The sequence below is a fragment of the Ascaphus truei genome, chromosome 12 (genome assembly GCF_040206685.1).
Source record: "Ascaphus truei isolate aAscTru1 chromosome 12, aAscTru1.hap1, whole genome shotgun sequence".
Taxonomy (NCBI): Eukaryota; Metazoa; Chordata; class Amphibia; order Anura; family Ascaphidae; genus Ascaphus; species Ascaphus truei.
In genome coordinates, this window is record NC_134494.1 from 13,200,882 (window position 1) to 13,272,970 (window position 72,089).

The window sequence follows — 72,089 nt, forward strand, 5'->3', positions numbered from 1 at the left end:
CTAATTATTATCGTAAGTTTATACGGAGTTTTTCTACCATTGTGGCACCCCTTACTGCGCTCACCAAAAAAGGAGCTGATCCTTCTGCTTAGTCATCCGAGGCCATCTCCGCCTTCGAGACACTCAAAGAAGCCTTTATATCCGCACCTATTCTCCGTCATCCCAACATTGAACTTCCCTTCGTCCTGGAGGTCAACGCTTCTGATTGCGGCGCTGGTGCCGTTCTTTCTCAGAGACCCACGCCCCAAGATAAGTTACATCCCTGTGCATATTTTTCCAAGAAATTTGCGTCTGCCGAGAGGAACTATGACGTGGGTAACAGGGAACTTCTGGCCGTGAAGATGGCTCTTCAAGAGTGGAGACACCTGCTGGAGGGGTCGAAAGAGCCGTTTACTATTCTCACGGACCACAAGAACCTTCTTTACATAGAGAACGCTCGAGGCCTTGGTCCACGACAGGGTCATTGGGCTCTTTTTTTTTCTCGATTCGATTTTCACCTTTCCTATATCCCCGGGACCAAGAACGTAAAGGCAGACGCACTCTCCCGAATACATTCTTCTGAAGAGAGGCCAGAGGAATCTTTGGAGACTATCCTTCCGCTTGAGAGGATTCTCGCCACATCTTCTTTCAAGAATCTTGACAAGATTTTGCACTCCCAGAGATGCATTCCCAAGGACTTGGTCGTTCCCGACAACAAACTCTTTGTACCGTCCAAATTTGTTCCAGAGGTCCTGTCTTGGGGTCACTCCTCTAAATCTGCAGGTCATCCAGATTTTAAGAAGACTACTGATCTCATTTGTCGGAATTTCTGGTGGCCAAGGATGTCTCAAGATATTCTGGAGTTTACCCGCGCCTGTCCCACGTGCGCTCAAAGCAAGACTATCCGTCAAAAGCCTCAGGGTTTTCTGTTACCCCTTCCAGTTCCCGACATTTCTATGGACTTCATCGTGGAGTTGCCCAAGTCCAGAGGAATGAACACTATCTTGGTGGTCGTGGACAGGTTTTCGAAGATGTCCCATTTCATTCCACTTAAAGGATTACCCACCTCCCCCGCCCTTGCTGATATCTTTACGGAGCAGATTTTCCGGATTCATGGGATCCCTTCGTCCATTGTTTCTGACAGAGGTTCTCAGTTTGTATCCAAATTTTGGAGAGCTTTCACAAAGAGATTGGGCATCTCTTCTTCTTTCTCTTCCGCCTATCATCCTCAGTCCAATGGACAAACGGAGAGAATCAATCAATCCCTGGAAAAATACCTGAGATGTTTCATATCCGATTTCCAGGATGATTGGGCTCAACTCCTCTCTTGGGCAGAGTATGCCGTCAATTCTACCAAAAACGAGTCCACCCGGGAGTCGCCCTTCTTTATAAATTATGGGTTCCACCCTCCCTGTGTTCCCATCCCCAACATTCCTTCTGGAGTACTAGCCGTAGATGAATGCATTTCTTCCCTCCAAACCGCATTGTCCAGGATTCAGTCTACCCTTCTCAACTCCTCCCGCAGATCGAAACTACAGGCCGATCGTCGTCGTCGTCGTCGTCGTCGTTCGGCGCCCAGTTATAAACCAGGGGATTTGGTATGGCTCTCCTCTAAGAATATCCACCTCAAGGTACCATCTCCTAAACTGGCACCTAAGTTCCTGGGTCCCTTCCCTATTTGTGAACAAATCAATCCCGTGGCATACCGGCTCCAACTACCACCCAGTATGAAGATTCCCAATGTCTTTCATGTGTCCCTCTTAAAACCATTCATCTCCAGTCACTTCTTTTGGGTTCAGACTCGTAAACCGGATCCCATTACTGTACAAGATAACGAGGAATACGAAGTTCACTCTCTGTTGGATTCTCGCCTATCCAGGGGTCAGCTCCAGTTCTTGGTGCAGTGGAAGGGCTTTGGCCCTGAAGAGAGATCCTGGGTACCTTCAAAGGACATTCATGCCCCGGCCCTTCTTAAGTCCTTCAGGAAAAAGTTTCCAGACAAACCGTTCTTGGACCGTCCTGAGGCCGTTCCTGAAGAGGGGTGTACTGTCAGGAATCGGCGTTCTCCACGCTCCCCACACAGAGCATTCCTTCCCTGCAGGGTACCCCTGGACACACAAAACAATCCTGCCTTACCGGCCTCCACGGCTCCCCCCCCTGCCGCCGTCGCGGGATCACTCCCCTCGGCGATTCCTCTGCTCAGCGCCGGGCGCACCCACGCCCTCCTGCACGCACACCTGCACCATCCACTGGCTCGGTTTACGCGCGTACACGAGTTACGGAGCATGCTCAGTCTGCACACTCTTATTCCCGTCCCCCGGACCTCAGGCTCCGCCCCCGCACACTGCACGGGCATACTCAGGTTACCAACAAGACTCAGAGGAATGTGGTATATGTGGTGCTCAAAATTGAGCAGGTAGCATCCTTAAGCATATTGTTAATAAGATCCTTAATTAGGAGGTCCGGCGATGATGGAGTGCCCCTCAATAATGCAATAATTCTGCGTGATGACTGTAGGGGAAGTGACAAGTGGAGTCAGTTGAGACAACCACCGGGATGTACACAATAATCACCCTGACAGCATAATAAAGAGGAACTATGTCCATGACAGCAGGATTTAAATAAGGCACATTGGCATTTTACCTGCTCCTTCAGGGGGCACTCTCAGGATCAGATACCAACAAGACTCACCTGGCCTGTTATGCCTGCACCAATCTGCAGTGTCTCCCTGTAGCTCTTCCTGTCCTGCCTCCATTCCTAATTGGACCTTCCTGCTTTATCTAGCTCCTCTCTGCTCTCAGTCTTTGCTCGACATAGTCTCTGTATGGAAGTACTTCTGGATTCTCTCAGTGTTTTCACAGGTTCTGACGGAGCTCGTCCGACTACCCCCTCTGGCTTTCGATCTCGGCACTCCTTGGACAACGCACACTCTGGTAACCCCTTGAAGACGGTTTGGACTACGACCTATCTCCACTCTCCACTCCCTGACTTCGGCAAGGCATCCTTCACTCTATCTCTACAACCGGTACCGGCAAGTATTGTCTACCTTACTACACCTGGCCTGGCAACGCTTCATACCACACTCCGAACACACTCCCTTTGCTGCGGGTGCGTGTATTACCACTTCCCCCTTCAGCTCAGGGGACGGGTCTGGTCTGCGGGCAGCACCGGCGTAACAATAACATCCAGTGAGATTTTTCCTTGTGACCGTCAGTAATAGAGAGCGTAAGAGTAGGAGTCTCCAATGAAATGAAGGCTGGCTGGCTGGAGAGGATGTCCGTCAATAGCCTCTAGACCCACCGGTATCGATTTCTTGACCAGGGGAATCTTATGTTTAGTTGCGAAATCTTGATCCACAAAATTTCCCCCAGACCCGGAGTCGATGAAGGTAGAGGCAGGAACTAGGAACCAAGGACCCTCAAGGAAGATAGACAGTATGACCCTGGTAGGTAGATCTCTCTTGCTAGGAGGGGAAGAAGAAATGGTACCCAATGAGACCCCCTTATACCTCATTGGGTGTTGGCGTTTCCCGGCTTCGTGGGACAGTGAAGCACCAGGTGACCCGGCAGTCCACAGTAAAGACATAATCTTCCAGTTCTCCGATGTTGTTTCTCTGAAGGGGAGAGCTGCTGACTTCCTGACTGTATTGTTTCTGGAGCCTCAAGAGCTGGGAAAGTAGAAGGAGAGAGACTGGGGACAAGAGCCGTTGATGTGAGAAAACGTGAGTGATGGCGTTCCAACCTCCTTTCTTGAAGGCGTTGATCCGCCCTAATACACATGTCAATAAGATCCTCGAGCACCGTAGGTCTTTCTTGAGCAGCTAATTCATTCTTTAATGTCTCGGAAAGACCCTGCCAGAAAGCTGCAGATAATGCCTCATCGTTCTGCAACGCGTCATCTGGGCCATCCACCACCAGCCGCTGTACTTGGGGTGCACGCGCATCACGCGTGGAGGTAAATGCAGAATCTCCTGACCCCGCCTCCAGGTTGCACCCGAACGGTGGTGTCATCGGTGCTCAGCACGTGCACGTGACGCATGCTCAACGCGCGCATGTACAGCATCATCAATCTTCGTCAGCAATCCTTCCCAAACCTGTCTCCTGCACCACTACAGACAATCACATCCTGCACTGAGGACGCGCCGCCACTCTGTCTGTCTATTCATTGGTTCCTCTCTCCTATATATGCTCAGCCGGCCCACTGGCAAATCCTTTGTTGTTTCGAAGTGTTCACTGCTAACCTTGCCTCCACAGTCTTGTCTTGCTCCTTGGTTCCTAGCTCTCTATTTTTGACCTCGGCTATCTCTCTGGATTCCGCTCTTCTATACTCCTGACCCCAGCTACCAACGACGATCCGTATCTCTCCAACCCCGACCTCGGAAAAGTACCACGACGATCCGCATCTCTCCAATCCTGACCATGGCTAAAGTACCTTCAACGATCCGCACCAAGCCAATGGTAGACTCTCCACTGAAGATGTCGAAGAAGAGACTCACAGGAGTCAAAGAGTGAGATGCCCACCAATGAGAATGGTATGATTCATTAGGGGCACCTCACTATGAGTCTCAGCAGCTATCTCAGAGCAGGTTAGCTTCTGTTATAACCATTCTCACCGAATTGTTGAACCTTGTTTAGAGTTGATATACCAATTAAATTGTATATGATATTATGCATTTTTATTATATAAACTTTGTGATATATGTTGTTCCCAAGCGAAAACGTTGGAGTCTCCACCAGGGGGGGGGGCCCTCTTACCTCCTGTGCCGGGGAGGGGGACGGCTGCGGGGTGTGGGAGCACCGGAGCTCCGCGACGGGCCAGTGGCGCAGGTGGTGGCCATTTTGGTTCTTGCGCATGTGGAATAGAATGGGCTTCGCATGCGCAGGGGCTAGCAGAGCGGCAGCCATTACAGGCGGTTACGCACGGGACTACATGTCCCATAGTGCTCAGGGGAAACTAACACATGGGGCAGTACAGCCAATAGGGCTGGGGGATCCTTGCAGGGAGCAGGAAGGAGGTTTGGCGTGAACAAGGGACCACGCCAGTCGGAGCAGAGGAGGCAACAGAGTAGGTAGTGTCTAGGCCTAGAGTTGCCCCGCATGTCCCAGCTAGACCCTGGGCCATCTTAGATTGTGTGTGCATAGGGATGGCCTCCAGATAGGGACTCTTCCTTTTTTATCTGTATAGTGGGAGTGTTGCTGCGCCGGTAGACGAAGCCACGAGGCGATCTGCGGCCTGCGGTCAGGGACCAAACCACAGGCACACTATAGGCTCTAACGGTGAGACCCTCCAGCTGGAGCTCGCCCCATGTGGTGGACCGGATAAGGCGAGAGGAGGGATTTGCAGGCCCCACGTTCTGGGACCAGACTGATCCCTTGCAGACGGTGACACCTGGATACAGGAGTGCCCAGGGAGGTATTCCAAGTGCACCAATGATCTCACACAGGGGAAGTGCTACTCCACACACTTTGGGTGGGCCTTGCTCTATGGACACCGGAGTGGTTAGGTGCCCAGGGCACCTCAGTACTTTGTGGGAACCCCACCGGGTGTGAACATTGTTTTGGGTCAGTGTATTGTGGGGACGTGGTGTTAGGGGTAATACTGTAATTAGTAGTGTGTTAGTAAACAGTTATCTTATACCTGTGTGGTGTGTATTACTATCCTTGTATTGGTTCCTGTGAGGGGTTATCCCACTACCTTGGGATCCCTCACCAGGTGAAGGCGCTGTACTGAGAAGAGCGAGAGCTCACCCCAGGCTCCCAGGGGCGGAGGCATAGGCCTTCTGTGAGCTACAGGCAATGTCAGCACGCATAGTTCCCATTGTCATAGGGAAAGGAGGTTACACATTTCTAAGTCACATGCTCACTTGTGTGCTGTTCGTGACAGGTGGACTATATGGGGACGGATTTAGGGGAGATATTGTTCATTTAAGGAAAGGTGAAAAGTGGGACAGCTTGTGAGCTGTGTATTAACCCTTGCCCGTATGCAGGTCACGTGCTCACAGGTGTGTCATACGTGACACACACTATCATATTTCTTTGTATTGTTTCTCCCTGCGTGTTAATTTAACAATACAGCCCCCGCCCCCCCTGTTCACTTCTGATGGATGTATGGTCCTAATTCTCACTGTCATCCATTTATTCCCCTGTCTGTTTATTTATCACCCCCCCCCTTAAAGGTATTCTCTACCTCATCTGTCTTAGATTGTGCTTAGTTTCAAAAGAAACAACCTCCAGTCCATTATTGATGATTAATATTATAATTATTGATAATGATCTATGAATTTCCGTGTCAGCTATTCCTCTCTATATGATAAATGTCTGGGGTACTGAGAACCGCTGCTTGGGCAGAAGTCTGTAACCATGGCAACTGCAGCAGCAGCTCCGCCATTGACACTACCAGCGCCGGCCACACGCGTCCCAAGGACTCCCACAATCTCTACAACATCCCTCCCGCTCTAGATGCTGCAGCCATCGGCCAATCATAGCGGAGCAGCCAGGGAGCGGCACCCTCTAGCCAATAAACAGGCGTCAGCCTTTTGTGACGTAACCCCCCCAAGTGCTATAAAAAGCGGCGGCAGTGGGCGGTGTGTGTGTCGCAGATGTGAATTGGCAGCTGAAGAGATTGTGTGGTTTCTTCGAACAAGGCAGCCCATTCAAGCGCGTTTCTGTGAAAAAAAATCGGTGGTTTCTTTACGGTTTAGTAAATTTAGTATCCGAACCCACCGTCCCCCACATTCTCCAGTGCTAATCTCCCTATCACCGTCCCAAACCCCCCTAATCTCCAGTGCTAATCTCCCTATCATCCCCCCAAAATCCCCCTTCAGTCAGGATGAAGACCAAGTTCTCGGGTGTGGAGGAGGTGCCTGGCTCCCTGGGGCTGCTCATCAGCGCGGCCGGGGGTCTGGTGACCGCGCCGAGGGGTGGCGAGGAGGAGGAGGAAGATCGGGCGAAGGAAGAGAGCTGCAGGGCGCAGGAGGATGCACCGGACCCCCGCACCAGGCGCCGGGCATACCGCTGGTGTAAGGAGTTCCTGACCGGGGCTTGGAGAGGCCTAGAGGAAGAACGGTTTCAGATCAGCATCATACGGTAAGTGCTTTGGCACCTGACACCGCGCTCACCTGCGTACTACTGAATGCTTCAGTATATCACATGCCCTATATCCTGTTGCCTTCTCACCTCCTTTTGGGGGCGGGGGGGCAGGGGGGTCTTATTTCCCCCCTTATTTTATACGGATTCCTTTTACACACCCTCACAGAGCTCTTGCTTAATTATCATTTATTAATCCTTGCACACCTAATCTCCAATAGGATGACCCACAGATTCCTATAGGGTCCACATTCATCCCATCTGTTGTCCCTATACAATTATGCAGCCGCTATAGTATAGTCTCTTAGTGTGCTGCACCTTGCTCCCCTTATAATATATAAGGTCCCCCACTTCTAAACTTGTGATGTACAGTTAGTCGTCATTATCCAACGTTTCACTATACAACAAATGGCATATCCAACGCTTTACAATGCAACCCCAAGGGCAGTTTTTTTACCCCGGAATGCGTTATCCAACGCTCACCGCCACTGATTAACATGGGGCTCACTTTACAACGGTTTCACTATCCAACGCTACTTCCAGAATGGATTCCGTTGGATAACCAATGTCTGCCTGTACTGTTGCACATGTACCGGTACTCTTTAAATTACAATACGTGAAGAGGGGGATGGTGCTCAAGTGCTAGGTCTATGTATCGATATAATGTCCCTTATACAATATGAACGGAAAATTAGTGGTGTCCATAAATAATAATCTTGTCCATAGAAACCAATGCTGTTGCTGGTGTTTTTTAATGTAGTTAAATAAATTAAAAAAAATTACCCAAGACCTGTCTCTTTAGTGCTGTGTGCTGATCCCTTTCTTTTTTTTTTGCAACTCTTTAAATTACATACTTATCTGTGTGAGTCCTGCGGCCTCTGCAGATGTAGTGGCCTCTGTCACAGTGTAGATGGGGGTGATCACTGTAAAAGTGGGGTAGCCTGGTTTTAATGGGGTCACCCAGTGTAGATGGGGATGATTCCTGTAACAGTGGGGTGGCCAGGTTGTAATGGGGTCATCCAAGCAGGTGGCCTGGTTTGAGTGTCTGTCATTGAAGCAGGGAGTCTGCGGTTAAAGTCCCCGAGGCCAGCATTTGCGTGCTGATTCATGACACGCTGTAAAATTAGCTTGTGGGGTCAGGGGGACAGATAAGGTAAAGAAAGATAAGATCAGCCCTAATCTTCACGTTCACGTTTTATACATTTTTTCCAGGATAAACTTTAGAATTTTATTTAAATTGTTTTTTTTTTTTTGTTTTTTTTTTTGCTTCGTTTCAATGTTTTGGTTGGATGAAGTAGTGACCTGTTACAATGTCCTTGTTGGGTCACTTTGGTCTTATGTGGGAGTGACACTTTAAATCATTAAACATGTCACTGCCACTTGGTCCATACATGGGACTGACCCTATCAACCCATTACGTGTGTAACTAATCAGGTCGATTTTCACATGACGTGGCTGTGACCCTTTAATGATGGAGCAAGAAATAAAAGGTGATACTAAGCTGAAAAAAATAACATACTGCAGCGATTCCTAGGTTGCAGTGATGTGCAACAGGCTACAATATATGCGCTCAATGATAACCAGCAACTGTAATGGCATTAGCTGTCCATGTACAGCACAAAGGAACCTGCTCTACAGACCAGTCACGTTGCTGCAGCGATTAGAGGCCTTGTGATCTGTTTGAAAATCTGCCAGCTACAAATCTCAGTATTACTCATTAGTGGTCTTGTGACTATATACATCCAGAGCATCAGTTCCTCTTCCTACAATCGCAATAAACCAGGGAGGACAGTGACATCTTAAATTGCATTATGTATTTGAGCTGTCAGGACCCCAAAGCTGATCCAAGCTTTCCCCTCCCGCATATAGTCCCCAACCCCTTTCCGAACCCTGTAAGACTCTGGATCCCAGGATATTTGTATGTAGCAGGTGTTTGATGCACAAGCTACAAATATGGCTGCGGTATCGTCAATAGAAAACTGACGTCTCTTGGTTGCCCTGTGACTTTGCAGCTTGCTATTGGCCACTTGAGGGAGGATAGTTCTGACTGCAACACATAGTTGACGCAGCAGCCAGCGCTGATCACCAGTTTTTTTTTTATTTGTATTTTATTTTAAGCGATCTTTGTGCCTTTCCAACTCTGTTTATTTTTAATATCCCATGCTTCGTTCAGGAGATATAATTTGAAATAAGTGTCCAGGAGATTAAAATGGAGCTCTCTCCAAAACCCAGAGCAGTCTAAACACAGCCATGGTAACGTCCTTGATGAGATCAAGATGTATGTATTTTGAACACCAGAAAAATATTTTATAAAAAGCATTACATGCTAATGGGGCAAGATACTGATAGGAGTTGTACTCAAAGGATTGCTGTTTTTAATGCAGTAGTTGGTGGCTTCGCAGATATATGGGAAATGGGGTTTGGGGCGGGGGGGAGCAAGGATTAGAGCTGCAAGCAGGGTGGTGGGGAGGGGGAATCCAGCTCTGGAATAAAAATCACTTGCGAGCACATTCAAACGTTTTGGACAGGTCTGAAGCACTGTCTCTCCCTATTATCTATTAGCATACAATGCTTCCACTGCAGCCAAGGATTCTGGGTAATGACATGCAAATGAGCAGTGTGCATGATAGGGACAAATTCACCAAGATTTACATTAATGGTTTGCAGACTGTGGTTCCTGGACTACCAGTGGCCCCCAGAGTCTGTAGGGGAGGAGATTGCGGGGAAGGGAGGGTCCGCACAGGTTGAGGCTAGGGCCTTGTTGTCTATTTTGAGCTATGACTATTGAGCAGCTGCATGTGCTACACAATGATCCCTCTTCCTGGTAGAGTTGTGGTGACGGACGGAGTGCATTGAAGCTTCTCGAGTGTTTGACTTGTCCCGGTTGTCATAAAGCCAGTGCAGCTTGGCTAGATCAACATATCGCATCCTTCTATTGTTGAGTAGAAACACAATTCTTTCCAACCCAAGGTTCAGTTAATAGACGTTTGGTGAGGGGTATGTCCCCAGGTCAGGTCTCAGCTGTCCCAAAAGGTATAGGTATGTAATCAAGATAAGTATTTGTAATCCGTGAGTATAAGAGCATATATAAGTGCTAGGGAGACTCTATGACAATCTAAGCATAGGTATAATTGTACCAGTAACGCTGAATGGCTAACTCAGATCTCCATATATGCCATAAAGATGCTGAGTAAGTACCCAGCAAAACCAAAAGTACATACCATATCAGCCAGTGTCAGTCTCCCTTTGCAGCACAGCTCTATCCCAGCTGGGTGGGTGCGTCACGCCGAGCGTTGTGTAGAGAAGAGGTGGTCCCAGGGGTCCAATGGCGGAGCACTACCAAACAAACACTGGGGGCTGCAGTCAGTTGAAATAAAAACAAGATTTAATGCGTGGTCAATTAAAGTACATGGTTACTTTGACGCGTTTCGGGACATGCGTCCCTTTGTCAAAAAGTAAATTCGCGTCTGCCTGCTGATCAAAACTTTTTGACAAAGGGACGCATGTCCCAAAACGCGTCAAAGTAACCATGTACTTTAATTGACCACGCATTAAATCTTGTTTTTATTTCAACTGACTGCTGCCCCCAGTGTTTGTTTGGTAGTGCTCCACCATTGGACCCCTGGGACCACCTCTTCTCTACACTCTACACAAGGTTCAGTTAACCTTAGGACCAAATTGAAACCGTGCCAATGTTATTTTGAATAGCTTGAGTGCAGGTTATCAAAAAAAGTGCTGTGAAGGGCTTTTATAATCTGCACCTAATCAGTTGTGTGATCTGTAGGAAGTGTTGATCAGCCCTTATTTATGTTGCCATCTGTTAGAGCAGTGGTGTGCAACATATTTATCAATGACTGCGCATAATCGATTTCCCCACCCACCGCTCCCTATAACTCCTCCTCTTGCCCCATGAACCTGCTCCCTAACTCCTCCCATTGCTACATATACCTGTTACCTATAACTCTTCCTCCCATTGCTACATATAACCGCTCCCCATGATGACTCCTCTGTTCACTTTCTCTCCCCCCCCCCCAGCTCTGTTTCCCCCTGTGCCTGTAGCTCCGCCCCATATGTTCCTGTGACAGGAGGAAGGGATTGGAAAGCTGAGGTTGGGGAACGCAGTAGTCTGTGTCTGTGTGTTAGAGCAGGGGCGATCAAACTTTTACGTCCCGGGGGCCTCCGGTTCCCAATATGGTTGTCGTTGTTGTGGCCAACCAGTATCGTGTAATGGCCGCCCGGTAGTAAGCCACAACTGCTGACGGTTCTCCCTTTTGGCATGAAATTTGGTGGCCATTTTGTTTACCCTGTAGGGAGATTTAAACACAGTAACTTCACCAATACGTCTATCTGGATCCCTGGAGCTGACAATTAGCATCGTTGAGTGCTGAGTTTCCATCTTGTTTTAAAAAATAAAATAAAAAATGTAACAAATGGGGTAATTGCTGCTTTAAGTTTACTTTGACGTTTCCAAATTTAACCCATCAAACGTCCTGCTAATGGGTAATTTTTGCCCCATAAGGGATTGGTCCTATTTAATGGGTATAACAAGGTGATTTAGACTTCTCAGTTTTTCCTGATTTTTAGTATCCTTGAAATGTTTGTACATATTATAACCTGAATCTTGGGGTTGGAACTAAAAGCAATGAAAAACATTCATTGGTTTAAAAATGGAGGGTATTTATAATTTTATTTAAACGACATTTATATAGCGCCCTTTTCCAGGGTGCTATACGTTAGTTGGTTAAACAATGGTGGGGTTATATGTGGAGCATTTCATGTGATGGGCATAGTAATTGTTCAGTCTCATAGTGGACACATTGTCATTTAAAAAAACATATTAATGTAACCAGCTTCCTTAAAGATTTGTTCCTCCCTAAATTCGAGATCAAAAATTAAATAGGGTCTTGGCTTATGCAGACTTGTGATTTTTTTTGTGCGCTGTCCAACTGTTTCTGTAGATGTTTTCAAAGTACAATATTTTTGCCTTTTCAGAGGAGGCCTCAGCAACATGCTGTTCCACTGCTCCATGCCAGAATCTGTGAAATCGGTGGCCGATGAGCCACGTAGTGTCCTGCTACGTATATACGGTGCTATCCTGCAGGTGGGTGAACACTAGCATTGTTTCCCGTAACCGCTCTTCCTATAGGACACGAACAGATGTTGGCGTGATACAGGTCTGCATTATGTGAGTGAGGGGTTCCTTCAGTCTGGTTCCCGCTTCTTTACTACTATGTTTAACCCTTCTGCTGCCACAGGAGCCTGCAGTGTGTTGCAGGCCCCTCTGACAGCGGCAAGGGGACTGCTGCTAGCTTTAGTATTAACCGCTCTGCGGCAAAAGTGGGGAAGCTGGGTCATGAGCAGTATAGATTTAAAAACATACAAAACCAATGTAACTAAAGATTTGACTGTTAAAGTGGAAATGTGATTATTTTGTGTTCTGTGGAAAATAAATGTTTTTGTGATCTGGCAGAAATTATCGTACGCTTAGCTGTGTGACCAATGGAGGCATCGTTATTACAAGAAAAAGGAAGGTGCTGTTAATCTTGCAGTAAGACGATTCCTCAAACAGTCTTATTAGAAGAGATTAGGTGAAGATTGTAAAACAAAATCTCCAAAGCATTTGGTTCAATATATACATACACAAAGCAAATATTTGTATATATGCAATATATAGATAGGTGTGTTTATAGCAAGTAAAAATACCAATTGTGTGTATATTCACATGTCTCAATCAGGTCTGTGACTGCCTTTCCCCATTATCTCTTGGCATGCAATGCTTCCACTGCAGCCAGGGATTCTGGGTAATGACATGCAGAGGAGTACTTGGTGTACCAATTTTTTGCTTCTTGTCCATTGTAACGTGGACCCATATAAGCTTATGTCTGCTGTATTGCACAGCCAGTAAACCTACTCGGACCACTGTTACCACCTGTCTAACCAGTCCGAGTTTGGTTACTGGCTATGCAATAGGAAGCTGGTGTGGGGAAAAAATATATATATATTTTATTATTATTATTTTTTTTTTTAATTGCTTGTGATAACCAGCATATAGAAGTCGCTTGAAGTCTTAAGTACACCGAATTCCACGCCATTATGTAATGCCTATTTTTCTGGTGTTCCTATAACAGCTGAGACTGGGATGTGGGATGTTCTGGCTTTGTAGGCCGGTGGGTCACAATAGACATTGAAAATGAGGCTTGATTCCAACAAAATGAAGCTGGAACAGTGCCAGTGAAATGCGCTTGGCAGCCATTATGTTGGAACCTAGCCGATGTCTTCTATGGTGATGCCACCAGCCTGCAACTCTGCGACATCCATCACAACTCCAGCCATTTGTAGGAATGCTGTAGGAGGCATCTGAGAAACGGGCATTATATAGTGGTGTGGAACTGGGAGAACTGAAGACTTCAAGCGACTTCTATATGCTGGTTATGACTAGCACTTTTGTATGTGCATAACTGTCTTTTATTGATTTGAGATAATTGAATAGTGATTTGTCACTGTCGGTCACCCATGGGACCTTTGTCAAGACCAACCAGATGCATTGCAAACTATCTATTTTTATCTAGAGGCGCAAAATTACATGAATATGGAATTTGACATCACCCAAGTGTAAGCCGTTTAACAATTTTACTGGTCACTCTTGGGTGTTGTCACACACTCCAGGGATTCCATCCTCGCCACGTCATATGCGCCATTCTTTTATTTTGGACGTCTTTTGCACTGCATCTGGTTGGTCTTGATGAAGGCCCTCAGAAAATGGGGTGTCATATGGACAAAATGCTAGCATTTTGGGGCAACCAGTTTAATTTGAAGTCACTGGATAATTGGTAATCTGCCTTTCAGTTTGATGCTTCCAACTCCAAGTGGGTTCAGTTGCTATGACCTGTTTTAACTCGGACATGATATGCTTTGGTCCTTCAGATTTGGGCTGTCTATAATTTACCAGACTGGCACCAGTTTCACTGGAGAATGTACCAGCTTTGTAGCCATATGGTTTGTCTGTATTTTATATCTATCCATCTCAAAATCAGCACTAATGTAAAGTGACCAAATGTGACATATTTTGGCAATAAGCATTTCACAAGTGTAAATAATATACGCTGCTATAAATATAACTTGAGCACACTTATATTACATGTTTAAATAAATTAATCACATAATATAGAATTACATCATTAAATGTCCCAATGGAGCAAATGGGTTCAAATCAGTCCATCCAATAGTAGACCAATATGGAAGACTCTGCAGCTTCTTGTTGGATGTACCAAGTCCAAGGTAAAATCTAAAACACAAGAAGAAAAAGCGCACATTTCATTGTGTAAAAAAAGCATATCGCTCAATACTCTCTCAAAATTATGAGAAGTTAGTTGCACAAAGACAAATCTCAATGGGTTACCAGCCAGCATCACGGGCGGTTCGGAGCTGTGGGAGGTCCTGTACAGTCTGCATATGCTGGAACAGAAGGCTTCAGCAAAGCTTGATGGGGATTATGGCAGTTCATTCCACCTTAAAAACAGCAAGCTGTGGATAGTCACAATTCCTCCACTGTTACATGTTGTAACTTGGGGACATGTAATGCTTTGCTTCAAACGTGGCAGTTTATCATTTACCAGCCTGGCATGAGTTTCACAGGAGCCGACACTAGCAAGACCTTTGTGTGCCAGCTTTGCAGCAGTGTACATGCGCACCATTATTTAGTGAGGTGCTTATACGTAGGTGTTCTTTCTGGCATGATCGGGATGCTGCCAAATGCATAATTTATATATTGGAGGCAAACGCAGAACCATATCTTAAGCTATAATTAGACTACAAGAGGACCTTCCCTAACCGAAACATATACAGCTCAGCCCCATTATAACGCAAATCCGCTTATAACGCGATGCAAGCGTGGCACCCAATTTTCGTATTTATGAATACTATACAACACGACTTTTGACATCTTTCATACTTTATTGTACAATGCATACAATTGTACATTATTTCTAACGCGATCTGCTTATAACGCAATGTGATTCTTTGAACCCCAAGCACAGCGTTATAAGGGGGTTGAGCTGTATTTAGGACATTGGCTCTGGACGGCGACTTGCTTCACAATGGAGTCTGCTCCCACTGGCCTGTTGTGTTCCGCTGCAACCCGCCTGCAGGAGCATTAACGCCTGCTACATCTGTAGATGTAATATATTTATTCTATGCTAAGTAATGTATTTCTGCTCACTTTAGCTGATCTATTTATCCAACAGTGTAAGCAATGGGTTACAAGAGACAATACAGGCAATTCTAATACAATAAGTGAAACAAACCTAATTACCGTTTGTGTTTTATACAAAGCTACATTCGGTTATTTTCATTGTGCTTTGGGAGTTGAAATCTTAAACTATCTTAGTGTAGATTACTCTGGCTCATGTCCCATACTTATTCCTGATAGTCCTGTATCAAAGTCCAGTGTTAACTAGAGAAATGTGGCAGGGACTTTGAATCTGGTAAATATTGAGACACGATATCTAAGCTCTGCTTATCATTAATACTGCACACGGTAAGATGCATCAGAGCGGTGTTGGGAGTGTGGATATGTGTGATGGTATTGACATCTGATCTAGAAGTATGTATAATTGTATATTATGCCAATCGTGCACACAGCGCTTTTTTACAACATTACAATAGAAGGTAAATGTACAAGCAATGGGGATAAGTGCCAACATAAGGCTAAAGTAGACCCTGCCCCAAAGAACTTAATCTATGTGTTGGGAGGCTAACGGACACACCTAAAAGTTGCATTATTATGCTTCTAGGCCGCCGTCAGAAAGCGAAAATCGCCGGAAGGCGAAACATAGCATTTGTCCATGTCCACCGGCGATTTTCTGTCTTTCCTACCCCTTCTGCGCATGCGCAGACATGGCGTCCCCCTTCTCGGTAACGCCATATTGGCGGATCGATGAGAAGGGGGGCCCTACTGTATACACACTGGTGCACATAAAATAGGGGAATACAGATATCGTTTAGATTTCCTCGGGGTGGCAATTAAGTTTTTTAATTATAAACTGTAACTCTGCTCTGAATACTGCACCGTTTGTATCTTCATTCCCCTCAGTCCAGTCCCAGCTCTTAACCAGGAATTGACAGAAGTCGCGAGTATGGTATATTCCGTGTTTTTTGGTGGAGATTTTCATGGTTGGGCCTTCAGGCCTGCATCTGCAAAAGCTTTTTGTTTTTACAAAAATCAAAAACCCATTTTTATATACCAAGTATCTGTCCTTAGCTTGTTAACGTGACAGAGCTCACGGCAGATGGTTGCAAGGACTTTCACTGCATTATATGACCAATGTATGTTGTCATATGGGACTGTTTGGCTATTGACTTGAAGGTAGGAAAATTAAAATCTATAGACTATGGCACTATGCTATAGTGACGGACATATTTAATGGGTTAAATAAAGGTGTTTTGCACTTTTTTTTTAAAGGTTTTATTTGAAATGTTTAATAGTAACCAAATGCTTTGGAGACTACAATCGGTACATAATCTCTCGTGGTAACATGTTTGTGTTTTTTTCCAATGTAAATTCCCGTTGTCTGTTTTTAGTTCACTGTAAGGAATTCTGATGCCATCCTTGGTTAAACTGATGAGTGGAGTACAGTAAGTATCTGATACTTATGAATTACGTAGGATGTGAACACCTTATTTTCCACAGGAAATAAAAAACGTTTTCACTTAGTGTGAGTGAATCTTTTTAAAAAGCTGTATTTAATTTAATTTTTTGTTTGCTATGTGTAATTTACTCCTTTAGCTGCATTTACTAAGCCATGCTAAGCCTTAGGTTACCAGTGGCATATTTCAAAGAGCCATAACGTGCCTTCAGGCTTAGCACTGCTTGCTAAATAAAGCCCTTAGCCTGCAAAGCTTATTCCACAGTGAAAACAAAATTAATTTGCTTTATGTACCCTATAGCAATTTTTATTTACATAAAAATATAATCTAAAGGTCACCTTTTGTGATTCTGCTTCTGACTATTGTATTTAATTATACTTTTTCTTTAAACGGTGCTTCTATATTTAGAGCACTTAAAACAATTGAATTGGGTTGCTGTAACACCTTGCTCAGAGATTACACAATGATTTTATTAAACGTTTTAAACCATGCACATTCAATGTTCCTGCCTTGGCTTCATGTGGCCATAGATTTCTTATCCATTTTTCATTTAAATGAATGGCCCTTAAACGGACCTTTAAAGTACAATACCTGCCACGTTTTTGTTTTCTATCTATAGTGTGGCAATGAACTAGGTTCATGCGGGAAGAGATGTAGCCACTATTTTGGCTTAATGTGGAGAGACATGGCAGCAATTTTGGTATATATTGAGATATGAAACGAAATCTCTGCCATTTTAGTTTATATTGTGAGTGGAACCAAGACCTGGCAACCATCTTGATTTATGATGGGAAAGGAGAACAAGACCGGGCAACCATTTTGATTCTTTTTGGTTGATAAAACGAGTCCTGGTGGCCATTTTGATCTGTATTGAGACAGTATAATATGATGTAGTTTAACCAGACCGGGAAGCCATTTTGAGTTCTATGTGATGGGAAACATGACTTTTTTTTTTTTTTTTTAATTTTGTGAGGCAAACAGATTTCAGCCATTTTTTTTACGGTGAAAGGAGTGAAATCGGGCAGCTATTGTCTGGTTAGTCTCAGTATAAACCAAACTGCTGCCCTTTTCTGTACCATCTTTTACATGCAGAAAAGTCTCCACCAAATCTCTCAAATGTTGCTCGACCCCAAACAGCTTTGTAAACAATATTGACCATTTGGCATTTCCTTTTGAATGTTACCTCCACGCCAGATGTTCTTGATGTTGGTAATACCCATGCCATCAAGACAGACTATAGTAGTATATATTTATAACACACCAACATAATCAGCACAGAACAATGGGGTGTGAGACAATGACATTAGTATATATACACTGTTACACAAAGTGGGTCTCTGCTCCCAGGAGCTTGGAATGTTGTCTTCCCAGGTCTCTACGGGAGGGCGGAATGTGGGTGGAGGATGCATCATTGCTGGGGGTGGGTGATGTACCTCTTTAGTTGTATGTGCATGTGTTCTCTGCTGCAGGCGTACCCATGCGATCGTGCCTTGCACACTCTGGTTTCCAGGTGACAGACACGATACACGGTATAGTATGCGACCTCTGAAGTCTGAGCATTCTCTCCAGCTTTAAATATCTTCATTTTGTTAAGCTATACAGGTTTATTTTGCATGCACTGCAGACCCCTCTATGCAATTACTTAATTGATGGTGCAGTCCCACGTATGACAAAGGTGAAATGAGTGATAGGTGTAATAGTTAACTACACATGCGATCACAGGATAATTATCGCATGGTTGGCCCCAAACGCCAACAGCTGAAGATAAAATTCTCCTGTTGTGTTCACAGATCTCAAAGGGGAGGACGTTTCCTCCTTATCCAAAATGCCATGATATTCTAGGGATGTCATGAGGGTCACTGCAATTCCACCCCTTGTGAGATCCTGTGAACATAAGGCAACCAGAGTTTCAAATCCTAGAACCTCAAGAGTATATTCCCATAGGTTGCCAAACAAGCTTCATTCAACCCATTGTCACGGCATACATGGGTTGGCTGCAGACACAAATTCTTTGTAATGACTTGCAAGTTGGCGTGTCACTATCAATTTTGGATATGGATATTTCCCTAGGACTGTTACCTGCGATACGGAAGTGCAGAATCGAGAAACTTATTCAGCTGTTTCACAGCATGGAATCAGTGGCCAAGCTCAAACTAATGTGTCCGAATTTTAATGTGTCTGATTTTAAGTGGGGTTTCTGATTCTATACTTCCTTATTCCAGGCTTTGCTGTGCTACCCGTTAAATACAACAGATGAAAGCTCAAGTAAACAGCCATGTTCAATATTGGTATAGCTTGATAAAAGGCCTGAAACATTGTCGTTTAGTGTATAAAAAATTGTTTTAGTAAAGCCATGTATTTTTTTATTTATTTTTATTTCTCTCAAACTCCATTCGGAGTGCTGTGGGATTTAGTTTTGTTTCCGTGGATTCTGATGGTCATCGGCACCCTGCTGCTGTAACCTGATCTATCAAGGCCCACGTGCTACATAGAATTAGAAAGGGTAAAGTGACATGCAGTGTCATTACCCAGAATCCTTTTCTGCAGCTTAACCACTGTATGTGACAATGGCGTGAATGATTGTATATGTACGTAGTCTAGATTTCCCCCCCCTTATGGGTCCATTAACTTTGCTTTACCTTGTAATATGGAGTTTTTTTATCCTCCACCTACCGTAACTTCAGTGCCTGATTTTGGTTTAAAGAATAAAGTTTTACCCTGACTAGTTGAAGTATTAAAACTTTTTTCCACCACCAAACAAAATTAGCAATCAACTTCCCATTCAGCCTGTCAAGTCAAACATTTTCAGGCTATCAACTAAAGTGAAATATTTTTGCTTTTTTTTAATTTATTTTTTTAAAGGCATTGGTTCTCTGGTTTTTACCTATTAAACATATCACTATCATTAGTTCTTTGGTCCAACGTGGGACCGACCTCATATGGTAAGTGGCATCGGCTATTTGCTGAGAAGCCAGGTTTTTTCACATAGTAACTTATTACATCTGAACATATCCAATGTGACTATTTGCCACATGTTTTAAAAACAGGCTTTCATTTTGTACAAAAGTTAAATTAAAGGTGCAGTCCTGAATAGCTGTTAATTATTATCTATATATATATTTTTTGTAATTTGTAAATTACTTTTCCACTCCCTTTCTCCCCCTGTTTGGTCCGATCTCCTTACTAGTGCTTGACAAAAGCAGCAAACCTTGTGTGTTTTGCGATCTTTTGGTCTCAAGCGTTTTCACAATTTGGAAACCACTAAAAGCCTGTGTTAAATGGCTATATAACTTTACATAGTATTTAAAACAAATCTTTTAATTGGGATTTGGACAGGCCCCATTTTCACTGTAAAAATAAAAAGATGTAAAGGTACTATGTAAATCTGGTTTCTGATTTTCACTAGCAAAGTTGGTTTAATGAATTTGGCAGTTTATTGGTTATAAGAATGTATTCTGCTCTATGCTACCCTTCTCTTCCTTCCCTTGTCATATGTTCCCATGCAGATTTTGGTAAACGCCTTGAAATAAAGGTATGTTTCCCCCCAAAACGGTAATTTACAATTGGCTTAACATTTTGCGCCAAAATGAATCCAAAATACAATTAGTGGCATGTATTTTTTTTGTTTGTATAGATGTGCTACACATATGAAACGGTATGTGTATTTTTATGCTCTATAGGTAAAAATACATGTTTACATATTTGTATGGCATTCCCTGTTTGAGGCTGTAGGGTAGGGTTTATTAATGGGAAGTAGCGATTAGTTCTTAAGACGTTAACTTTAATAAATGTAGTGGTTATACTCTTATGATAGGAAGGGCTTAAAGCCCCATTCCCACATGGGACCAAGGTAACTTCTTGACCGTGACATGTTTTATAGGAGGTAACTAGGTGATGCCCTTTCCCCAAAAATCGAAGTATACATTTTTTTACATTTGTTCTTGTAAATTTATCCTGGGAGTATTCATTACCTTTTTGGTCACTTGAGTTAGGAGTTAATGATTACCTTATTAGTGGGGAAAACTAAATACTCACTGAAAATGAAAACAAAGGAAAATGCCTAGACTTCCAATAAATATTTAATATTTTTATTTCAGGTCTTAAACCTATCATGGTCAGTTTAATGTTGTCCTATGTGGGCGTGTGCCATTAAGGGATCTGTAAATCCCCAGATTAACTTTAAGTGAAGGGTGCAGTCCTCTCCCACCCAGAATTCTAGTTCATGTCAAATGCTTAATTAAGATAAGACCAAAGCTTGCAATAGTGTCCACATTGCTAAGCCTGCTAGCCTGGGCCCCAGCAAGCTACATACCTGGGTGGTGGGGAGCAGGGCCCGATTGTGGTTTGTTGGGAGAACAAACTTTTTTCATCTTCTTGGGTAAGGTTCTTAGAGGTCTACTAGTGTCACTAAGTGAGGCAGTAGCCGTATTTGTGTAAATAAAAAAAATATTGAATTCTATCATTTAAAAACATTTCATAGAGCGGCAAATTAAAATCATTTATCTTAACATCTACTGACTTCTAAATGCTGCTGTATCAGGAAGACATTTTCTGCTACAATATTTCCTCTCCCAGAATCCTCTGCTTGTCTTGGTCACACTTTTTGTTAGCTTCTCCCTCCTAAATGAGGGTAGTGACCTCAGACTGGATAGAATCAGATGAAGCTTTCAACCTGCCATGTTCCATCCCTGGCCGCAGGTATTTTCAGAGGGGACTTTGTTCCACTTGGGAACAAGAAAGTTCTGGAATCTGAAGATGAACTATTAAAATAAAACTATAATCTAAATATTCTTTGAGTAGAACCTTTAAAAGTAGTAGCCATGGATTATATAGCCTTGTTACATGTTGCTAAATGGGACTGTGTACCTAAAATGAGCATGCTTCACACAATTTGACACAATCTGACATTTCAAACCTATCCTATATCCCTTCTGTCTTGACCAATTACACAAATTCACCTACCGTACCTAGTCTCTGCTGCTACAAAAGATTGTGTCATAGATTATAAAAAAGCAACATTTTAGGTTAAAGCGCTGTGCAAATTCTAAATGTATTATGCCTACTTTTCAAAGATCTAATATAAAACTAGATAAACAACTAAATAGTCTTTTGGTTCCCTAATCTCCCCAAAATAGCTACATTTTCAACCCGTTCTGTAAATTAACATTGCAAGTATTGGCTTGTTCTGTAATGTATTTCTGACCCCTCTGGCAGCAAAGGGGCTGGGTATGTAGACTATCTTATACTGTAGTACAGTAGTAAATAATTAAGAAAACAGCCATTTTTTTTTGTTTAAATTTAAATTCAAGCATTGGGAGCTTTGGGGAAATTAAGATTGTTTTTATGTGCACGGTTTATTAGATTTTGCTTAAGCTGTTCAAGACGTATTTTACCAGCCTGTTAAAAGCTCCATATTTTTTTTGTCACTAGATGTCATGTAACAAAGGTGACAACCAAGAAACGCAGAGGGAGAATTTCTTTCAAGTAAGTTTGTTATTTTATTTTTTTTCCGATTGTATAGGAAAAAAAGAGCAAGCAGAGGTCACAAAGATGTTACCCACCATATAAGCAGCCAACCTGTGTGTATCTGTCGGTCCACAGCTGTTTGCCCCACGGTCACATTCCATCTAGTGGTTAAAGTGCGCTCCCCTTTTTTAACAAGGGTGAGAAGCATGGTGTCTTCGGAGCAGAACCACGCTAATTTCGGCTCTGGGGACCCTCTCTTTTCCGAGATGCTTGCCAGAGAAGGTGCAGCCGTTTCCTCACTTCAATGTAGTGGTTTAAATCTTGTCATGCAGGCCAATAGGAAGCCGCGACAGATTTAGACAACAAAGTACTAACAGCACTGTTCCCGGCAAGTATTTCTGGAAACCAGGGGGTTCCCAGAGCTGAAATGAAAGTGGTTCTGCTCTTGAGATCCCCCTGACAATTATGCATATAATTCTGAATGCACCTCTTAGTCTCCGGGTGAGGATTCTGGGTAAGGGCATTCTCATCATTACACGATCTTTGATCGTGGATGTTTTCTTGGCAAAACTTGGATCAAGTAGAGAATAAAAAAAAAAAAAAACATGGACAGTTTTTTTTTTTTTTTTTTTATGTTGCTGCATCGCATGCACCTGACAATTGGTTAAACAGTTTTTGGCCGAAGCCAACAGCTATCAACACCATACAAGAAACTAAACAAAAGCAGCAAGAAGTCTCACAAATGAGCAGTCCAATACAGTATTTCCAAAATATATCAATTAATTAGTTGCAACTATACCAAACTTAAAACATATAAAAGAAAGGAGCAGGACCCCTTAGTATGACAGTGTACGTACCAAAAAATTCTAACAGGACATAAATCGAACTACTGCACTGATGAAAGGCTATATCTATAGAATAGCAAATGAGAACGCAGGGAAACGCATTCCGAGTCCTCAAGATCGGCCGATCAAAGAACACCCTGAAACAAAGCGAAGAGTGAATATCAGATAACATCTCATACATTCCATTCAGGCATAGTAGTACCTTCAAAGGTCAGATTCTTAGAAACAATTCCAGCACTGAGATTGATGGGGAAAAAAAACCTGGTAGTTAATCATCCAACAAACAATCCAGTTTGTGATGCAGTAGCCATGTATGGCAGTCCATAGATAGTAAGGAATTAATGTATGGTAATATACACAGTACTAGTCCAGAAAGCGCGCACACACAGGAGGATACAAGATAGATGTTTACTTATTCCCTTTGGAAGTGTCTGACTCTGATCCGTAGTAACCTTAGTCCAGTCACAAAGAGAAAAAGAAGTCCAAATGATTCCCTCATCGCTGCAAAGGCGGTTACACTGCCCAATGACAGAAAGGGATAGATAAGTCCTGCAATTGATGAAATGGCACAAATACAAGAATAAAGTCCTGGGGTCCTGTTGCAGCTCCCACTCACTTTGATTTCTTAAAAAAAAAAAAAGAGAGAGAGAACCTAGAGTTTCACAGGCACCCACGGCGCACCCATGTGAGCAGTCCGACTCTGAATCCGACACAGATCCTGTCAGCCAAAATTCTGCAAAAAAAGATATTGAAGATCTTTACAAGAACATTTAAGCTCTCCTAGCTGAATTGGCCAAAACCAAAAAGGAAGTGGAAGAGCTGGGACCGAGAACTGTCGCCCTGGAGCATAAAATGGACAAGGTAATTTGAGACCAAGACACAATGAGCAGACACAGAGGATCTAAGGGTCAAATGGCCAACCTTTCTGAAAGACATGAAAACGGGAACCGTCGCAACAATCTCTGAATAAGAGGAATTCCAGTCTCTGTGACAAATCCAGGGGCCTTTATTCAAGAGTGGTTCAGAGCACTATTTCCGGACAATACCGCGGATTCCCTGACAATTGACCGCCACAGAGCCCTAAGGCCGAGGCCTCCAAACATGGATAAGCCACGTGATGTAGTCCTCCGGCTTCATGTCTTTAAAACCAGAGAGCAACTTTGGCAAAAGATGAGACTATCATAGGACCTGATCTATGAAAATGTGAGTGTACCCTGATCTCGCTCCGACTACACTTATACGAAGAACAGCGCTTAAGTCCATTACATACATTCTCCGGGCTTGAGATATCAGATAGCGCTGGGGGTTCCCCTTCAAGCTGACTGTGACGCGGGATGGTACGTCTTACATGCTCAAAGACCCAGAAAAGCCAAGAATTTCTCACCAGACTGGGTATTCATCAAGATACAGTGAAAGCCAGCTACACCAAAGGCTAGAGAGGATTGGTAGACATCTGGCTACCCAAAAAGACAACATGGATGCGTTTGTCTTCTCTCAAGAGGGAGATCCAGGCCCTCCCCCAGATGTCGACAAACGGTGAACATTAGGCCTTCACCACTCAGCTTTGGCCTGACCTCGACTGGAGTTTGGCCCCATTTGATTACGCTGAAACATATTACAACACTAATAATGTTGCGTGAAACTTGAGTCGAACCTAAAAACTTTATCTAAGTTTTTCTCCCCTAAAGATTTTCAGCAATTGATAAAGTCCCAACAAACCACCAATTGTAGTAGTGAGGGGGTCTCCCCTCAAACCCTGCAAGAGCTCACATAAGGCCAAGGTTGATTCTCAGTTTTCTTATATTACTCTCTATTGTATGTTCTAATTGTTGATGTTAAGATGTTCTGCACAAGATTTCGATTTCTAAGAGGTGTGTGGTTTTTCAAGAAACCCAATTAATAGTGCGGAGGTGGTCGCTCTCCCTGGAATGACTAAATGTTTGGTCAGGTTGGTTTCGCGATGCAGTCCCCCAGTTCTAATGTCCTCAATTTCCCCTTCTATCCCACCATGGTTTGACTCCATGCCCATGTGTCCGTGTTGACCCATGAGGCATCTATTTTTATTTCTACTCCGGGTTTATTTTTTCCCCTTTCACCCCCACCTTCTACAGAATGCTGTAAGATATTCTACAACCAAATATACACAAACCTCCAAGAGATGGCATGAAGCAAGAAAGATCAGTGTCTCTAAAATATCCCCCCCCTAAGACTTAAAGAATGGGGTTAAACATATTGTCGCATAATATAAAGGGTTTGAAGAGCCTCAAACAAAGGCGTCGAACAATAGCAGATTATAAAGAGGCCAAAATTGATATTCTTCGCCAGGAAACTCATTTTAAGTCTGACCCCCCAATATATTTCGGTAAAAATCTCACAGTACTACTGTCCTCTGCCTCGGTGAAAAAAAACGAAGAGTAGATATTCTCCTCCATAAAAATACCCCTTTCTACAGAAATCTAAAAAAGACAGAGCGCCGCAATATAATGAATGGCTCTGTTTTTGGTATAGAGCCAACACATGGTAATATATGCCCCAAATGAGAAGAGTGCAAAAAATGAAGGACTGTTTTGCTATGCTAGGTAGTATGAAGAAGGAAAGAGTAATAAATAGGTGGAGACTTTAATTTGGTCATAGTAAGATGTCTAAGTAATTCAAATCTAGTTGATATCTGGAGAGAACAGCACCCACAGACATGATTACACACTCTGCACCACACAAATACTACTCACGGATCGATATGATCTTCGCCGCAGTAGAGAAATTGACAATATAACCTCACATAATAAACATTTTTCTTGGAGGCTAAATGAGTCATTACTCAATATTCCTGAGAAATTTAACAGGAGATAGCTCATTACTTCCAGACCAAGATGGTGTCCTCTCCCAGTCCATGCTTTGGGAAGCTCATAAAGCAGTCTTGAGGGGGAAATTGATTAGTATAGCCTCCCATAGAAAAAGACTAAGATCGGAAAGAGTGGAAAGTCTCAGGATGCAGATAATAAAAATTGAAAGGGAACACAAGCGCTCACTTAGTACTTCCACCTTCAAAAAGTTAACAAATCTGAGGGCAGAACTCAATCTGATCCTAGTTTCAGAGGCTGAGAGCCCACATAGACACAATTTTTAATAAGGTCTACTACTAATTACTAGCTGCCAGACTCAGAAATACAGCCATACAATAATATTAAGAGGTTAAGGACAGTGCTATTAACATTAACAGAACTTCTGTAAGAGCCTACTACTAAATTAGTTAGTTAAATGTGTGTATTAATGCCAAGAAGCACAAATGTAGGTAGAGGTGGTTAAGCTAACTTGAAAGTAAAATGTACAGTAAGTATGTCTAATGTATTGTTAAAATACACAATACTAAAGAGATGCAAATGAGAAAAATGAAAATAAAAAATGTTCATGGTGCTTCAAACAAGTCCAGAAAAGTTGTGTATAGAACACAATCCTTTGGAGACTCGGGCTGCTTTCATCACCGGGCAAACCGATCCCTGCATGGATTCAAAGAGAAAAAACGTGCACGCTCCTAGTATAACGGAAGGATATTTAATTTAGCTCAGTGTGAATCTGCATACATCACACTCAGATGCCGCTAGGTCATCGGCATGTATGAGAAACTCAAACTCCTAGGCTGTCCTATCTGTAGCGATATCCCTTGCCCTCCAACTCTCCAGCGTGGTAGCAGATGCCGACAGCCCTCTAGAAACTGGAAGTGACTGGTAATCTAGGAGAGAGGTCCCCTGGCAAACAGTGACTCTCAGATCGGGTTCCCACTTCACAGGAGTGCTCTCAGGATATCCAGCCAGTGAATGATGGTGGTTCACAGCTTCAGACTGAGTTGAAACTGAGTCATATAGCACGACTTCATCAGAGGGTCCTTTGATATGTCTGTATTGGTTACTCTGTTTAATATCGCAATGTATAACGGTTTTATCCCAAGCATTGGCTGAAAGCATTCTGTGAAAACAAAGAAAAACCTGGCGCCAAAAGTTCATTGGATAATCCTGTACTCCTCAGGGGATCAGCACACTTGCTTGACAGGCCATATAGGGGAAAAAACACAAACAGACACAGATCATAGTGCAACACTGTAGGGTTAAAACAGGTCTACACTAATACACACACTGCACATATAACATAGAGACTCCTAGTGACTATAAAAACTATTTATTAAATAAAAAGAACTATGCCATAAAATGGTTTGGACAAATGAGAACACCGCTGGTCATCCAGATATGAAAAATCAGAGCCCTACTTACAAGCAGCAAGGCAAATACAGGCAATGCAACAAAGAGTCTTCCGGCTGCTGCTGATGTCTTTGCAGAGATGTGATTCCTGCTGCACCGTGACTCTCGTGCTGACTCTCCCTCCAGGGGTTAACAGGAACAGTGGCAGTGTTGGAGGCCTGCTTGTGGGGCTCACAGCTCTCCTCCACGTGAGGCTGCTCTCCTCACTTCCTCCTCCGGTTACACAGGCTGTCTCAGCGTGCCTGCACGCGAGTGTGCACGTGCCCTTAAAGGGACAGTACAAACGTCCTGTATGCCAAGAACTAACGGCTGCAATGGGGCTCAAATGTGACCAAGTGTCCCAAAAAGTCCAATACCAAGCTCAAAGTGACTGTGTCACCTGCCCTACGCGTTTCGTGGATGTTACTCCACTTCCTCAGGGGCTACAAAGACTGACACTGAATGACATGTACATATACCCTAACCAATTAAAAATTAATTGCCCAATTAGGCTGTATAGCCTGCATGTCATTAATATCAAATCACTACGTCTCTAACAACATAATACACATACAATACATTAAACAACATTAAAAACATTCAGATATCAACTGATAACCATATATCCCAAAATTGAGGCCAGATGTAATATCATAATAGGCATTGATATATACCAAAATGCCAAATTGTGGCCAAAGGATAAACAAACCTGCTTAAGCCACTTAGTATGCTACTGCTGGTACAGAGTCAAATGGATAAGGTGTCATCCATTAAGTAATGGTTGCATTTAACTAATGTTTGTTTGAGCCATTTCATCTACCTAAAAAGGAGCCCAATTCAAAATCAATATTGAGCCCATATGGGGATAGAGTCTTAAGTTCATAGATCCAAAAGGCCTCCCTCCTATTGATGTGTTGAATGTTATTACCACCTCTCCAATTGGGTGTACACAATTCAATAGGTTGACAGATAAGGCCCTTTGGATTTTTGCCATGATGTACCAAAAAGTGGTGGGACACACTGTGTGATGTTAAACCCTTTTTGATGTTGTAGATATGTTCATATATACGTCTTTGAAACGTACGACCAGTGCGACCCACATATTGCAGGCCACAAGGACACTGCAACATATAAATGACAAACTCTGACTTACATGAAATATGTGACATGATTTTGTAGTTTTTGGCGGTGACATTAGATTTGAATTCTGTGCTACAACAGCTGTACTTACAGGCTATACATTTACTGCATGGTTTAAACCCATTTTTAACCTGATTGATGTTCATTTTTATTTCACCTTGGTTTAAAGGGTAACTAGGTGCCAGTTTGTTCCTAAAGTTACCAGCTTTCTTAAAAACAATAGATGGCTGTGGTGTTAGTATCTGTGACAAAGTTGCATCCTGTAACAATATAGGCCAATGTTTGGCAAAAATATTCCTTATTTTGGGGGCCATAGCGTTATATTGTGTTATAAAGGAAATATTATTTTTCCCTTGGCTGTCCCCTTTGTCCTTATATTCCAGGAGTTTGTTCCTGTCCATATCTTGAACTAAAGAGATAGTATTCTCTAGTTCGTCTAAGGGATAGTTCCGATCTAGAAACTTATTTTTGAGTTCACCCGCCTGCTCTACAAAAGATTCCAACCTGGAGCAGTTGCGCCTAAGTCGGATGAATTGTCCTTTTGGAATATTCCTAATCCATTGCGGATTGTGATGGCTGTTGGCCATAACATAATTGTTGGCCTGTACAGGCTTAAAAAATGTTTGTGTATGAATGTGGTCATCAACAATACTAATATTTAAATCCAAAAAGTTAATGGTGGTTTTATCATATTGGCATATTAGTTTCAAATTTCTGTTATTGTCATTAAGGTACAAAATGAATTGATCTAATAAATTCAGTTCCCCATACCTCCCCCTTGCTAGTGACCCAACGGACATCTATCACTCTGAATTAGTTACCCTTTTAGATACGGGACTTGCCAATCAAGCTATCACGCAGGATGAGTTTGACTTTTTGAATAATTTGCACCCACGTATACCTCTATTTTACTTTATCCCTAAGATTCATAAAGATCTTACACACCCCCCCGGTCGTCCTATTATTTCAGGAATACAATCACTCACGTCCAATTTATCTCAATTTATAGATTATTATTTACAGCCACTAGTAGCGAAGTTAGATTCACATTTGAAGGACACTACACAAGTCTTGCAAATCTTGCGTGGGATTGATTGGAGGTCTAGTTATGTATGGGTAACATGTGATGTCACATCCCTGTATACAATAATAGACCATCAACAGGGATGTGAGGCCATCCGAAGGGAGTTCGAGGAAGACAACACCTTATCCTCTGCCCTTAAGGCCTTCTTGATGGATGGGATTAGATTTATATTAACACACAATTATTTTTGTTATAATTTACAGTATTATTTGCAGATATGTGGTACCGCCATGGGCACGAGGTTTGCCCCAAGTTATGCGAACCTTTTTATGGGGCAATGGGAGAAGGAGGCCATTTGGAACAACTGCCCATTTGGTGCAAGCCTCGTGCTATGGCGGCGCTACATAGATGACGTTATTTTTATTTGGGATGGGGAACTGAATTTATTAGATCAATTCATTTTGTACCTTAATGACAATAACAGAAATTTGAAACTAATATGCCAATATGATAAAACCACCATTAACTTTTTGGATTTAAATATTAGTATTGTTGATGACCACATTCATACACAAACATTTTTTAAGCCTGTACAGGCCAACAATTATGTTATGGCCAACAGCCATCACAATCCGCAATGGATTAGGAATATTCCAAAAGGACAATTCATCCGACTTAGGCGCAACTGCTCCAGGTTGGAATCTTTTGTAGAGCAGGCGGGTGAACTCAAAAATAAGTTTCTAGATCGGAACTATCCCTTAGACGAACTAGAGAATACTATCTCTTTAGTTCAAGATATGGACAGGAACAAACTCCTGGAATATAAGGACAAAGGGGACAGCCAAGGGAAAAATAATATTTCCTTTATAACACAATATAACGCTATGGCCCCCAAAATAAGGAATATTTTTGCCAAACATTGGCCTATATTGTTACAGGATGCAACTTTGTCACAGATACTAACACCACAGCCATCTATTGTTTTTAAGAAAGCTGGTAACTTTAGGAACAAACTGGCACCTAGTTACCCTTTAAACCAAGGTGAAATAAAAATGAACATCAATCAGGTTAAAAATGGGTTTAAACCATGCAGTAAATGTATAGCCTGTAAGTACAGCTGTTGTAGCACAGAATTCAAATCTAATGTCACCGCCAAAAACTACAAAATCATGTCACATATTTCATGTAAGTCAGAGTTTGTCATTTATATGTTGCAGTGTCCTTGTGGCCTGCAATATGTGGGTCGCACTGGTCGTACGTTTCAAAGACGTATATATGAACATATCTACAACATCAAAAAGGGTTTAACATCACACAGTGTGTCCCACCACTTTTTGGTACATCATGGCAAAAATCCAAAGGGCCTTATCTGTCAACCTATTGAATTGTGTACACCCAATTGGAGAGGTGGTAATAACATTCAACACATCAATAGGAGGGAGGCCTTTTGGATCTATGAACTTAAGACTCTATCCCCATATGGGCTCAATATTGATTTTGAATTGGGCTCCTTTTTAGGTAGATGAAATGGCTCAAACAAACATTAGTTAAATGCAACCATTACTTAATGGATGACACCTTATCCATTTGACTCTGTACCAGCAGTAGCATACTAAGTGGCTTAAGCAGGTTTGTTTATCCTTTGGCCACAATTTGGCATTTTGGTATATATCAATGCCTATTATGATATTACATCTGGCCTCAATTTTGGGATATATGGTTATCAGTTGATATCTGAATGTTTTTAATGTTGTTTAATGTATTGTATGTGTATTATGTTAGAGACGTAGTGATTTGATATTAATGACATGCAGGCTATACAGCCTAATTGGGCAATTAATTTTTAATTGGTTAGGGTATATGTACATGTCATTCAGTGTCAGTCTTTGTAGCCCCTGAGGAAGTGGAGTAACATCCACGAAACGCGTAGGGCAGGTGACACAGTCACTTTGAGCTTGGTATTGGACTTTTTGGGACACTTGGTCACATTTGAGCCCCATTGCAGCCGTTAGTTCTTGGCATACAGGACGTTTGTACTGTCCCTTTAAGGGCACGTGCACACTCGCGTGCAGGCACGCTGAGACAGCCTGTGTAACCGGAGGAGGAAGTGAGGAGAGCAGCCTCACGTGGAGGAGAGCTGTGAGCCCCACAAGCAGGCCTCCAACACTGCCACTGTTCCTGTTAACCCCTGGAGGGAGAGTCAGCACGAGAGTCACGGTGCAGCAGGAATCACATCTCTGCAAAGACATCAGCAGCAGCCGGAAGACTCTTTGTTGCATTGCCTGTATTTGCCTTGCTGCTTGTAAGTAGGGCTCTGATTTTTCATATCTGGATGACCAGCGGTGTTCTCATTTGTCCAAACCATTTTATGGCATAGTTCTTTTTATTTAATAAATAGTTTTTATAGTCACTAGGAGTCTCTATGTTATATGTGCAGTGTGTGTATTAGTGTAGACCTGTTTTAACCCTACAGTGTTGCACTATGATCTGTGTCTGTTTGTGTTTTTTCCCCTATATGGCCTGTCAAGCAAGTGTGCTGATCCCCTGAGGAGTACAGGATTATCCAATGAACTTTTGGCGCAAGGTTTTTCTTTGTTTTCACTTTCACTTTCTCTGTCAGTACTGACAGTATTACTAGGCAGCCTTTATATATATATATTTTGCAATTGTCACACTGGTGTTTTAGTCTTTAGCGCTTGTGCACATTTTTTCTTTTTCACATTTTTGCTGAAAGCATTCTGTACCCCATTCCATGCTAGTCCTCCCTATTTTATTTTCTGTACTACATTTATTTTGAAAAAAATCTATTACATTTTTAAGTTTAAAAAAAACAACCAACCTTCACCAGGCTATAGGAAGGGCTACATTTCAACCTCCCAGATAGTGATTTCAAGCTAATCTCCTAAATGGTTTTAAAAATAGAGTTGGAAAGGGCAAGATCTCAAAGTTAAACAAAATGTAAAAAGTGACAGTGGGGTGAATAAAGCTGGTGTGGGCACCTGTGGCAGATAGTATATTCCGATACTCATTGGTTTCATCTTGTACAAGAAGAGGTCTTCTCTTTGAGATTCTTTCACTTTACCGGAACTGGATCCTGCTGATCACGATATCTCTCAAAAGGGAGCAGCTACAAAGCCATAGGAAATCAAACCCTCTTTCCAAGTCTCCACTCACCAGGTTTATTAAACTAGTTTGTACAAAAGTATTTCAAATTGCTTGGATGCTGGTCAAGTGTCCATCTCCCTGATCTAACTCGGCACACCCCACTTGTCCTGTTTAGAATAATTTTGCTTTCTCTCAAAACAGTCGCTGCTCATCTCCTTAAATTCCTATATTTGCTTCCCCATAACATTTCAGATCGGCTACAAAGTTCTTTGCCTTCTAAGGCTGCGTCGATGGTATGGACGAGCGCGCGTCTGCACGCTGAGCGATCAGACTGCCCAAAGGCAGTGATCGCGTCTACACGACGTGTGGGAGGGGGCATGCGTTGCGCGACGGGCCAGTCACGTGAGCAGTTCGCACAATGAGGGCGAACCAGCTCCGTGACGTCACTGGCACGCCCCTAGAAATGCCCACGGACGGTGCGCGTACCATGGCCAGGGAAAGCACCCGCTTTCACTCAGCCTCCGCACGTGCAAAGTGTCTATGGATGCACCCTAAGGCCGGGATTATACCCAAAAACGCACGCAGCATCGTGCAGCACCAAAACAAGTAACTTACATCCAATGACCGCGTGCTGTACTGCAAAGCGGACGGCTGGGGAAGAGACTGTGATTTTTTTTATGGCCGCGGCCGTGTCATGTGAGCGGTTTAGCCAATGAGGGTGAACCGCTCACGGCCACGCCTCCTCTGCTCTCCCTCCCCGGTATACTGAAGATGCTGCTCAGCGGCAGCGCTGGGTGACATCACAGAATAGCATTGCTGCCTTGCAGCACTTGGTATAATAAAGGCCTAAGGCTGTCTCTGCTCCTCCCTACATATCAATTTTGATCTCTCATTATGCCCCCGCTCCTGTGCTCTATTCCTAACTCTCCTCTCCACCCCTTTCACCTCTACTGTTCTTTCATTAAATATTTTTCCATCACTGCCTCTTACCTGTGAAACTCCCTTCCAATCAGAATACACCAAGCACCTTCTCTCCCCACCTTTGTCACACCTTACATGTAACTTGCCTCTTAAATGAAGCATTTCAATAGCCTATAATAAATGTGCGCACCCCTGGCCTAGATTAATGGCTACTGTCTCACACCTACAGTCACTCCTACGAACCATAGTGGCCATTCACTGCAATCTACTGCACTTATTCCCTCACCTGTCTTCCAACATACCACTTAGATTGCAAGCTCTTGGGCATGGATTTCCTTTCCTATTGTCTGATTTTGTTTGCACTTATTGTATTCTAATTTCCTGTACTGTCTTTTTTTTAATAAAGCACTGAGTACATTGTGGGCAATATATAAATAGATATACATGCATCTGGAACTGGGTGTTTTTTTGTTTTGTTTTTGAAACTACAAATAACCTGTTGAAACCATACTCGGCATTTTATGGGTCTAATAAAGTTGAGCAGCAATGCCTTCTATTTGTATCCGTCTTTGTTAGCATATCCGAAAACACAACGGTTGATGAAGCACGAGGAGCCTTGGCACTTAAAGCATTCACTTTGTTGCAAAATCACGCACTGCCACATTATTTGCATTTTGCTGCTTGGCTGCAAACCAAGTTATGCAACATTTTCTGGGATGGCCACATGAAACCAAGGAGAATATTTGGCAAATGCATGAGTTCAGTGGAAAAACCCTGAAGAATAGTACTGTACTTTGGCAATAGTGCGTAGGACCAATGTAACCTACCTATAGAGTGTGTGTGTGTCTACACATTAAATACACCAATGAACTTTTTGCTGCCCAAGGCGTGTAATATAGTGCGTGCGCGTCAATTACAATTGCCTGTATCCAGGCCTGGCATTCTATACTTCAGGCGCACGCACGGCAGTGAGCGTTGAGCCGGCAGATCGGAGGAAAGACTGTGTCTTCACGCTGTTGCCGTTGCACGTCACGCTCTATTATCCAATCAGTGGGGCAGCAATTACTCTATTTAAAAAAAGAGAACGCTGTTGGATTTATTGCTTTATTGATATAATGCCTGTGTGTTGTCACTGTAAATTATGGAATCCAATTCCTTCCTTTTCAGTGCAGCTTCTCTTTAAAATCTAGTGGCATTCACATCCAGGTGACAATGATATCACTGCACTGTGTCCCAACTGTAATATAAGTGTCAGAATATTTCCACAATTCGTCTTTTCATTTAATGACTGAAATACATTAGGTGGTGTAGTCTCAGCACTGCTTTTTACGGGAGCTGGGTGTGACGTCATAGCCACGCCCACCTGTCGCTCACCGCATGAACCGTACACACCGTATGATGCACGAACCGTACACACAGTGTGATGCACAAGCATTAGCACACGCGAGCGCGCCAACTATAAAACAAGCCAAAGGTTTACTCCATATACTTTGTGTGCAGGTCTGACTAAATATACAATGAGGGGACAATTAGTATATCTATTTTTCTTACTGGTTCTAACTAGATCTGCTTTGAGTACGCATTGTTTGCTTTCTCGCATTCTCTTTAGTCTCCAGGTAATCTCCATGCTTATCATAAGGACAATTGCCCTGTGCATCATTAGGCTGACATGTCCTTTCAGCTGCTCTCTGGATTATGATAAGAGGCCTAACAGCCTCATTGAACAACTTGGCTGTCACCAGTCACAGCCTACCCGCTGCTTCGTACAATTAAAAGGGTCATCTCGACTTTTTTTGTGTTTAACCCCTTGACTACCAGCAAAGCAGGTTTAAATGGCTTCCGCCTTTAATCCTACCACTGCCCTTTGTTTCCATGCAGGGTGCAGAAGCTATGGTGATGGAGAGCGTCATGTTTGCGATCCTGGCAGAGAGATCTCTGGGTCCCAAGTTGTATGGGATCTTCCCACAAGGACGCCTGGAGCAGTTTATCCCGGTGAGTCTCATCACTGTCGCCGTGTAGGGGCGGATTGGCTCTGCGGTGGCACACAACTTGGCTTGTTGTATGAACAGCTGATGCACAATGACTGTGAGTTTCTTACTATGAAACGGTCATTGGCTGGTCAGTTAGTTTGTTTTTAAGTGCCAACATCTTCCGCAGCGTGTTACAAATGGGGATACAGATTTATGTATATTACATATAATGACATACCAAATAAGGGCAAACCGATGCAAAAGGTAATGAGGACCCTGCTCGCGAGAGGGAATAAGGGGCGATGTTGGAACACAAGGTAAAATGGTTGCTCATTGTTTGACAAATTATGCCGCAGGTTGGAGTATGGTCCAACTACACAGCTGCTCCCATTTAAGGGTTGGGGTTGCGGATGTTACGTGGTGTTAACAGGGAGTTTGATCCAGTTGGTCCCAATAGGGTTATAGGGGGGTGGTAGATGTCAGTGCTTGTGGAGAGTCTGTGTGTGCTAAGGAATTCTAGAGAGGGGGAATAGAGAGAGGCTACCACCTACAGTATAGTCAAACGCCAACTGAAATAGAAAGTTATTTGTCTTTAGATTAATGTCTGGTCAATCTGCCCTTCCTGTAGGGCAAAGTTGAGTCCCACATACAAAGTGTCCTAATGACAGTGACCTATTTAACGGGTGAAGGATCAGTCCCACTTGGGGCCGAGATGATGAAATAACCAGGATACTTTTAACCTTAAGGGGTTCTGCAGTTATCGACATTAGTTGGAGCCTTAAGAATGAAGCATATCTCTGAGATCAATGTGTGGTTTTTTTTTTGTTTTTTTCTTTAGAGTCGAAAGCTGGACACAGAAGAGCTGAGTTTGCCTGGCACATCTGCAGAAATAGCAGAGAAAATGGCCCGATTTCATGGCATGAGCATGCCATTCAACAAGGAACCCAAGTGGCTCTTTGGGACAATGGAAAAGTACGTTCCTTGTTTTCTTTTTGTGTCAAAGTAAGAGTAATAAAATAGTTTACTTATCTTGAAGGTGCGCATTTATTGGACTACGAACACCCCATTTCAAGTGTGTGTATGTATATATGTGTGTACACACATTATTATAATTAGCAATTATTAAATGTACTTCTGCGTTTTTGCTTTTTAAGGTACCTGAAGCAGGTGTTAAAAATTAAATTCACAAGGGAATCGCACGCCAGAAAGCTGAATAAGTTTTTAAGCTACAATCTCCCAAAGGAAATGGCGTATCTGAGGTAAGCGGTAACATTTAACACCTTGGCTGCCAGAAGGGCCTGCAACATACTCGCGTAGAATGAGTCAAATTTCCTTCCTTAAATGGATGTATCCATGATACTAGCAAATATTTGTTTGATTTGATGGATTTTTGTTTTTGTGGGGGGAGTAATTTATAAATTGTATTACTTCGAGGCTTCTAAATGGGTGGTGTTTGGCAGCCCATTGTTTTCTTTACCCTTATCCCACCCTGTTCTTTTCGGAGAGCCAATAACTATTTTGCTGCAAAAAACTCTTGCTGAAAACAGTGACATCTGACAAACGGTGGCGGTCCGGGAAATCAAGCCCCTCGCAGTCACAGCTCATTCTGTTTACAGACTACTTATATTTTTCTATTTTTTATATCCTTAAAGTTTAAAGGTGTCAAATGTGGGTAAAGGCATCAATCACTCAGATGTGACCCCTTAAACATGTCGATTTAAACTCTGGTCCCAGGAGAGACTTGGATTTTAAACATGTTCTTGTATAGCGCTGCTAGTTTTACATAGCGCTTTACAGATACATTTTGCAGACACAGGTTCCTGTGGAGCTTACAATATGTTTTTGGTGCCTGAGACACAGGGAGATAAAGTGACTGACTTGCCCAAGGTCAGAAGGAGCCGACACCGGGAATTGAACCAGGTTCCTCAACTCAGTGCCTGTTTTTACTCACTGAGCCGTTCCTTCTTCCAAGTCACATTGGTACGCTGAGCCCTGAAAAAGAATCTCTCAGCCAGTGGGAGTTATCCAAAGTACAAGGTTCAAAATTAAATATAGCCATGGAGTCAACTAACGGGAAGCCACAGCATTCCCTGAGACTGACCACAGGGGTTTGTCCAAAGGCAGAAATTATTTTCCAGGAGACTTCCGCTCTGTTGCATGCTCCTCTGGAAGCAAAATGCATGGATATATATATAATCACAATAGGAGCCTTATTAAATGTTAATAAAGATTGAGGTTCTCCATTTTTTTTTCTTCCTTATAAGGATGCCATCTTTGCTCTGTGATGTAATTTGTAACACTGGAGACTGCAGTGCTGAGAGATTCATTATGCATCCAATGTCACCTGAAATAGCTCAAACCTATCATTTTTACACTGCACGGAATTGGGACGGGTTGTATGTAATGAATCTCCATGCACTGCAGCCGTCCCTGAGTCGTCGTCATAAATCCTCCTGCAAATGACCAGCTGTCTTACCAGCTGTTCTGACTGAGTATTAAGTATATTTAAAGTTCTTATCTTACTGCTTTCAGGTGTTTGCTGGAGGCAACGCCTTCCCCTGTTGTGTTTTGCCACAATGATTGTCAAGAAGGTAAGAATCAAGAGTGCATCTTAGACACTGGCAGGTTTTGGTGGACAAGGGTGATGGCAAACCTCCACCGTGCAAAGTACAACAGGAAGAAGCCACGAGTGTCTGCATGTCTTTCATGGGTCCCAAAACCTGCCTCATTCATTCCATTTGTCACACACAGTGGTTAAGCTGCAGATAAAGATTCTGGATAGTGACATGCAAATAAGCACAGTGGGCATGGCATGTTGGTTTGAGCTTCCTATCTATATTTCAAGAATTCCCTAAAGCAGGCCTTTCAACCACACAGGCCGCATGCAGACCTTGAAGGAGGGTGTTTGGCCAGGAGGAAGAGGTGGGTGGGGGTTGGCGAGGGAATTATAGTGACTGCAAATCACTTGGGCCGTAGGCTGCTTTTTCCCTACCGCCCCTCTGATGCGGCCCGAGTCTTGCAGTCGGATTTAAGAATTCACCTCCAACCTACTCTGACTTTGGGCCTGCCATAGAGCTTCTGCTGCATCACACAGCTTGTACAGCCCAGCCAATGACGTTCAAAGCTATGAAACGGTCTGGTTTTATCCACTGGACTCCTCTGTTTGAGCTGGGTCAGGATGCTAGGAGTGATCTGTTTATAACTTGCCATGGAAGACTAAAGGTCAGGGATTCTTTCTCCAATGTTCTACTTTGATTTACAGTATAGTGCATTAGCACAATATGCAGGGGTGAAGTGATTAAAAAAATAGTGGTAATGTGACTGGTCTAGATTTATAAAATGCAGAAAAGGTTTTTCAGATTTTTTTTTTAAGCCATACTTAATAAATAGGAGATTTTCTTAAAGAAAGATTGTAAGCTTGTGACATTAGGAAGGGCACTTTGGCACAATGTAGTATCAGCCTTTCACCACTGTTCCTATGTAAACAAAAATGTTCAGACATCTTTCTTATTGAATTCACAAACGACTGAAACTGCACTTGATTGCTACAGCTATACAAAGCTGTTTTGACCTTATTGCTCGTCCTTGCAGGTAACATCCTTCTGCTGGAGGGAAGGGAGAATTGTGAGAATCAGAAACTCATGCTGATAGACTTTGAGTACAGCAGCTACAATTACAGGTACAGGGGTTACGGTCATGTCTGCCTGTGCTGAACATGGAGGCTGTTGTGGGATGTAGATAAATGGGTGTTAGGTTACTCCATTGACATTCAGTTTGCTAGGGTTAATGGAGCAGTTACTCGGTGTGTGTGTGGTGTGTGTTGAGACACACTTCTGACGCATCAGACAACTCAAGTATTGAGATGTATGCTGTGTGTTACTGGAAGAGACATGAAAAATAGTGAATGGATTCAGAAGCAAACAAGTGTCTGACATCACAAGGCTGAAGACTTTCTTTTAAATACGTGACCTGAACATATCGCAAGAGCAAATGACAATCGTTGAACAAAGATGATAATCTGCTGGATTCCAACAGATGCCAAAAGAGCAAGACGACAGGAGCGAGGATGAAATTAGAATGTGTGAGCAATGTGGCAAAAACCTTAAATCGCGGTACCTAGAAGATCGTTGGGGAGGGCTTCATCCAGCAGTTTATCAAAATAGGTTTGCAATAAACCACTCTGCCTACATAATACAAGGAAGTAGCTCAAGCTCTTGATGACTGATGGTAGATCTGATGACCCTGCACATTCCGTGAGATGATTTACAACCTGTCAGTAGTATGCCTGATCAGCACACATTTGAAACAGAAGCGCCCATTGATTTATCATGCTTGTGTTCCACTGTTTCGGCCATCACAACACTTTGTTCTGTTGGGGATATAATAACATTTTGTTCTCTCATTAAGCACGTCACTGAGAGACTAGCAGAGCAATGCGTTCTTGCTTGAAGGAGTAAAGCCACCTTCGTTTTTGTTACAGCACATCTGAGACCACAACTAGCTCATCATAAATTTCAGTACATTTGTTTTGGTTGTAGGGCACATGTTAAAAAGAAACCCCTTAAAGGTGCAATGCAGCCTTAAACAAACGGCAAACCCCTTCTTATAAATTTGGGCCTGCAATTGGCCTCTTTACATCCTTTCCAGGAACCTCATCAGTCTCCTGGCTTCTAAACAATTTTGTTATAAAGATTGTCCGCTGTATCATGGAGACTTTGCAGTTGCTATTTCTTCTCCCAGTAACCTCTGCCTGATCCTCTGTTTACAGACACACCCAAATGTCTAGTATATTGCGGAAGGGGCCTGTCTCCTTTTATATTGTCTTGTAATGTGATATTGTGTTCGAGGTGAACTAAATGAACCATTTCTTTACTCTAGGGGGTTTGACATTGGAAATCATTTCTGTGAATGGATGTATGATTACACCTATGAACAATTCCCCTTTTTCAAAGCCAGCTTTACAAAGTACCCCACTAGAAAGCAGCAGGTATGTGCGTGAGCTCGATCACACGGCAGGAATATCACACCGCAGTAAAATGTGAATTTGAGAGCGGGGCTTCGGGGTCGGTTCATGAAACCCAAACATGGGTGAAACATTTCACGATCGAGCGGAAAGTGCCATTTTAAAAGTGCAAACCCACATAGCTGCCCAGAAAACAACCTTTTGTAAAGTATTTAGTATTAAAGTTTTTAGTTATTTTAGTTTTCCTAAACCAATCTAACCGTGCCAGTAGCAAATCTTAGTCTATTTCTTTTTGAATATTAATGACCTTTAATTTCCATGGTGCCTCTGAATGGGGAAATGTTCGTCAATGCAAGATCTGTCCGATGTCGGTGTTTAGCACAACAGCCAGAGGAAATCAAACCGATTTTTGAATTCCTATGTTTATAAACTGACTAAAAAATGTTTTGAGCGTACTTGTCAGTACTTACACGTGTCAGATGTTGGTAATGAAAAGCATTGATCACCCAGATGTGATGCCTTAAACCTATCACTGCCATTAGTACACGTTGGACATAGGTGGGACTGACCCCTTAAGTGACATAACCCTCTTCTGTAATCTCTAAATAGAATAAATAAGTGGTTGTGCAGTGACGTTCCACAATCGTAACACGACACTAAAGTTGTGCTGGGTGTTAATTCATTTATTTTATTTTATTTAAAGCCATGCTTACAGATGACCCATTCTAAATATAACTGATTGGCAAACTAGCATGGTTTCTGTATTTTCCAGATTCATTTCATCTCCAGCTACATGGCAGAGTTTCAACCTGGGTTTGAGAACATCAGCACTGAAGAAAGAAGCAAAATGGAGAATGAAATGCTGATTGAAGTTAACAGGTCTGTGTGATTTATCTTGCTCGCCTCACACAGTACCAATGGAAATCGTGGTTCTTTTATAATGTACAAAGTAGGGAAGGTGCTCTGCACTTGCTCATTTAATACTTTTCACTTAAGTAGCCTCATAGCTACTCCACCCTGTGTGGTGAGGACTGCCAACCTAAAATTGGGTGCCCCAAGCCACTTCCCTTTGCAGGAAACCTGGACGCTGCCGACGCTTACTACTAAAAGTTGGCTGTCATCCACAAGAGTGCGAGACTCGACCTGCATGTATATCCACAGGGGGACGCGAAGTCTCCAGTCAAAGACTTTCCCCCAACACACACACACGACACTGGCTCAGCTAGCCAGTAATAGAAACCAGGCTCACCTTCACAAAAACTGGAAGAAACAGCCAATTGCAAGAGTTGGCAGGGTTACATCCGCAACACCCACCCAGGGGAGTGTCCCAATCATGTTGGCAGCAACCAGGCTTTTACTCTGCCGCATATAGCCAGGGAAAATCAGAGGCTTCCCGCAGCACCTGGTGCCGCACTGTCGAACAAAGCTCTGACTTAGTAATAAAAGGCCTCTCCGCAATTGAGCAATGGGTTCCATGTCCATAGCGCATAATTGCAGGCTCTTGATACAATCGCAGTGATTTAATCTACTCCTTACGCAATAGCAGTGCAGGTTAACCTTTGAATGGCCACAACCTCACGGCTACCTATCACTGTTTAAAGCCCCAAGATATTGTTACCCAGGCATTTCATGTGTGCCTAACATTAACCCCCGATCTCCCACATAATAATCTGATGAGAATGGGCAACAGGTCAGAGCTAGACCTTTAGTTCGGGAGCCCTGCTGCCCATTTTGTCACAGGTTTTTTTGGGGGGGGGTCCTACAGGTGATACATTAGTGAATCTCCCTGATGAGGATGTTTGGGTTACCTTTGTATAGAATGTCAGCATAACATTCTATACACTAATATACTCTTTTCCTGTCTAGGTTTGCTCTTGCTTCCCATCTATTCTGGAGTCTGTGGTCCATTGTACAGGCTAAAATTTCCTCCATTGAGTTTGGATACATGGTGAGTATTGTTTGAATTCTTAACTTGGGGGTCTCTTCAAATGTAGTCAGACATTCAGTGTTTGGAAAGCTCTGGGCACTGCAATTTCATCCGTTAAATAACCTCTAATATGAAACGGTATCGCAGCATACGTAAACGCTAGACATCGCAAATACCAATGGGGCCTCTTAGACTTTGCATTAGAGTTGTGCATTTATAATTTGACATTTACTTTTTCTCTAGGAATACGCAATGGCAAGATTTGATGCCTATTTCCAACAGAAGAGGAAGTTAGGACTGTGCTAATCAGACCTTCTATGGAAATCAGCTGGAAGATCTTGTTTTAAGATGGTTTTTGTGTGTTTTAACTGCACTCTGAACAGATTTTCATTGAATTTCACATTCTCCATTTCTTTTCCAATTGAATGTAAAAAGAACTGTGAATCTAGTTTACTCTGTTATACTGTATCAGAAAAAGGCCAAACTGTAAGTCCGAAGTGAAGTACTTTGTATACACGTGATGAGGAAAACTTAAACCGGTTAAAGCTTGTAAAAATGGTGTTTAACAGTGTTATTACAGACACTTTTGCCAATATTGTGAATGTATATATTGTATAATTTAACTAAATACTTTGTATTCTTTCTACATGCTGTCATTACACCATTTCTTACATCTTACAATGCAGAATATTTTTAAAGGTGCAATCCCACCACATTCCCCATTCTTCCTTAAATACTTTGGACCTTTTTTTGATGTCTGAAATCTTTGTCAATAGGGATTTTGCTATTGCAGAGGTGGGTGGTTGCTGTGGTCCTGTTGGAGAACAGATGCCCTCTCCTTAAATATTTTCCAACGTCAACAATGCTTTGTGGGAACTTTTGCAGTCGTGCCGCTAATGCTACACTGCGTCAGCTACATGGGGTGCCAGCATTAATAACATTGGAAACGCCGGAGTGATGAGGTTCAAGTGCCGTCTCGCACTAATGTGAGTCTTGCTGTTGCATCTTGCAGAGGGAAAAAAAATAAGCATTCCTTCCCATTTTTAAGCATTTTTTTTTAAAACCTAGAACCTCTAAATCTCAGATTTTTAACTGTTGTCGTTGGGGTTTTAAACCTGGCTGATCCGTGGCTCAAAAATGTGTCGGTAACGGCTAAAAAGAAATGCAAATATTATGGACAATTGTTCATTGTAATGTCATAGCCTCAAGCTGTTGCATGATTCCCTGTAGCAGATGGCCTTTTTGTAGCTTTGAACTGCAGATAATACGTTCTTTATACACTCAAAGGTTAAAGATGACTGTAATTTTACAAATGGCAAAAGCTTATTTCCCTGTAGAGTAAGATCCATAAATCGTGTTATCACAATCGGGTGAAGTCTGTAAACCTCTGCCAATAAGTTTGGTTACTGTAGAAACAGACACTTTTTTTTTTTTTTCTCCTCCTTTAATTACACTACCACAGTCATACACATTCATACGTTAATGTCCTTTTATGCAGCATCAATGCAGACTGTAGTTATAATACTGATGTATTACTACAAACATGCTTAAAATTCTTTTAAGATCAATGTGATTGAAAACTAGAGAAATTAAGTTGTATTTTTGCTTTTTATTCATTAATGGATGACACTAATTTAACAAATATAAATATTTAGAATTTCTCAGAGGTATAAAGATGTTTATAATGTCCAAAATATATCATATGGTGAATTTAACTGCCACACAATGTATATGCTTTAATTAAAATTTCTCAAATAGGTTATTGGGTGTGTAATGGTTTTATAAGGCAGTTCCACCTCTCTCCCCCCCCCCCCCCCCCATCACAATGCTTAAAATAACATTAAAATCCACTCACTGTAGCTAATGTCCGTACATTCTTGGGCTGAGAGGCTAATGATGGTCACATTGTGTTTATTGTAGCTTGATCACTGATGGTGCTTGTATATTGCAGTATTGACTGTGAAAATAATTTGGGGGTTTTGCTTCCTCCCATTTTTTGAAGGATTTCTCATGCCCTTTTATCACGAGTTTCTTTAACCGCTTCCCTCCCAGAGGACCAAGTGTAGGGATTAATAGAAAATCCCACTACACAATTGAGGCATAGGACTAACACACCTATGTTTGAATTATCATAGGTACATTTTGTTCAACACACCAGGTTCATAACTTCTACAAACTTCTATATGCCAGTGTTAATTTGTGTTGAAATGCTTTGTATTGCTGATAAACTGACGCATGTAATTTTATCACGAACGTTAAACAAATACAGTATATCTAATTTTTGTTGAGCTACTTCTCGTGATAGTGACATTTCTTTCTGCGTACAATCTTAGTTTTCTGTAATGTAAAGCCAAGTAACAAGGTTTTTTTTTGTAATCTTTATTTTACATTAGATGTACATAGCTGTATTTTTATATTAAAAATACCAATCAGCTGTTGGTGTGTTTGTCAGTGATTTCTAGATTGGATCTATAGACACTGTCTGCTCCTCGCTTCTACCTTTTCTCTTCTGCTTTCCTGTGCGCTTTGGGATAACCTTCTGCATGCCGGTGTGGGGAGTTTTTTCATGGTGGCCCATTCATAGATCGCGCATGCTCTTCATATTTAGATTTAATTTTATAGTTGTTATATTGTGTATTTATATATCATACAGATATACTGTTGTAACATCTTCAGCTCCAGATTAACCTGTGCTGATTTAAATATTATTATTATAGGCTAAAGCTCTAAAATTCCTGCCATTATTTAAATCCCCGCACTCTGATTGGTTAAAATTCCGGGCATTAACCAATCAGAGTGCAGGGATTTAAATAATGGCAGGAATTTTAACCATTCAGTAATGCCTGGAATGTTTGGCAATTTGCCAACTCACCTTTAAGAGATGCAGGGGACGCGAGAATTGAAAATTAAACTGTTACCAGTTCGCTCCTCTCCTCACACAGCTCACAGCTTAGCAACATATGCAAGCTCTCACAGCTGCACTTCCGCTCCTCTGCATGCAGTCTCACAGCTGCACCTCCATGCCTCCTGTATGCAGTGTCTCTCAGCTGGGGGGAGGGAAGGTCCCGTCCTCAGTTTCCCGTGAGGGATTCCTCCCATGTCTCGTCTATTGCTTATTGGGGGTGGGCCAGTTTTAATCTGCTGTTTGGGTCAGCCATGGTTCCCGTACTTTATAGAAGGATACCGTTGTTCTTTTCAAGAAGGCTGATCGCTTCTCCATCAACATTACCTCTTGGATTCTTTTCTTTACTGTTTGCTTAGGAGGGGGAGACACCTTCTTCCCTGAGGCTGCCACCGCACATCTAGCCGCCGTGAGACTAATTGGCTAATGAAGGAGATTCATTTTCTTATTGGGCGGTCAATGTTCTCTATTGGCCTGGCCAATAAGTAGGTCAGCAGGTCAATGGGTATTGTGAGGTCTGTGACCTCTTTTTTTTATAGTTTGTATGGTTTCCCAATATTTCTGAATTTCTGGACATGACCACCAGATATGGGCCATGTCTCCCTTTTTGTCTGCAGCCTCTCCAGCATAAATCGGAGGGTAGATTTGATTTATTCTGACTGGGGTAAAATACCAGCGAAACAATATTTTGTAGATATTTTCCTTGATTGTGGTACATATGGAAGTTCCTGAGGCTGATTCCCAAATACTTTCCCAGTCCTCGGTCTATAACTATATTCAGTTCTGCTGCCCAATTAAGCATGTAGTCATGGATGGGGGCGTCTGTCGCCCTCTCCAGTTCTGCATAAATTTGTGTTATAAGACCTTTTTGGTGGGCTGTTTCCTTGCACAGCCGTTCAAAACTAGTGAGAGGGGGAAATTCCAATGTTGGGGATAGTGTTTGAATAAAGTGTCGAATTTGGAGGTATTTGAAGACGTTCAGTCCTATTTCATATTTATTTTGTAATCTTTGATAACTCAGGAACTGCCCTAAACTCAGGAAGTCAGCAACCGCCCTAATATTTTTAACCGTAAATTGGTCGAATTGTCTGGGCTCACAGCCAGGTGGAAATTTGGAGTTTTTAATAATTGGGATGAGTTGGGATTTAGAGGTCGTGAGCTTGAATTTAAATTTGCATTTTGTCCAGGTCTCCCACGTGTGTCTCATTGGTCCTAATTTGAATTTACTGTTCTGCATATCTTCCCTGCTCAGGGACCAAAGGCATGCTGGCAGAGAAGGTGTGCCGGCGTATTGCGTTTCTATGTCCAGCCAGCAATATTGGCCTGGGTCTGCATTCCAAACTACTATCTGTTGCAGCTGAGTGGCTTGATAGTATCTTGTAATATCTGGGACTCCAAGACCCCCTCTCCCCCTTGAAGCAAGCAAAACTGCCCTGGCGATTCTGGATTTTTTACCCTGCCAAATAAAATGAAAGATTTGATTTTGGATATTCTTCAATTCTGAGCCAGGGATGTGGACCGGAAGAGTCTGGAAGTAATATAACAATCTGGGGAGTATATTCATTTTCACAGAGATCATTCTCCCGATCCAATGCTATTTGGTATCCTCCCCATTTATCTAGGTCCTGTTTAATTTTCCGAAATAGGGCCAGGTAATTATGTTGATATAAAGATTGGTAGTTCCTCGATACCTTCACTCCCAAATATTTGATATAAGAGGAACTCCACCGGTAGTTAAAATTTAGCTTTAGAAATTTCACCTCTGGCAGGTTTAGATTCAACGCTTCGGATTTGTCACTATTAATTTTGTATCCTGATATTCTTCCGAAGTCTAGGAGTTCTTTTTGGAGATTGGGGAGGGAAATTTGGGGTTTGGAGAGCGTTAAGATGATATCGTCTGCGAACAGGGATATCTTATATTGCGTATGTCCAATTTCTATTCCTTGGATGTCTACATTATTTTGAATTGTGGACGCCAGGGGTTCTATGGTTAGTGCAAAGAGGAGAGGGGAATGGGGGGGGGGGGGGTTGGGTCAGGGTGAAGCTGCTGTTTTTGCCTTCAATGTCCCCAGCGATGTGCGCTGTATCATGAGTGTCCTGGAGCTTAGACCTATCTCTTGTGGGGGGAGCGGGGGGACACAGAGGGTGGGAGTATCCACATTAATGTATAACTATATATAATGATCGGCGTCTCTTTGCGGGAGTGTCTATGGCTAATATCCTAGTCCTGGCAGCTCTCCACAGGTCAACGTGTTGCGTAGCCTGGTTACATTAACTGTGGTCATTATTGGGCCTGCTTTCTGGCCAACTGATGTCTCGGGGGATTCGATCCGGACTTAGAGCAATGATGGTAGTTCTACCCACCAGCGCAGCAAGGCCTACCTGCGCGTCAGTATTACAGCCGCGTGGGTCGGGCTGGATTGCGGTAATGCATATACTCACGGTTGCCGATGTGTCCAGCTCCCCACCTGGGGGGTAGGATTTCAGGTCCTACTACACGCCCTTAGCTTTAGAGGCTCCGATGTAAAAAGGCCCTCTCCGGGGGCTCCGCCGTGCGTATCGGAGAAGGGGCGAGAGAGGGAGAGAGAGGAAGGATGTGTCCTCCACCTCGATACCTCCATCCCCCTCTCCCGTCGTATCAAGCCGGAGGGTTGCGCCTCCCAGGATCGCCTGCTCGCTGTCAGCTCCGAGGCCTCGGGAACTGCTTGTGATGTGGATGTCGTCTGCAGCTGATGTCGAGGTAAGATGTTGATGCGGGGTTCTCCCTTAGTAGCTGTGTTTCTTCTTGGAACGGCCACTGGTTGATATATCATCCGGCAGTACGTTGTCTGTATCCTCCGCCAGGTTTTCCGTCCTCTTCAGGGGTCCACTGATTGGCTTCCCTTGGATTCCCAGGGTTGTTTTGGACGACGGGGCTATATTATGAACAATTAACAAGATAACCGGTTAGGAGTTGGATGTAGGGATAAACTTGGACGTCAGGGGAGCAGCTTTTTTATTTGGTTCGCTGCTGTTTTTGTCCCGCTAGCCTCTCAGAGGCTCTGACCGGTGGCTCCGCTGTATCCGATCTTTGAGGTCTGGAGGGGCCAGTGTTCCAGTCGGAGGGTGGGCTCAGGCCCAGTGCCCTGGCAAATTGTGCCATATCCTCTGGGTGCCTTATCGTAAGGAATTTGCCGTTCTTCTGCACTATGAGCTTGAACGGGAACCCCCACTTATATTTGACTTTGTTGTCACGCAGTAGGATGGTCAGAGGTTTGATTTCTCTGCGGCGATTGACCGTGACTTTAGATAGGTCATTGTATATTTGTAGGGGGTCGTCCTTAAATTTGATGGGCTCTTGTGCTCTGCAGGCCACCAGTATTTTCTCCTTGATGGAGTGTCATGAGAGAGAGGATTTGGCCTGGGATTAAAGGGGTTACACCCCATTTGGCCACCCTCTACTCTCACCTGGGATGCAAGGGGTTAACTGGACTGAGGTCCAGTAATGTGTTTTTTTTGCCTTGTATCCAAATGTTTATTCCCCTATATAAATGTATTGTGTTATCCTGGTGTTTGCACTCACACATACACTAGGGTTGATGCGGGAGGGAAGGGGTTAATGTTAATTTAGTGATTATAGCCCTTTGTTCCCTTTTCCCGCCTTTTCAGGCTCCATTTTGCAGCCTTCCATAGGTTGCCATTGAGCCTCCATGCGTTCTAATGGCAGAAGTAGCGGTTTTGGACCTGTTTTCCAGCGACTACCAGCAGGTGGCGTCCGAGAGAAGGAGCGGCGGTTTCCCATTGTAAGTCAATGGGCTCATTGACTTCAATGGAGATTCCTCAACGCTGGCCTCGAGGAACAGGTTGGCAGCCATCCAAACCACAGACCGCAAAAGCGGATACAATGTCTTTGAAAAGAGTTTAATCACTTCGGTCAAGTTCAAAGACAATTGGTGTGGGAATATTAGGTTCTATGGCCCCTGGGAATAAAGTTCTTTTTGCTCCTAGGAACCCCCACACGATCCACATCGGGTCCAGGAATGAGAGACCCCCGTAAGGGGTCGAGCAGAGAAGGAGGGTCGCGCCATTGACTTCAATGGCGGAGCGGAGGTCCCATTGAATCTAATGGCGGCATGCGCCATGCATTGTCAATGGCGGCGCCGGCCATTGATTCCAATGGGGAAAAGCCACTTGGCGTAAAAACGATTAAGTGTGAAACGATGAAAAATGTAAGTCCATATCTCCAGTTCTGAAATGACCAGAGGGATGGGATTTGGGTGGCATGTCGCCAAGGTTCCGGCTTTAATGCATGGCTTTCCCAGCCCCCTCCGATCAACCAGACGGAGTGTGGGCGAATGTAAAGATTTGTGGTTTTTCCCATAGGCTTCAATGGCGGCGGTTCCCCCATTGAAAGCCTATGGCGGGAAACCCCATTGACGGCAACTGCGGAGCCCGCCATTCAACGCTATGGCGGCGGACCCCGTTGATTTCAATGGGGAAAGAGTGAAAAGCAGAGATTCATTTTTAAAGGGACGAATCCTGTATTTTAAAAATGTGTTTAAGTGCATTTCTGTATCTCCGGGTTGTGGAGGTCGCAGAGTGTTGAAATTTGGCCAATATGTAGGGTCACTGTAGGCATTAAAAACTGGCAGATTTGGACCCACCAGAACGGAATTTATTAATATGTGAAGATATTAAAGTGTATATGGGATTTTGGATCTGCTCTGAAAATGCAAACTCCATCTGCTGTGATAATAGGGCAGGAAGAGCATCCTGAAGATTTAGCATAGCCCGGTGATCAAAAGTTAACTGCCCTGATTGTTTATACTAGGGTCAGGAACAAAGGAAGTTGAGTGGTTTGTGAGTGTCATGCTTCACACTTAAAATCTACTTCAAAGAGATTTTCCTAGCCAGCTCGGCACCTAGGGTTAAGAGTAAAGGGCTGAAATGGTATATAAGTCAGTCACCCCTTACTCAATTGTCTTCATGTATTGTCGTGATGTCCACATCAGAACCTGAATTAAGGAAGAAATGGCCCATCCTGTATCCTGATGGCTTTCTTGTCCTAACCTTTAAGTAAGTGCCTATATTTTGACTGTTATTTGTATAATCTCAGGTGTTCACCTTTTTCAAGGAATACATTATATTTTATCATATCTAAGCCTCGTTCAGTTCAACCCAGTTATATTTTTTGGTGTGTATTATTAATAGCCTGTCACAAAGTTACCGTCACATGGAGTATCTGTGGAGGCGGATGATTACGTCTCTGGTCCGGTTAGGGTCCTCGGACTGCGGTCCCAGTGCGCGGTGGATTCTGTCCATTTCCAGATCCTTGTGGTCGAGATCTCCGCACACCGAGGTGAAGAAGTCTAGGAGGTATGATTTTATTTGACCAGGAGGAACCGATTCCGGTATACCGCAGATCCTGATATTTTGACGCCTGTCGCGGTTCTCCTGGTCCTCTAGACTGTCTCTCAGACTGCAAATCTCTGCGCCCAGCCGGTAGATCTCATTGTCTGCCGCTTCTTGAGACTGCAGGGTTTCAGCCATTTTGGTCTCTTAGGCCGTGGTGCCCTCTGTGAGGCCCGTGATGTCCTGCTTGAGTTCTGTGACTGCAGCTCGCAGGTCTGCTTGTAGTGAGGTGTGGAGTTTATCCAGCATGGAAGCCATAAGCTCCTGCATGTATTCTCTGGTTAGCCCTTTTTCTGGTGGCAGGGGCTCCTCGGCTCGATCTCTATCTGGTGCCGCATGTTTGGTGCCGCGTGCGCTGGTTGAGCCGGCGCCATCTTGATTTTTAGATGCTGCCTCCGAGCTCCGTTGTGAAGGAGAGAAGAATTTCGAGACTCCATGAGCCATTTGGGCTTTCGGTCTGCCCGTCATTGCTGCTGATGGTGTGGCTTAAAAAGAGCGTTATGGTGTTCGTAAATTTGAGGGGGGGGGGGAAAGTGCGTATAGTACTGCTAATATGCGAGGGTCTGTGGAGCTCCTCTCGCACACGACCATCCTTGTCGGCGTCCTGGACACGCCCCCCAACTGGTAACTTTAGTTGCTTGCAACAAAGTAATATTTCTTCCACCACTTGTATATTGTAGCTTGTGCTGAGGTAATTATTTGCTTTTTGTTTAGTTTGTAGTTAAAATCACTGTTCCCCCACTTCTGTCCCCAATCTATCCTCCACCCACCTACTTCCACTCCTCCAAATCCCCCCCTCTCCCTTGCCTCTCTCTTCCCCACTGTGACGGTGAGGGGGTACCCAGGCCAATAATAAAGGTATTATGCCCAGCTGGGTGCCCCTGAGCCATTTTGGGGTGTTTGAAGTGTCAGCTCTGCAACCTAGTTATGGCATGTGCACTGTATTTCAATAAAGATGTACAGAACGTGTGTTTTACTGTTCCAGAAGTAACAACCAGTGGAGATTTGCAGGGCATGAGTTTCAGGGATGATTTTACGGTAAAATATTTTCAGGGTGTTTTTTGGTAGAAGGGGACCAGACTGCTGGTTACCCCGAGGCATTTACCCAGGAATGCTACCAGATCCCTGGAGACATGAAGACACAGACCACCGGACAAAATCCTCCCTAGGAAGCAGTTAGCGGCTCATTGCCAGATCTGCCTGCTTCAGCACAGACCAGAACAGTAAGACCGGGCAGGGGGAAATCACATTTCAGGGTCCCCCTGTATATGCCCAAACCCCCAGAACCAAGTGTAGGGGTTCTGTGTTGCTCGCACCAGGTACAGTATAAGGTGGTGAGAGTAAAAATGTTTAAGTTCAGTGCTTAAGGAATTAAAGCAGCTGTGAGCTACTATACCTTTTGTTAGAAAGCTCCTAGTGCTCTGAAATGTGCTGTGTGTATAGGTCAGATAGGAACATAGAAAACAACCATAACATAATTTTATAACTTTTTATAAAAATTGATGAATGATTAGTCCCCCTCAAATAGTGTATTAAACAAATAGGCATATTTGCTCTTTCATTCAGGACACCGGAGACAGGGAAATACTCATTTATTGTTATATCCCACTTAGTATGCGTGTAAGTGACTCACTGTACTGTAAATGAGCTGAGGATGTGCAGCTCCAGACTTCTAAGGCTGAGTTCATAGTTGAGAGTGGCTGTGCTCTCCAGCGCTGGTGCTTGCTGATGCTCACCTCTCGCTTTACCAAGCGGCTGCTTTTCATGTTCTTGCCCATCAAGCTTGTGCTCTGGTAGGCGGGGCTTGTGGGCGGAGGCGGAACAGGGATCTGTGTGATGGATATGTATGATATGTATGTGTATATATATATAGATATATCCAAAATATATATCATATATAAAATATATATATATCTCAAGACCAATGGTCCGAAAAATTACACATTTATTTAAGATTCCTATATACTTGAAAATAGTTCAGTATAAGGATTATATAAAACACAACATTGTCTAAACAAAATAAAACTTAAGTAAAAAAGTCCCATGTGGTCTAAAGGTGATAGAGATATATATTTCTTATATCACTGAGAGAATTATAAGGTGGTAGTCATAGTATTGTATAATATAATACTTGGAGATTAGGTATGCGCCTAGAATATAGGAGTATATGCAAGATGTGTATACTCTGCAAAGTATAATTCCTTCCTAGGATTGTGGCCAACAGGAAAATCTGTAGATAGATCCTCAAATTGAAAAGGTTTAAAGGTGCACCTTAAATGTTGACAAACAGATATATTGTATAGTCTCTCACCCCAAAAATGTTTGTCCTTTGGATAATTAGGACATCCGCATAGGGTCAATATGTTAGCTCATACAGTACATTTTATAGGGTGTAGTTGCCCTCTGCACGGCTTAGGAGTTCCAGTGCTACCTTTTGGAGCTGTGTAACCCACAGGATATTCCTCCGGTCTTGTGGCCTCCACGGCTCTGATGTTTGGGTTTGTGCTGTTTCTGAGCGGCACCGCTGCACCAGTTTCAGCAGCTATTCACCACGAGCGAGTTCCTCCGTCTGTCCTGGCACTTCCTGGTCTGCGTGCTCACCGTGCTCACATGATCAATGTCAGTGCAAGGTATTGTGAGCATCTCAATCTGGATAGCAGAGTGGAGTTGTATCCTCTCTACGGATCCTTCAAAGGTTCACTAAGGATGGAAACACAAACCCTACGCGTTTCACCATAGGCTTCCTCAGGGGTATGATGCAAGATCCTAACAAGTGAGGAAAGATTAAGCGCAAGCTTGACTAAGAGCAGAGTCAATAACGGAAGCCCTTGTGAAACTTGTTTGAGTGCAGCAAGTCTGTCCAGTGTTACCTTGTTGGTTTTCCACTACAAAGTGCTCCAGTCCTCTCAACTCAGCAATTTTTCTTGCCAAGCAAAGTTGCTGTTTTACACTTCTTAACACAGGTCTAACTCACAATGCCTTTTCTCTGCCTCTTCTGAAACCTAACTGTCTCACCCTCAATTTCTCTTGAAACGTTTCCTGATTACTTTAAAGATGAGATGGATGAGAGTTCCCCTGTTTGCCTGCCTCTGCTGATATTTTTCCGAATTCCCCTTAATCTACTCTAGATGTTTTCGCTCCAGTAACAGGAGGAAGTGTCTCAGGTACTTTCCATCTCCAACCTTTTGCTTCCATAATCCCAGAACTCACATTTTCCAATTAGTATGTTTATTTCCACCTTTAAACGTGGTGTTTCTAGACCTATTCTCAAAAATGCCCCACTAGAGCCTCTCCAATCCGGTTTTCACACTGCTTATTTTACTGAAATATCACTCGCCAAAGTAGCAAATGACTGTCATATTGCTAAATCCCTAGGACCTAATTTGCTACTCATTCTAGTCAACCTGTCTGCAGCCTTTGATACTGTTGACCACTCATTTCTCCTTCATACTCTCCACTCCCTCGATATTTGGGACAAAGCCTCCTCTGCTTTCTTCTTACCTCTTTCATTGCATCTACTGCCAACTCGCCTCCTCCTGTTGTCTTGTGTATTGATGCAGGCCAAAGGCTTAGTTCTGGGACTGCCCCTCTTCTCTAACCCTCCTTGCTCAGCTCTAAAGGATTTAAATTAGATCGGTTATATACATTGCATTGCTCAGTAGTCGCCAGGAACATTTATTGAACAAACAAGAGCTTTATATCCGTTTATAAGGCTCACCATAGAAAAGACGGACCACTTCAGACATTAAGTGGTGGCAAATAATATGGTTACCCTGTGCTTCTTCCTCTGGTAGCCCACTCCTATGCTGGTGAGGTATTCTTACTTGTTTCCCTTTGTAAAAGTTAAATTAGCAATCTCCTGTATAGTGTCAATAGTGCCCCATCTCAAGTAAGCCTTCGGTGGGAATTCACTCTTTTTTTTTTCTTGGGAACAGTATCATGTCACACAGCTTACCTCGTACATGCATATTAGATCAGGAGTTTGCTAAGGACCTTCTGCTAGGGCCGATTCGATTTTGCTCCATAGCAACTACTGAGAACATCTACTAAGCACATGCTGACTCCTCTTCCCGAATTAGAACAATCTTGGGCCATTATTATGGGCTCTAACTATATAGGGCACGTGCCTTAACTGACAGCAATAAATGGTCACAGGATAGTCTTAATACACATATTACAATAAACATATATACATGACTCGCGTTGAGGCCTTCTAACTGAACCTCCAAGGAACATTCAAGTGAATTTGTATATACACCTTATAGTGACTTCTCTGGTTACACGATATATCCTTTCTGCATAGTCGAAGGGGAAAGTCTTCGGTTACCACCCTCTTCTCAGGAAGTCTCGTTACAAGACATTGTGGAGAAATGTAAATGTATTTGCAGATTAGTCACAACGTTTCGAGAATCCCCCTTCAGGTTTAATATTTAAATAGCGTGATTCTAGAAACGTGGTGCGACTAACCTGCAAATAAATTAAACATTTTCAACAATGTCTTTTAATGAGCCTTTCTAGGACCAGTGCGGCAGTCGGAGACTTTGCCCTCCTCCTGTGATTCCGTGGCAGGAGAAAGATCCCGGCCAAACCTTCAATGCCTGAACCTCACAGAAAAAAACAAATTACTGTAAAAGAAATACGCAATGTGGTTATCATACATCATATGATGAGCAGGGGAGTAACCTGAGGGATCCCACACAGTTAACTCATTAAGACCGTTAACTCCTACTTTAATTAGTCCCAAGAAGGATGTAGGGGGCTGGCTACACTCTCCCATATTGAAATATGATGTCCCAAACATCCTTTTAATAAACTACAGGACTAACATTATAATATTAAACGTGCATGCTAGACATAACATGGTACATACAGCTGCATGCATTTAGTGTCTTTCGCTGTACACAATATAACCACAATGTTGGGCATGGTGTAATTACCAATAATGCATCTACATATTCAGCAGATACAAGGTTGCAATACTTGAACCATATATCATATTCATATCTCAACCACCCCCGTGTACATCTGCATTTCCCCAAAGGCGGAAAGCCTCTTGGGGCTCCCCAAGGACTGCTCCCCTCTGCACAGGGCCAGCGTGCTAAGGGTTAACATGTGCTTGTACTTTGTGGAATGTCAACCCCACCCACTGGAATGTTAATGAGCCAAGAGGACACAAAAATATTTTTGTTCACAGCTGCAGCAGATTCAATCTCATCCACCCCAGTGTACATCTGCGTTGCCCCAAAGGCGGACAGCCTTTGGCGCAGCCAAAGGGTGTGACCTGTTTGCTGCCGTTCGCTGATGTTCGGTGATGTTAAAGCTGCTCTATTTCAATCTGAATCTCACAAGCCCTTTATCCCTTGTACCCAATTTTCCAACTCTATCTGTGCATGAAATGTCTGTGAATTTACTGTATAACCCCTGTTCTTTTAATGTAACCATGTATTTTTTTATAACTCTGTGCCCAGGACATTCTTGAAAACGAGAGGTACAGTAACTCTCAATGTATTACTTCCTGGTAAAACATTTTATAAATAAATAAAATATGCGGCTGCATATAAAAGTCCAACTTTCCTGGAATCTGATAGTCACAACAGTGAGCATTATAGAATACTAAATAACATATTTAGAGACCAGATGTAGTACAACAGTTCAGATACAAGATCCAGATACTATCACTGGGGCAATGTTTTTTTTTTTTTTTTTTTTAATTATATTTCTTTATTGCCTGCGAGCATAGTTTCAATATACCAAAAAATAAGGATCACAGAACAGAGTTCCATAAGAGCGGTGCTACCAATGAATGGGACAACCAGTCTCAAAGACAAATGAAATAAAATAAAATCGACTTGCTTGAAGAGACAAAATCATATTAAACGACATTGAGTAAAAGAATGCTGGTAGAGGCTGTGCTCCGTTTTTTCCCCCCTCCTGGGATTACCTGCATACCAAAAAATAAAACTTTACCAGACAGAGAATACCAGTTTACAGAAGAGGAACATTAAAAAATTGACTTTCATTTAACATTGCTCACTTCTCTGATGTCTCTGCTTAACAACCGTCTAAACAAATTCAATGTGTTTCTCTTATCAGCAGAGTAACGCACAGATTGTCCATTTCCTATTATTAACTTTTAGAAATTGCCATAGAAACATCAATACACACATTATTACAAGTAAATAAAAATAGACGGGCAGGGGATGTGTGGGGGAATCAGAAGACAGAACTGCGAATCCTGCTAACTTTTAATCTGTCCCATGAGCTATTCAGCAATGCAGTGGATACCCATTCTGAGTACTTAAAGTGGCTCATCACTTCCTTGTCAGGAGGCAATGTGTAGGGGTTTCTATTTATTCAAAAATGTTCCCGTTTCCGGTGCAGTGTCACCAAAGGTGTCATTTCCTCCCCCTCCCCCACTGATCACGTTATTACATCATGTATATTTCCTTTTTTTTCTACATATATGGTTGTCTGAATTGCCATCAAGCTCACTCCTGCATAGGCGAGTTACGTATTCCAGTATTCTAGCATTATATTCACTTGCATGAATACTGGGGTTATAAAGAGATCACTCTATATAGGAGTACCCCACCTGGCAATACTATAGACTGCTACACACTTGTACTACCTAATCACTACTACACTAAGTGGGATTAAGAAGTTGGTCTTACACCTACACGTTTTGTACGTATTGCACTGAGAATATAATTGTTGTCATTTTTTTCATATGTTCACATAATTAGGTGCGCGCATCTGGAGAACCAGCGCCACGGAGGACTTTCTTCATTTCACCGGAGAATTGATACCACCTACGTTCCAGGAAGTTATATTGATCATCCTATCTGATATGAAAGGATGCATTGCAGTAGGAAGACTGCTGTGCTCGAGCTACATAGCAGAAAGGGGACCCGCAGTCTACAGTATGTAAAGAAGATGAATAAAACAAGAGCAGAAGGGGGAGAAGAAGGAGGGAAGGAGAAGGGGGAAGGGTAACAACAACAATGAAAACAACAACAACTGTCACAGAACAGAACAACTTGAAATCCCAATATGGCAGCCACTTGCAGAGAAGGGGCAACGACACGTGGCAAGACTGAGCAACGACTTTTATTTGGTCAACCCAAGATGAAATACACAAAATAAAATCAACTTTAAACCACCATAAATAAGAAACAAAAAATCAGTCCATAGGAGGGCTGCACCCTTTGTCATATAAAGTCCCTGCAAACCTTTTAAAGGACGAGCGAGATTTCACACTATTGATCCCCTAGGTTTTGTGACCTTAGTTCAGGGTGTAAAACAGACCTGTAGGCATTTCAGTTTAAACCAGACTGTGGCAGGACGGCCTGTAGCCGAGGTCAGGGAACAGTCCACACGTGTAGTTTCAGGATAATGAAAAATGTTCAATGGCTTTATTTCTCCACAGTAACATAACATGCGGGTACACTGTCCCTTTAACAAAATAAATCCTGCTCCACGATGGGAGAAAAACTGACTAACACAGCAGACCTATCTAGCAGGCTGGCTGGCTAAACCATAACCAAACCTTCAGAGTCTTTTAAGCAGTCATGAAAACAAATGAAACAAATCTTACTTTGGCTGCATTAAGTAGTGTGTTGTATCCTTCTGGCTAGCAGCACATCTATCCATGTGCTCTTGTCTGAGGGAGCCAGCTACTGCTGGTAACAAGATCCTTTTCTACCTTTCTGGCTCTCAGGTGTCAGCTTACTTCCTGACTCCAAGTTCCACCTGAGTTAACCCTTATGAGTGATGGATGAAGCACTCAGACATATGTCTCCCAGGCGTAACTGATAGGAGTTGACTTCACTCTGTCACATACCTCCAATGTTTGTATGTGGCTAGTGTCCCACACGGCTGAAGCCCGACCCTACACTCCTTCCCTTGACAAAAAATCAGCATTTCCATGGTCCTTTCCAGGTCTATGCAAACGAGAAGGGTTGGAGGGCAATATACCACCTGGTCAACCTTGGATTTGTGTCCTTCATGGTGTTTAACCACTTCAAGGGCGCATGGTCAGTGACCAGGGTGAAGTGTACTCCGGCGACATAATGTCTCAAGGCCTCAATTGCCCATTTTACAGCGAGGCACTCCTTCTCAATAACGGAATACCTCACTTCCCTTGGGAACAGCTTCCGGCTGATGAACAGTATGGGGTGTTCAACACCATCAAATTGCTGAGACAGCACTGCTCCCAGTCCTACCTCTGAGGCATCCGTCTGGATGATGAAGGGCTCTTTAAAATCTGGGCTCCGAAGAGCGGGGCCCTCTGACAGGCACTTTTTTAGCATGTGAAAGGCGTCTTGGCACTCCCAAGACCATTTAACTTGGGTTGGGGCACTCTTTTTTGTCAGATCTGTTAGGGGTGCAGAAATTTCCGAAAAATTGGGGATAAACAGCCGGTAATACCCTGCTAACCCCAAAAGGGAGCGGACCTGTGTCTTTGTCTATGGGGTGGGGACTTCCTTTATGGCGGCTGATTAAGTGAAGAAAAAAGTGCGCAACTATTGTTAAAGGTGAAGTGATGAATATATATGTTAAAGTACGTGACCTTGATTAATTAGAGCTTCTGCAGCTGCGGTGAAAGGGAGGGCTCAGAAACCCCCTGTAACTAGCAGAAAAAAACACAAAAAACACAGCGCACAACGTTCATAGTGCATTAAAAATTATATTCACATAAACAATATTTAAGGTGAGTATCGTGCGTACATCAAAGTAGTATTAAACAAGCATTTGCGGGATAATGTTACCCAACACCACGTGGAAGCCGGATCAGATGTCCTCACATGAGGATGGAAGCTGGTTCCTTTCACACCGGTTCCTGTTCAGGTAAGTGGGAAGTCTTTGATAGTCCTTGCTCCCAAAAGTGAGTCAACACGTTAGCAGCTCTGCCTTGAATTGCTGCTTTGGACGGAGCTCCACACCAGCTGAGATCCTCTCTCTCACCCCTCCGTTGGAACACTTCCGGGTTGGTGATGTCACCGCGGGGTTTCTCGTCGATACTGGCGCCGGTTACACTGGGTATGTTCGTCGTAGTGGGGCAGTACAGTTAGAAACAATACTGCTCTTGGCTCTTCCAACGCGTTTCGAAACCCGTGGGTTTCTTCATCAGGGAATAAATGTATAAGTGGAGTTAATTGGGTTTTAAATACCCCACGCCAGGACCCCATTGGTCTAATTGATTAACTTCTCCACCAATGAGAGGATGGCGGGGAAGAGTCAAAATACCCGGACTGCACGCCTTACTTGTTGTCATTGACAACCTAACACAAACAAAATTAACTTTATTGACAAGCAAAAAATGAACAAAAATAAACATAGGCAATAATAAAACGCAATAGGTGATTCTAAAACAAAGAGAGGAATATTAATGCATAGAAAATTTTTTTTGCAGCATATTGGTGACACATTTACCCTCCAGTCTAGTCATATCACCTTTCTCAAAGAAAAAGCACGAAAATAGGATTTGAATCGCATGTAGAGATTCTAATTAAAAGCACAGTAAAACATGCAAAAAACGCATGCTATAAATTGGCATAAAAAAGGTATATACTTTTCACATATTAAAAGGACATAGAGGCAAAAGTTAAAAATGATGATTTATAAGTATTGCATTAGAACTAATAAAAAAGTTGGTTATAATGTCAGGCATAAACCTCAGATTTCATGAGGATAAATCAATATAGAGACCAAATATCTATATCCTCATTTAAACCTCCTGGATACAGGGTATTAAGTTTATGTATCCAGAAGGTTTCCTGCCTAGATAGTTATTTGACTCTATCTCCCCCTCTTCTATTCCTTGGTATATACTTAATACCCTTGAATAAAAGGGAGGAGGGGTCACTATTGTGAAATTGTGCATAATGTTTTGACAGGCTGTGTTTCATATACCCTATTCTAATGTTACGCAGATGTTCTTGAATGCGTACTTTTAGTGGGCGTTTAGTACGTCCCACGTATATTAGGCCACACGGACACTCTATTAAATATACTACATGATTTGTGTTACAATAAATAAAATCTTTTATGTCGTGGTTTATTCCAGTTTTTTTACACATAAATGTCTTTTTATCAGGGTGCAAATGCTTGCATACTGAGCACTTCCCACATTTAAAGTTCCCAATAGGTTTATTATTTAGCCATTTTTTATCCCCATTTTGGTGTTCTTTTGGTTTTATATCACTTGGGGATAATGTATTCTTTAAATTTTTTGCCTTTCTGTATATAAATTTCGGGAACTTTGAAATGTGAGCACTCAGCAGCGAGTCATTCGACAGAATAGACCAATGTCTTTTTATTATTTTCTCAATCTGCCCTGTCATTGAATTAAAATTAGTGATAAAAGATACATTACATTTTCCCTCATTCTCTTGTAAGCTCTTTATTTTTTTCTTTGGTAATAACATTGTTTTCCTATCTATTTTCCTCACTTTTTCCAAGTCATTGTTTCATTTGTCTAGATGATAGCCCCTCTCTAAAAATCTCAAAGTTAGTTTATTGGCCTGTTCTTCAAAATCTATATCTGTGTTACAGTTTTTCCTCAATCTATAGTATTGGCCACTAGGTATATTTTTTATCCACGTTTTTTTGTGGTTTCTTGTGGCTAGGAGGAGATTATTTGAATCAACTTCTTTGAAGTATGTTCTCGTCACCAACCTTCCCTCATCTGACACCACCACACCTTGGTATGCTTCTCCGGTTGTGTCCACCTGGTACATAAGTCTACTAAGCGGTGGGATACGACCCGGGGTCTGTCTTTGTTTGTATATTTGACTTTCCGGAACCGCTGTCGGTAGGTCTCTGGAGTGAGGCCTAGGCGATCCAGAATAGCAGCCTTTAGTTTCTGATAGTCCATGGCCTCGTCTTCTGGAAGAGCCTGGTAGGCTGCCTGTGCTTCCCCTATGAGGAGTGGAGCCAGAGTCGTTACCCAGCGATCAACTGTCCAGCCGTGGGCCATGGCTACCCTTTCAAAAGTGAGGAGAAATGCCTCTGGGTCTTCGGTTGGCTTCATTTTATGCAGCATCACCGGTGGGTTATTTGGAATAGCTGGTCTGCCTGGGGTTGGGCCTTCAACTAGCAGTTGGAGTAGCTTTTCTTCCCGCCGGGCCTGTTGCTCATCTTGCTGGGCCTGTCGCTCAGCTTGTTTCTCTGCTAGCTGGAGCTGTTGCTCAAGGAACTAAGAAAAAAATTTCTCCATTTTTTTTTTCTGTGTGGCCCTTCAGATACAGGGGCCGTCCGACATCCCACTTCTGACACCACTTGTGGCAGGACGGCCTGTAGCCGAGGTCAGGGAACAGTCCACACGTGTAGTTTCAGGATAATGAAAAATGTTCAATGGCTTTATTTCTCCACAGTAACATAACATGCGGGTACACTGTCCCTTTAACAAAATAAATCCTGCTCCACGATGGGAGAAAAACTGACTAACACAGCAGACCTATCTAGCAGGCTGGCTGGCTAAACCATAACCAAACCTTCAGAGTCTTTTAAGCAGTCATGAAAACAAATTAAACAAATCTTACTTTGGCTGCAGTAAGTAGTGTGTTGTATCCTTCTGGCTAGCAGCACATCTAACCATGTGCTCTTGTCTGAGGGAGCCAGCTACTGCTGGTAACAAGATCCTTTTCTACCTTTCTGACTCTCAGGTGTCAGCTTACTTCCTGACTACCCAAGTTCCACCTGAGTTAACCCTTATGAGTGCTGGATGAAGCACTCAGACATATGTCTCCCAGGCGTAACTGATAGGAGTTGACTTCACTCTGTCACACAGACCTTCCGTAGCAGTGTCGCAGGGCAGCTGCCTTCCTGATCAGGGACAGCACATAGTGAACGAAGCTGTCCTTTTTAAAGAGCTAATGATGCCGCTGTGACCTTGCTAATTACCTTTAACTAGTGCTCTGCTGGAGTCAGAAGCTACAGATTCGTTCCCCACATAGTTATCAGACAGGCTATCCATCCTGCTACATTACTCCCCTTTTTGTATGTGGTTGGGGCTACGCAAGGCTCCTCCACTCCTCCACGAGACAAAAAGTCAGCATTGGCATTTTCTTTGTCAGGCCTGTGTTGCATCTCGATCGAGAAGGGTTGGAGGGGCCATAAATCATCTCGTTAAGTCTAGAGTTGGTGTCTCTCATGGAATTCAGCCACATGAGGGGTACGTGGACAGTTACTAAGGCGAACTGTACCCCTGCTAGATACTGCCTTAATGCATCACCTGTCCACTTTATGGCGAGGTACTCCTCAATAACCGCGTAGTTCAGCTCCCTTGGGATTAACTTCCTGCTTATGAAGAGGATGGGGTGCTCTATGCCCTCAAACTGTTTTGATAAAACTGCTCCTAGCCCTACATCTGAGGCACCAGTTTGCACAAAAAAGGCCCATTAATATCTGGGCTCCCCAGTGCAGGATCTTCTGATAGGCACCTCTTTAGTTCCTCGAAGGCCCTCTGACAGTCCTTAGACCAAACCACTTGGGCATGGGCATTTTTTTGTTAGGTCCGTTAGAGGAGCCATAATTTCAGAATAATTCGGAATAAACCGACAATCGTATCCTGCTAAACCTAAGAGGGAGCATACCTGGGTCTTTGTCTGCGGGTTTGGAACTTCTTTCAGGGCCACCACCTTACTGGCCAATGGTCTTACCCTCCTGCCCTCAACGGCATAGCCAAGATATTATGTAGTGGCCTTTCCCAAGGCACATTTTCAAGGGTTTGCAGTGAGCCCTGCTCCCCTCTAAGACTTAAGGACAGCTCTTAACCTATTTAAACAGTATGTATTTGCAAATGCATAATGCATTTATTATTAATATTACTGTATATTACAATATCATCGAGGTAGGCTGCAGCATAAGCCCTGTGAGGTCATAGCACTTGGTCCATGAGCCTCTGCAAAGTGGCCTGAGAATCCATGCAGACCAAATGGCATAGTGTAAGGATTACCGAAGTACAGCCGCTCTGCGCATCCTCTCGAGCATCACCGCGCACGCACGGGGTGCCTATGGATCACATTCCTTACCAGACGCGCGCAGCATGCACGCGCGCCAAAATGGCATCATCCGACGCCGCGGACTATGGCTCCGCCCCCGGATCATGCCGCACACTGACTGCAGACTGCAGAGCTCGCATGTGACATGGGCACCACGCCCCCAAGCTTCGTGTCAAGATCCACTAGCTGCACAAACAGCTACACCTGCTCGTTGAGCCCTGGACCTATCACAGCTAACGCGGAGGCCGCGCCCCGCTCCACCCCCCCATGGGGGTTGGCTGATCCAGCCTATATATGCTCACCAATGTTATAGGCACATTGGCGGAGCATAGATTCTTGTTACTCTGTGTTTACTCTTGCTGTTCCTGCCTTGTCCCTGTCCTGTTGCGTTGTTCCAGTTTGATCTTCTGTATACCGAACCGGCTTGCTTTGACTACTCCAACCTCTGGCTCCTGATCTTGGCTATCTCTGACTCCTCGCTTCTCTCTAATCCTGAACTCGGCATTGTACCTCGACCACTCTCCACTCTCAAACCCTGACCTCGGCAAAAGTACCTTCTACACTCTGGATATCTCCTACGTTGAACTCGGCAAATATAAAGACTACTCTGATCTCTACATCCCTGACCCGGCTGTCAAGGCAAACCTACACTCCGGACGTGGCCCCCGTGCCTGTGGCTGGTGTTTGTTACTACTCCCATCTCAGTACCGGGGTCTCATCTTGTTTGTGGTGAGCAAAGCGTGACACATAGTCATAAACTGGTATAATCCCAGGAGGGTGACAAAAGCAGTTTTTGCTTTGGAGTCCTCCTCTAGAGTTATTTGCCAGTAGCCGTTTGTGAGGTCAAGTGTCGATATGTACTGTGTCGTGACAAGGGAGTCCAGCAATTCGCCTAACCTTGGCATCGGCTATGCATCGAATTTAGACACCGCATTTACCTTTCGAAGGTCTTCACATAGGGGGCGATTCACTAAGCAGTGAGCTTTTGCACCCGATTGGGAAATTTGTAATCCCACGATAAAAAATGAAGCCCGATTCACTAAGAAGTGAAACGCATTTGGTTAGGTGCAAGCAAAAACATGCCCGATCTTGCAAGCTGATTTTCCCCCCTGCTATCGTGCTTAAAAATCTAAAGCGCGATAGCTGATTGGAAAAAAAAGCAGCCTGTAAGAACTGTATGGACACGCTGCATTTCCATGTACGACTCTTACAGCTGATCATGCATTAAGAATATTGATTCTGATCATAACCGCATTGGTTTCAGCCTCGGGGACCTCCTACTTCATGAGATACAGGCCCCGTTATGGGGTGCCGGTATCCCCTGTGCTTTTAAAGCTCCCCGCGACACGTGACTGGGGGATTTAAATCCTGCAGGGGGATACCGCAACCCATAACAGGGCCTGTATATCATGAAGTAGGGGGTCCCCGAGGCTGAAACCAAAAAGACTTTGGATTTTTTTTTTTACCTGTGCCCGTTGCTGTTTGGGATTGTGGATTGGTTCGAGAGCTTGCGGTGACCATGGGAATCAGAGGGTGAAGACATCTAAACGTAAGGAAATATATTGAATGTATGTTACTGTATTTTTCATTTGCAGGTTTTGTTTATTGTATTTTTCTTGTGATTGCATTTTTTTTTACATATTCATTCCAAATGTATTTATGTATGACCATTTAGTGCCATACATACATACATACATACATACATACATACAAACAGTAAGAAGCAATGGTTGTTTTGGCAAATGCTTGCTTGTATGTATTTTAAATGTATATTGCATCTTTGATTTTAAATTTGTATGCTATTTATATTGCATATTGATGTAGTGTTCAGGATTTTTTTTCTGGTGTTTTAAATAGTTTATTTCTTGCTTTTGATTTGACTTTTGATTTTGAATGATACAGTTTATTTAGATATTTATTTTATTTATTCATGGTTTTGTTTTGGTATTTTAATTGTTTATTCTGGTCTTTTCTTTGGATTTGATTAATTGATTGGTGGTAATTTTTTTCTGTTTACTTCTTTATTTGTTTTTAGTTTGAGATTGTTTGGTTCTTGTTTGTGATTATTTTGTTTAGGTTGACCATTGACTGGCATAGTGTTAAATCATGCCCATATTATATGGGCATGATGTGCCCACTCTGCCATTCAATTGTTTGATTTTGCAATGTAATGTGTTTTTATTTGGGCCTGTTTTTTTTATTCCTTTACCATGTCTTGCTATAGGGGTAAATCATGCCCATATTTTATGAGGATGATGTACCCACTGTACCAATGAATGGGTGCAGGGTGGGGGTAGTTGCCTGGGAAGGGTGGTTGGGCCTCCTGGGTGGGTAGTGGGAGAGGGTGGGTTAACCCCTTAAATCAGTATAGCGGTATCTAACCGCTAAGGTGATTAAGGGTTTAGGGGACATTAGATTGTACTGTATTGTTTGTGGCAACGGAGGACATGGACGGTAATGAGGAGGAGGACGGTCTTCATCGGGACAGCCTGGCAGGGGTAAGTGCAAGATTTATTTACTTTATTTCGACTTGTTAATGTTTTATTTTTAATGGGCAAATCATTATTATCTATATCTGGATTATAGTAATTTTGACCATTATTGTACTGTATGTGTTAGGGGATGGGATGGGGGGAAGGGGGGATTATGTATTTGAAAGCATTGGCTGTTATGTTTGTTTGGGCACAGCATTTGTACTGCAGGGCAGCGGGGACCCCTGACTCCTGGGGGATCACCCGGGGCCCTGGACTCCCGCGGGGATCAGCCGGGGGCACCTGCCAGCCTGTTGTATTAGTTGTGTGGTGAAAAAAACGTAAACAATTATTTTTTTTCATGGCTCCATTTATTTTGCGCCAGCCTTTAGCTGGTGCAACAATCTGGCGTGCTTTTAAAGTATGATTCACTTATCACTGCTTAGTAAATCGCGGTGACTGGCAAAAAACGTCGCGTTTGCCGTTTTTTGCCTGATCGGACGTATTTTTTTTGCCTGGCTGAAAAAATGCCTTTTACGGCCGATAAAGCGCTGTTATCACTGCTTAGTGAATCGCGCAGCAGGCAGTATCGGTCTTAAAAGGCATTTATCGTAATTAAAAGCAGTTATTACTGCTTAGTGAATCGGTCCCGTAATCTCACCTTTACCATATACCATTAATATTGGACTACACGATTCACTGCATGACTCCTCAATCACGCCCAGATTTAGCATCTCCTGAACCTCCTTTTCTACCAGAACTTTCCAGCAATCCGTAGAATCAGGTCCTGTCTCTATCCTATGAGACATTACATTTGTTCACCCTGGGAGATCATTTATAACAAGTCCACCTGGGGCGTAGCTATAGCCCTGGGCCCGTGCTCCTGGGGGGCCCACTCAGGGCTGCAGACGGGGGAGAGCTGGGACATCCAGCCGGAAGACCACATAAGTCAGTGCCCCCTTCTTCCTCCGGGCTCCTTATCAACACCTTGCCAGCTGGATCAGGAGTTGCGAGGGGGGAGGGGAGGAGAGAGGGGTTACAGTAAGCAGGCTGCAGAGGCTGGGGGTGGAACTGAGGCAGGAAGCTGCAGAGCTCTGCCGCCCCTGCTCTCTGTGACATCAGGGGGAGGAGTTACCACGTGCTGCTGTGGAAAGGTGTGCTGTGTGTATTTGTGTGTCAGTTTGCTGTGTGCGTTTGTGTGTCAGTTTGTTGCGTGTCAGTTTGTTGTGCATATGTGTGTCAATATGCTGTGTGTTTCAGTCTGTCAGTGTGCTTCAGTTTGTCAGTGTTGTGAAGATTGAGATAATGTGTGTGGCTATCATCACCTCCATTTTGGCCTAACCGCCATTTTGAGTGTTTGCTTGTATGTATGCTTATTTGTTTTATTCGTGTATGATCTGTGAATGTTTGATTCTGCTGTGCATCGCTTCTAGATGTAACTATAGCCCTTGTGTAATTCCTACGAGGCATGCAAGAATTGAAAATGCAATCGTAAGAGGTTTTTCCTGTCTTAGATATTTCTGCTGACCTTAGGTTCTGTTATCTGACAGCTACAGTACACACAGGGCTGGACAAAGTAACTCCCTTATGTCACAAGGTCAAGAGGCCCACATTATGGTAAATTATAGGATAAGAATATATCGTATGCAGCATATTTAGATATCAATATGTATTTTTGTATAGGTCATCATATAGTTTTTATCTCTAAGCCAGCCCCCTTAAAGGGCGTATTACTCATTTTGAAATGTTTAAAAATGTGATACTAAGCAATATTTCTTTAGAGGCCTGAGTTCAAATTTGAAATCTGTCTCACTTGTGCCATGGTGCTGATAAACTCAGTTGTTACTTTGAACCCTTGACTCATTGATTTTATTTCTACGCTTTCACAGATTGCGCTCCTTGAATGGGGACCCAACACCTCGGGACCAAGAGACCCCAGACGGAGCAGCTGCCTACATTACTCAAACGTGCACACTTGGAATAAGGTATGGCTTTATCCTTTTTAACAAAAAAAGCCATTAGATTAATTGTTTGAGTAATCTGTAGACAGTTTGTTCTTTATGGGCAACCTACCTGAGTGACGGGACACCCTGTATCACGTGAGTTTATCAATATTATACTGATCAGGTATTGTTGTTGTTTTATATTATTGCCATAAACTCAGGTTACACCTTATGCTAAATGGCAGGCCAATTCAGGGCTCAGAAGGTGTAATAGTTAATAAGGTGATAAGTCCCCTAACCTTGGGAAGAAAATTATTGTTAAGGGACAGCAGGTAACTATTTTTTAATGCCACTGGTCCTTAACTCTATATTCTACTTATATTATACCAAGTGGTGGGGCACCTTATTGGAACCCGATCGACTGGCGTTGATCGGGGATAGGTCAGATTATACCGTGTGCCGCTAAATGGCAGGGCCAAGTGAGGGCCCGGAAGGTATAATACTGAAGTTATAAGGTGGAAAGTCTCAAAAAACTTGGAAAGAGAAAATTTTGTTAAGTGACTATTTTTTTTTTTAATACCACTGGTCCTTAACTCTATATTCTACCAAGTAGTGGGCACCTTATTGGTACACGATCGACTGGCGTTGATCGATGTAATACAGGAGAATTATAGGGAACCTACATTCTCAGTCGCTGGCGAAGGGTACGTCCCTTGAAATTATGTGTGGACTTTATGGCAATAAAATGTTTTAAAAATGGATATTTAGTGGTGCAGAATATATTAAATAAGAAGGAAAGTGAAACATATCAGGCTCTGTTTTGAAAATAGCTGCAGCATTAGTGAACCCCCCTCTTCCTCATCCCCCTTCCCTCACCCTTTTTCACTGAAAGGTCACAGGACTTGCATGTCTGTGAGACATGGAAGTTAATTATTAACCCAGGAAGAAATGGCTTGAATTTAAGAATGTTAAAGTAGTTTTTTTTAGGAATTAATGCATTAATACTGCATGGAAAAAGAAAAAGGGGACATCCTCTTTAAATGTTTTTTGTTTGTTTTGTCTTAGAAAGCTCATAGAATCTAGTTTGATGGCATAATAATATACATGTCATGGAGTGAAGTGTTTGTGTGTCACTCTGATAGTTTATGTACAGGCATACCCCGGTTTAAGGACACTCACTTTAAGTACACTCGCGAGTAAGTACATATCGCCGAATAGGCAAACTGCATTTCACGCATGCGCCTGTCGTCACGTCCTGAACAGCAATACCAGCTCCCTACCTGTACCGAAGCTGTGCACAAGCGGGGAGACTATAGAGCATGTTACAAATGCGTTATTTACATCAGTTATGCACGTATATGATGATTGCAGTACAGTACATGCATCGATATGTGGGGAAAAGGGAGTGCTTCACTTTAAGTACATTTTCACTTTACATACATGCTTCGGTCCCATTGCGTACGCTAATGCGGGGTATGCCTGTATGTATGTATGTATGCATGTCTTTATTCATATAGCACCATTAGTGTACATAGCGCTTCACATTGTCACTTGTTGTACTAATCATAAAAATAACAAATAATACAAATAACAGATCATAATGATTTTGAATGAAATAATAATAAGGGTTAAAATAAACCTATAAAAAAAAGTAAAATGCAAAAAGCTACTTCCAATATGACAAAAATACACAGTGCAATACTTATATATATATATATATATATCTCTTGTAAAAGGGTCATTTAAGTCTAACCCTTTTGTCAAAGTGTATTAAGCCTGCTGCCATTTACAAGGCATGACAGTAGCATTTAAAATAAACCTAGGAAGCATTGTATGTTGACGGTTTTTTAATTGCCCGTAGAAAGTAGAATGAATGTTGATGGAAGATAAACTCAGAGTGTGTGGTGTGTGTAAGAAAGATAAGGAATTAGAAATATATAGTAAATAAAACAATAAGATTTTTGTTTTATAGGAAGGGTTGCAAGAGGGTTTTTTGTTTTTGTTTTTTAGTTATCAAGGTTTCTCTGTTCAAACTTATAATAGGAAACTAACGGTTTGTTTTCTTAAATACACTGCTCGTCTAATTTTTGAACAGCAGTCATTTAAAAGAGGGAAGTTTAAAAGCAGCCAAGCGGGCTGGCCCCCCTCCTCCAGCTTAAGGAATGTACAAAAACCACGTTCCAGACATGAAAAGTTAACTGGAAACTGAAGAAAAAAAAATGTTTAAAAGCAGCTTAGTTATAGTATGGGGAAAGAGAATGATATTGTAATTTATTTATTTTTGGACTGAGTTTGCAGGATCAAACGGGTCTGTTTTGGGTTTTTTATCTTATTTTTTGTAAAGTTAATTTTGCTCTGTACCAGAGAAGTGTGAAATTATGCTTATTTATCGTGCTTTCTGTTTTTGTATCCATTTTATTATAAATACCTCATAGTTTATGGGTGTCTCCCAACAACAGTACTGGGTACGTCTGGTCTGTTGCACCAGTACGGGTTAAATTATTTCCCAACGCTGCCCTCCCCAGAATTGGCCAATACCCACTCAGCAGAAATGCTTTAGATGGCATAGCCCCTATTATGGAGGAATTATTACAAGAAGGGGTTATAATCCCCACAGGCAGTAACCAAATTACCTCTACGCAGAAATCAGTAAACACATTTCAATTCTATTTGTTCTATATTTTTAATTCTATTTGTTATAATTTTTTCATTAACAATACAATAATATTTAATATGTATTTCCATATTTGAATAGTGTCAAAAGTATACTCAGTACTTCACAAAGTGTACGATATAAACGAGTAAGCATAAAGTCAGATATGAAATAATTTTTCCTATTAAGTTAACTGCATATGTGATGTATTTTTTTTATAACTTTTAACCATTACCTCTCCTTTCCCTCCAAAAGGTGTCTTAATTTGAACCCTCATCTATAGCCTCTCATTTTAAAGAATGCAACTGTAGGCAATCCAGAGTTTATTTTTTAAGCAGTAGTTATTGTCAAATTCATTGTGTGTGTATATATATATATATATATATATTTAAATCTCAAGCTGCTGATGTTTTAAATACCATCATCCTTTATGTCGTATATTGTTCACATGGCATAGGATTTGCATATGAACAAAAGAGGATAATTTATATGATTTTCCATAACACACCTGTCTATATGCGGACTCTGCCTATTTTGTTCATTGCAACGTTACCTTGTGTGTGTTGTTTTGTTATTTATCCTTGAACATTCCTTGCCAATATGACTCCATTCATACTGTGTTGTGTTTTGGTGCTGTCTACTCATTGCTACACATAGCAACATGTTACTTCATGAATATTCATGCAGAGATGGATATACCCCTCCTCTTTACATTTTCCAGCATAACTATTGGATAGCTTTATTTTGAGCCTGTTTGGGAACTAAGTATTAATGTGATAAGCTGCTACTCTGCAGTGTTTTGTGGTGAAGCTAATTAGCATTGTTAGTATATTATGGACACTGGCCCCTCATGTTCTGATATGGCTTTACACTCGTGTTCATACTAGCATTTTTGTTTACCGTATACTGTCCGTTTCGTTCACATGGGGACTCTTTTATTTATGGTTTATTAGTTGTCATTTTATGCATTTCGTCAGTTTTTAGCTTGTAAAAAAGTTGTATACGTTTTAGTTGTGTTATAGTTAGGTTTATGTGGATATTTCCCATTTGGTCTGGAATAATTTGATATTAGTGGTACTAGCTATTAAACTGGTTCTTTATGTACATTTTACTGTTTACAATGAGTGCAAGCTTTAGGGACTTTTAGTGACAACCTCTTGTCACTTATCAGTGTTCTCTCACGATACTTCCCTATGCACCGTTGATTTCTTTCTTTTGTAGTTGGTGAGCAAGGTGTTTTTGTATTTATTTTATATGCGGATGCCAAGACAGTGGTGAAAAACAAAAAAATTGTGCTGATACTAAATTATAGTGGCTAAAAGCGCTCTCCTTGTGCTTTTATTAATGAAATGTTTAAGTCTCTCCAAACTTAGGTGCAGCCTATACAGTCTACCAAGGAGAATACAAAGCAGCATCATCACAA

The 72,089-nt window shown here is 42.7% G+C and overlaps 1 protein-coding gene across 1 annotated transcript; it reads left to right on the top strand.

Moving 5' to 3' along the window:
* Positions 1-6,556: 6,556 nt before the first annotated feature.
* CHKA (choline kinase alpha) lies at positions 6,557-44,736 on the top strand. Its single transcript, XM_075566751.1, has 12 exons — positions 6,557-7,064; positions 12,057-12,165; positions 22,140-22,193; positions 35,321-35,434; positions 36,251-36,384; positions 36,567-36,671; positions 37,945-38,003; positions 39,004-39,091; positions 40,291-40,399; positions 41,148-41,254; positions 42,242-42,323; positions 42,546-44,736. The coding sequence occupies exons 1-12, from the start codon at positions 6,808-6,810 to the stop codon at positions 42,606-42,608; spliced, it is 1,281 nt and encodes a 426-aa protein (XP_075422866.1). The 5' UTR covers positions 6,557-6,807; the 3' UTR covers positions 42,609-44,736.
* Positions 44,737-72,089: the final 27,353 nt, after the last annotated feature.

Bases quoted from the DNA above. Each gene is read 5' to 3' on its own strand.
- CHKA (XM_075566751.1), top strand. From the start codon at position 6,808: ATGAAGACCAAGTTCTCGGGTGTGGAGGAGGTGCCTGGCTCCCTGGGG. The intron at 12,166-22,139 runs GTGGGTGAACAC...TTTTGTCACTAG, and splicing joins TATACGGTGCTATCCTGCAG to ATGTCATGTAACAAAGGTGA. The intron at 38,004-39,003 runs GTAAGAATCAAG...TCGTCCTTGCAG, and splicing joins CCACAATGATTGTCAAGAAG to GTAACATCCTTCTGCTGGAG.